A 63160-nucleotide genomic window follows, 5' to 3' on the forward strand; every position below is an offset into this window, starting at 1 on the left:
ATATCTTTTTTCTTAAATTATATTCTTTTACCTTTATGTTATTTTAGGCGAAACTTTTCGAACTGGAGAAGTTTTATTTATGGTTCCACTAAATCCTTCAACAGTAGGAATAATTTCTAAATGAATAAAATAGTCTGATGGTAAAAGGATAGAGTTGTGTGCAGACGCCACATGAAGCACTTTGCCGCAGTAATCATCTCCTTAATTTTGGCCTTTGAAGATGTGGCGAATTATCTATTCACAATATACTGCAATGCAAGACCACAGCATCCTCCAGGTTACCACAGTTGCCTCTCTTTGGTATTACCATAGGCACTCATTTTACTTCACAGCTCACAAAATTTGGATGGATGCCATCGTTCAGTGACGCCAGCTGCCTGCACCGGGGATCAAACCCTGCATGGCACTATGAAAATGACAGCTTTTTTGCAAGCATTGCTTGTCACTCGGTTGCCGAAGTAGCAGTAAGTATAAGATTAAAAAGACTGTAATGAACTGATGAGGTTTAAACAAAGACGACGAAGTCCCAGATTCTGAACCTAGTCTGGGAAGCCAATATGGGAAGTAAGACTCGTATTCTACTGTAGATAGCATAGAAGTCTCCGCAGCACCTCTTCCTAAGCGATTTATTTTGCATACGATACGTGAATCTTCTTTTCTATATTATTCATTTCGCTTTGCTACAGACACAGCTGGCTCCAGTAACATGCAAGAGGATATTGAGATATAATGCGAAGAAAAAATCGCCACTGAGGAGATGCCGCGAAATCTCCAGAGCCAATTAGATTAAGAACTTTAAGCGGCTATGCTATCGCTGCTGCATGCGCTCTGTAATGTGGCATGCAGGCTAACCATATCTAATGTTCACAGCTATTCTATAAATGACCGCCAAAAAATTAACTAAACCTTAGCTGTTGTTGTTGTTGTTGTTGTTGTTGTTGTTGTTGTTGGTGGTGGTGGTGGTGGTGGTGGTGGTGTTGTTGTTGTTGGTGGTGGTGGTAATGGTAATGTTTGTGTTTTTGTGGTGGCCCCAAGCTCATTTGGACGTGAACCAAGTCATCTGCAGGCTGAAGTTTCCCTTTCGCAGGCTTCTTTCGAAAAACGGGGGAAGCTGGGAACCAAGGGATGTTTGTATGCGCAGCCCAGTTATATTGGTGTCACCAAGTGAAGGCGGCTTTCTCCAGCACCCACTCATTAGCTGTCTATATTTTTACCTTTCACCAAGTGTCTTCGTTTGCTGGCACCAACTTAACCATGTCGCTCATCTGATCGGTTATGCAAACGTCCCTGAACTACTTCCTAACCCCCGAAATGAGAGCAGATGATCAATTTAAGCCCGCAGTCCACCGGTTTCATGTTTCAGATGAACCCGGAGCTACAACAACAACAACAGCAACAACAACAACAACATCTACCGCCACTACTACTACTACTATAACTATCTTTCACCATGTTGACGTATTTTATCATTTTTCTTGCAACCCTAATATACTGTCACTCACTTAAGGAGACTCTGCTCGACCTGCTGATGTTGAATATAGCTTTCTTTTACATCTTCAGTAAATGAGGTCTCCCGTAAGGTATATAAAATAGTCTGGAGAAAACAAGAATATAATGAAAATTACGTCACCAAACTGAAGGGGTAAAAAATAAAGCCATCATCATCATCATCATCATCATCATCATCATCATCATCCTGACCTTGATGTAGTTCTGTCATGTTTAGGTACAGGAGGTATTCATCCTTTTGCGATTTCTTTCCCGTAGCTTGATGGCAGAATAACACAATACTACGGCACTACACTCTTTCCATAGCACTTCTTTGTGATTAACAATATAATTACAATGTCAATCTTTCGTTACAACTCGGCATGTAAGGTGGACTTAATGTCAAGCTAAAGAGAACATAATGGGTGTGATGGTAGAGCTGCCGGCAAACGAGCCTCACACTCCTTTTCATTGTGGTCTTTCTTGTTGATGGCCAAGACGGTGAAGTTTGGTGTCCGATGGCAAACGTACACTAACAGGAGTCACTGGACAAAAAAGTTTATTTGTCCAGTTTCTGACACCTTTCACTCCTTCTTAGCGTGACCATTCCTGCTGGTGGCAAAGACGGTGAAGTCTGGTGGTCGGTTGAAAATGGTGTGCTCCAACCACTTCACGGGGTCGTCGGATAGGCGCCATGAGAACCGATGGATCAGCGTGGTGAGGAAGAGGAACAGTTCAAGCTTGGCCAGGGACTCTCCTAGACACACACGTTTGCCTGTAGAGGAACAAGAAAAAAAAACAGTTAGCTCTTTTTCGTTAGGGAGGCAAAATAAGTCGCTAAGGAAGAGGCGCTAGAAAACTATTAAATCACAAGAAGTGGTGAAACAGTGTGGTGAGGAAGAGGAACAGTTCACGCTTGGCCAGGGACTGTCCTAAACATATACGCTTCCCTGTAGAACCAAGAGAAGTTAGCTTGGGGTGAAGGAATTAAGATGTGTTATTAAGTTTTTCGGAGGAGGAGCTTAAACATTTCCCAAATCACGGGACACGGTGAATCAGCGTGGTTAGGAAGGAGTTTGGCTTGAATTTGGACTTTGCCGTTGCCTATGAGAAAGCGTCAAGGTTAAGGTAGGCTAAATTTGGTTAAGTGATGTTGGACGTGCTTGAGCTGTGTGTGGGGGTGTGTGTGGGTGTGTGTGTGTGTGTGTGTGTGTGTGTGTGTGTGTGTGTGTGTGTGTGTGTGTGTGTGTGTGTGTGTGTGTGTAGGGGTGTTTTTTAGATTCGGTTGTAATGTGTGAACGTATCTCACCAAGAACGAAGGGCATGAAGTGGTCTGGCTTGAGGAATGCCTTCGTCAGTGAAGTTAGTTTAGCTTAGGTTAGGTTAGATTGGGCCAGGTTAGGTGAGTTTAGGTTAGTTTAGGTTAATTTAAGTTAAATTAGGTTTAGTTAGGTTACATTAGGATTAGGTTAGCTTACGTTAGGTTAGTAGTAAGGTTATACATGGTTTGAGAATAATCTCACCGAAACCGAATGGCATGAAGTGGTCAGGCTTGAATACTTTGCCGTCATCAGTGAGGAAGTGCTGAGGCCTGAACTTGTCCGGCGCCTCCCAGTACTTAGGATCCTTCAAGCCGTGAGACAGGTTGAACATCACCGCCGTCCCTGCAGCCATCATTATCATCATCATCAACATCGTCATCATCACCATCATCAACATAGTCATCATCATCACCATCATCCAGACATCGTTTTGTATCTTCTGTTCAAATACGTATTTTTATTCTTAATTTTCTTGCTGTCCTAGAACCCTCGTCTTCAGCCGTTGAGAGACTTCGAACTGAAGGAATTAGATACAGCCTTTGATATCGTAACCCTCATTAACTCTTCATTACGAAAGGTCTGTCCCAGGTTGAATAAAATTAGGTGCAGAGAACAGGAGTACAGAATAAATTAAGTCATCAAACTGAAGGGGATAAACTGAATCAGAGTTTTGTCCATTTAAGTTTACCTTTCTTGTTAGCAGACTATTTTATTCAGCATAGGAAACGCCTCTCGTATTGAGATTTATAAAGGCTATATCTAACTCCTCCTATTCGAAAAATCTGTCCTAAGTCGAGTAATATCGTCAGAATATGGAAAGAGTAAAAACAAAAAATCCCCGGGAACGGAATTGACACATTTGTTTATGTTTCTCTTTCTCAGTTTTATTTTTCTATAAATATCATGTAAGAGGATAAAAACTAATCAATATCGTAATTTTTTAACCTGCAAAAGGACGAAGAACTTTGCAAGGGTAATATAAAAGCACAGGATGATCCATGTATTACTTAACTACACTAATTTCATGTATTACAAGGACGATTCATTAGCGTTACCATTGTCCATCTAGCATCAGAGTCTACTTTCCATAACCCTTTTCACTCTGTATAGTGTCTGCTTTTATACGTACAGTAATTGCATGGTTGATTAGTAATGATATAAGACAGCCAGCCAAAGTGTCTCCGGCCTTCACAAAAGTAGAATGAGCCGTCCTCGCAACACACAATATAAGTACAGTACAATATACGGACCACCCATCATTCTCTCTCTCTCTCTCTCTCTCTCTCTCTCTCTCTCTCTCTCTCTCTCTCTCAACGCAACACATTCTATTACAAGAGAAAATATACTGAGAGCAGATGAACGTTCCCACTTTCATCCTCTCTCCCTGCCTCTCTCTTTCTGTCTCTCGATCCATGCACTAACCTTTCGGGATCCTGTAGCCCCCAATCTCAGCGTCGTCTATGGTCTCGTGCGGCACAGCGAAGGGGATGAGGTCTGCCATTCGCTGTACCTCGTAGATGGTGGCGGTGCAGTACGGCAGGCTGACCCCACACGGTTTTATGTCAGAACGAGAAGGAGCATTCATACAGCACAACACCCACGCCCTACAGTCGGCTTGATGCCCTTCCTTGACCCCCTGCCCTGTGATTGAGTGCTCTAAAAAATTAATTACTTCCTTCTTGCCTGACCCTCAACCAGTTTACCGAGTTTGGTTCAGAGTGGATAAAATTATTTAAGTAGAGATTACCCTGTGACCTTGAGCTTTGATTTATTGTTCTGAATATACACTCGGTTCATTCTTCACTAACCTTAAACCCATCTGCCAAATTTCATCCAAATAAAATAAAAACGTTAAATTGAAGGGCTAAACTTTTGACCTTGTCCTGTGACCTTAACCTTCGACCGATTACTCTCAAAACTGAATAACTTCATCCTTTCTTGCCTTTTATCCCTTCCACCAAGTTTCGTCAAAATCCTATGACCATTCGTAACCTAAAGCTAATCAGTTGTTCTTCTGCTGGTCTTTAGTTATTATGTCAGATCTGGTCCAGTACTGTCTTGGTAGTAGACAGAATGACAGACAGACGGACAAACATACAAATACATATTGAAACACCGTGCTTTCCTGACTGATAACAGCTAATCCCATATTAACAAGCAGTCAGGTTCTCTAATATCTGTCTGTCTGTCCGTCTGTCCGTCTGTCTGTCTGTCTCACCCACCTGTCCATCTGAGCGAGAGTGGGCAGGTGATCTAGCCCCACCACCCTGTCCAGCTCCTCCTGCATGGCCACCTGGACCTCGGGATTGCTGGCCAGTAGGTAGATGGCCCACCAAAGAGTGTTGGAAGTCGTCTCACTCCCGGCAAGAAACAGCTCCAGAATGTTGGCTTTGAGATGAGCCACTGGGGAGGAAAAAGTTGCCCATTAACACCTGCAGCTCAAGGAATTTATTTGTTTATTTATTACCACCCGCGTTGCGAAGCGAGCGGTGTGGTAATGTTTTCAGTTGTGAGGTATGTGGGTAAACAAGATATCTCATGAACGGCTCGAGCTATCAACATGAAACTTTCAGGGTATCAAGATATGGCCAAAATGTTGGACGAGGTCGAAAACGGGCAGTCGGGGTCAAGGTCATGGTCACCAAAGGTCAATTAGTTGACCTTTGGCAGCCATTTTGGTGACCTTAACCTTGACCCCGAGTGCCCATTTTCGAACTCGTCCAAGATTTTGGCCATATCTTGATACCCTGAAAGTTTCATGTTGATAGCTCAAGCCGTTCATGAGATATGTTGTTTACCCACACACAAACAAAGCCAGCCAGCCAACCTCACAACTGCAGACAGTACTACTCCGCTCTCTTCTCAGTGCTGATGGTAATAACGCATCACTTCTGAGCGATACTTTTCAGATGCAGAGAAGTAACTCAGTCTGATACTATGCCACTAAATAATTATGTCGCTATATATAAGACACTAAGAAACAAAGTTGTTGGGTGCTAGTTGTCCAATATATTCTTCATTTGATTTCATACAAACTTAGTGACTGGGTTGAAGATCAGCCTTTTTTTTTTTTTTTTTTTTCTTTGAGCAAGTCAAATATCAAGGACACATGGCACGGTTAACTTGAACAGATCTGATCCAACTTAGACCAGTTTTTGTGGAAGGGTTGAAGGTAGGGCAAGTACGAAGGGTGTCGATTTCGAAAGCACTTAGTCATCCTCAGGTCACAGAGAAAGGTAAAAGAAAAAAAATATCGACTCCTGTGTGTCTATGTGTGAATGAAGTAATGAAAACTGTCTTGATCTTGAACCAAACTAAGTGAATAGGTTGGGGGTCAGACAAGGTGGTGATCTACTCCTTCTTGAGAATACCCGACTAAAGGCAAGGTCACATGGTAAGATCAGCTAATTCAGTATTTAACTGATTTAAGCCAAACTTGGTTGGAACGCTTTACGGTAAACTATGAATAAAGAGGATTTGATTTTGAGAACATCCAATAAAATGTCAAAACCACATTGTATGATGAAAGTTCGATGTGTGTGTTCCAGTGTACTTTATTAACTTGATCTGATCTGGTGTACTATGGGCAAGAAAAGTCCTGTCGCGTCTGTCTCTCCATGGACTTTTTATATCGGTATTGTGAATCTGACGCTAACGACACTGATGACTGTGTTGTGTGTCCAGACAAACTTAACAATGTCGGTAGATGCAGAATCAAGAGGATGGCTGTTAAAATACATGGAAAGAGAAGCAGGAGAAAAGACACGATATTTGTTGCTGTGTGTGTGTGTGTGTGTGTGTGTGTGACCTACTGGACAGTGGCGTGTCCCTGCCCTCCCTCGTTGCCTCCTCCATGCCTTGTTGATACTGGCCGATGTAGCTGCCCCAGTCCGCCATGCCGCCCGTCTGTTCGGTGTACTTGGCCATCTCGCCCTGGACGGGAAAAAAATGGAAAAGAATGAGGAAAATCTTAAAACCCTCATGAAAAAATATATGATATAAAAAAATCATTTGTCGTAAATACCACCGAGGAAAAAAGTTCGCCTAAATTTTTCCTCTTTTCTATATCTTGCTTTCCACTGACCAATATTCTCAAACTAAGAGAGAGAGAGAGAGGGGGGGGGGAGTTGGTATGTTTCTCCATCCAAATACTGTATAATTCTCTGATAATATGATGCGTAAGGGAGAAAACTGACTTTCATATCCAAAGTGTGAATTAGATGCAGTGGAACTGTAGGCAAACACTTGTTCCCGAGTGTACATAAGGAGGAGGAAGGGGGTAGTGTTATTTTAGCAACTATGTATCTATCTGTCTAGATATGTCTGTCTGTGTATGTATGTATGTATGCATGCATATCTATCAGTCTATCAATTCATCTATTTATCTATCTGGTGATCTACGAGTATCTTTATCTATCGACCTGTTTAGCTATCTGTCTATGTCTACCTGTCTGTCGCCAGACGCCTTAATCCCGTAAAGGAGTGGCCACAAACAAAGTGCCTCCAGGTCACCCTGTCTTTCACCAGGCTGCCCTGCCTCCAACTGACAACATATTCATATACCTCTCCACCCGATCCCTCCACTTCATCTTCAGTTTCCCCATTCCTCGTCTTCCCCTCTAGGTAGGTTTGGCAACGTTACCTCAATGAATTCTAGTAGATCTTTCATGTATCCTTCTGTTTTCTGGATGAGGTCCAAGTTTGGGAAGATTTTCTTGATCCACCGAAATCTGGAATAAGAAGAAGGTTTAGATCAATGTCTGTCGACTGCACGACGGACATTCGCCTATAATACGACTCCACGGCACTGACAAGGAACCTACACGTGGTGGCGGTATGCACCCTGGGCAGAGCAGCTGTGGCGTCCACCCGGGAACCAGACCTCCTATTTCCCCGCAACTCGCCGTGCAAAAGGATCCTGCTCCAACCCTGGTGACGCGCTGTCCACCACAAAGGGGGCGCCGGATCCCGACACGGTGTATACACTATATATACTTTACCTGGAGGACGGCCCCACAGAGGGAGTTAATTGCCTATGGTCGACAGGTCTTCTCGGCCAGACAGACCGGGGTTAAAGTACAACAATGGCTACAATGACTTCTATATTTTAGTGTAAATACTGCTACATGTCTTTGCCTCAGCTGGCATTTGCAGTAAAACCCGTAGGTATGGCTATGTGTCGTTTTCTCCTTGTCATAAAAGGCTTGTATCATCATTATCTTAGTGACTTATTATATTTCACTCTCATTTTGCCTGTTGTTTTGTTTATGTATATTGAATATCGATATACTGTAGTCTGCAGCAGTATCGTTCAAAAGGATGAAAAGCTGTTATGTGTAAAGTAAATCTCTGGGGAGTCTATGCCCCGTAAAATACAGCCCTATCACATGCATTTCATTTGCATAGTTTCGTGTCTTGAAACTCAATGGGAACAGATTTTTGTTACATCCTGAAAAAATGAACTAGCCTCTCAAAGTGCATGGCCAAGCGTATAAACATTTACCGCAGAGCAAGGTAGAGTGGGTTGAAGGTCTGTAACATCTTTTTAACCTCAGATTTTCATGTCATTGATGTTCCTACCAAGCAATTTTATTATACTGAAGACATCACCTCATTAGCGAAGATGGTTAATGAAGGCTATACCTAACCCCTGGTTAGAGATCTCTCTACTGAGCTTAATAAAATGGCCTGCATAGAATAAAATTATTAAATAATAAAGGGTTTACTATGGCTAATCGTCGTCTCATCATTTACCTTTGAGCAGGGTGGAATGGATTAAACGTCTGTAACATCTTGTTCACCTTGTCCACCAGTTCCTCAAGCTTGGCATCGGTGTGGCTGAACCTACTGCCAATTGCGATGGCCCAGATCACGTTGACGATACTTCGGTTGAATGTGAGCTGTGGGAATAAGGTAGATATTTTCGTTAACGATACTTCTGTTGAATGTGACCTGCGGGAAGATAGATATTTACGTTAACGATATGTTACGAAGCTGGATTGCTAGCTAGGTAGTGCTGGAGAATTCTCGACGATTCTCACATTTTTCCGTTACGAGGCAGAGTTGTCAGATAGCCTACTGCTGTGAGTGGAAGTACTCTGTAGAATTATGCATTCATTCTTATTCTTTTTATTTTCTCTGTAACATTTTATTTTGGTGATTGTTAAAATGCGTAATTTAAGTTCATTTTGTATGCTAAAGAATTTAAAATGCTACGTAATGTAAGGGAACTCTGGAATATTTTGGATTTGGTAACTGTTGTTGCTAAAGTATAGTAGAACATTCGAGTGTCGAGCAAAACTGGGGAAGAGAATAGAGGAGTTTCAGTTTAGTTTGACTTGTGGCCTTGTAAAGTTAGTGTAGCTCTGGAATTGTGATGCAGACAGTGTACAGTAATTACTAGGTAAAATAAAGACTACGTGAGAAGCCCGTGTTATTACGCCTGAGCTGATCTTGTGTACTGTACACTGAAAGGCAGACCATACGAAGAACGATTCACTGGGTGAAGTCCTTCCCATACTAAACTACTGCTGTTGGAGCCTGTGGCAGTGTGAGACTTGGACGTAACAGATAATTCTGTTAAACATCAACTGTGGGAAGAGGAAAGATATTTATTTATGGAATCTCGTTTTTAAATCTTCAACATAGTCTTTTTTTTTTTTGTCCAGTTATCCCGAGATTATTATTATTTTTTTCTAATGCAGTTTTATGCAGCTTAGGGGACACTTTCCAAAAACGTCTGGCGGTAACAATAAAATACTAATGACTCTCTCTGGCTGAGAGAGTCACATCATTTTGTGAAGCTAGTTACAGGCCAACTACATCATCCAAAATCGATCTTTTTACCCTCCACTTGACAGTGTCACAGGAGGGTACTGTTGTCTCTGGTGTCTGTCTTAGAGCTGGGTGGTTGGGCATAGATATTTTCGTTTGCGGAGCAATTTTCAGAAAGTATTAAGTATAGAGTCATGAAATTTCACATAGTTATATGTCTTATAGTGAGCTGGTGCCTTTTTGATAGTTAGAACGTTGTGTCTTTAGTAGTTGCTTTGAAAATTAATTAGAAAAAAAATATCAGATTTCATTGCAACCGGAGCAAGTAATCTCAAGCCACAAATCAAAACGTATTCACTGTAGAGTCATGGAATTTCACATAGTTCTTTGTCTTACAGTGAACTGGTGCCTTTTCTTAGGTAAAATGTTGTGTCTCAAGTAATTTTTAAAAAAAATAATGAAAAAGTAAAAAAAAAAAAAAAAAACTATTCTCTCAGAGATTTCAATGCGACCTGCTGTCTCTATTATACAGAAGGAGGAAATGAGGGCTGAGGGCCGTTATTCGCTTGGTTATGTGTGCAGGGAGGAGAGGGTTATGTACCTAGTCAGCTGGAGGGTTGCAACAGCGTAGCGTTGCCTATTTTTCTGACATGCGATTAAAGTAAAATAACATGGAAAAACAAATCTAACTAACTCACTCCCATATGTAAAAGAAGGGGGGGAGGAGGGAGGGGGGGGACGACAGGGACTGATATTGTGAATTTTGGCTCATTTCATCTCAATATGTTTTCTTCTCCTGATACCTGCTGGAATATTCGAACCCGGAACAATAAATCCCGTTACGAGAGGAAATGCGTTACAAATCTTCCTGTCAATATCAAGTTCGTACTCTAAGTGCCATTGGAGATTTAGCAACACCTCTTCCTTCGCGATTTATTCTGCTTATTACAATTTAACATCCTCTTGTGTGTTATTGCTGTAAACCACGTTGATATTAAAACAAAATAAATAAAACAACTTTAAATTTAAAAAGCAAAATAAAGCGCTAACGGAGGGGTAATACAAAGCCTCCTATGCCATCTAGAAAACGATCAGAAGTTCTATAGGTCGCCTCAGTCCAAGCCAACAAACTTACCCCAATATTGAGCTTCTTCTCCTGATTACGTTTGAAATACTCCAGCAGCTCCTCCAGTTCGCTCTGCATGATGGGCTCCAGCGTCTGTCTTCCTAATCCCAGATCCTTTAAGGTCCTAAGGGTAAAACGACGCTGGTTCTTCCACACCTCACCACTCGTGCCCAAGATACCTGTAGGAGGAGAGAATGGTTAAGGTCTTTATCACGAACCTACGGAATACTTATCGCTACTTTAGTCGGTTTGTTTCCACCTAAGGGGGCCACTGCCACAGCTTTAGTACTAAGTCGTGCTTGTTTGAAACTCGATAACATGAACCATAGATGTGAGTCGAGAATGAGTCTTCTTGATTTCTATACTAATTTTTACTCTTAACTTAGTCTAAAACTGCCATCTCTCCACCTTGAATGTTACACTGACACTAGAATATGATACTAGTCACGAAAGAGTGCTGCGGGAAGGATGTGGAGTTGTAGTACTGCCTTTTTCTCCCACTGAAGTATGTGATATAAGCTGAAAAGGACGAAAATCTGGGCCAAGTTAGGATAAAAAGAATACTGCCAAATCGACCCCCCAATCTGACTACGCTTGGCCATCAGATGAACCGAAAGAGGCTCGGGATCTTCGTCAGGGCAAAACAAACGCTCTATAGTATCAGTAGTCACTCAAGAATAATTTAGAACCTATTATCAGTGACACATGAGGCTTCGTAGCACCTTTTCTCAGCGATTTATTTTGCATTTTACACAACATCATCCTTTTGTGTGCTAATTATGACGTTTAACTATCGGCATAATTTTCAGCGCTGACATACAAGAAAATACCGAGAAGTAATATGCTGAGTAAATCGCTAAGGATGAGGTACTACGAAGGCTACTGTGTCACAAGTCGTAATCTGAGTGACATTACTGTATAAGTTTCGTAGTCCCTTTTTCTTAGCGATTTACTATGCTTTTTGCACCTTGATATCCTCTTTTGTACCATTTTACACATTTTTAGTACCGGGATATTTTACATCAACAAAGCAGGAGAGGATAATGATGTGCAAAACGCGGAATAAATCGCAGAGGAAAAGGTGTTACGTAATCCTGTCGACTTACCAAGCTTTGAGGACGTGTTTCCCGTGATGATCTTGTCTCTTTTGCTGAATAATAGAAGGTCAATACGTCCTGAGAATGCTGGGTCGGCTTGGGCTGTCTTCATGAGGCCCGGGTCGCTGATAAGCACGCCCCTGGAAAGAATATTGAAGATGGGTTCTGCGTGGCCCGAAACTTTAGAGAGAGAAAAAAGAAAAAAATAAATAAATAAATAAAGCAAGCTCTATCCTGCGTCTTTCTCCCTCCCAACATTTCTAAGTGTCATATTGAACCATCTACATATTGAAAAGAAAGAGAATTATACTTCAATATGGACGTGTTTTAATTAAGATATTGATAAGTGGAAGAATTACATCACATATTAAAAGTGGAATAGTGGTAGGTGGGGGGCACTCACCATCCACTCACTGGATATAGTGCTGCTCTCGGATGATTGTCCATTCCTCTCTTCCTTCCTTCTTTCCTCCCTTCCTCTTTTGTCTTTCTTTCTTTCATTCTTTCCTCTTCCTTCTGTCTACAGGTGATTCTACACTGCGTGACAAGCCGAATGGTTTCCTGTACACCACGAAACCATTTCCTACGCTGGGTTGTAACCATTTAACCAGATTATGGCGCCTGGCAGTTTATGGGGAAATCAAGTTGCTCCAGTCGTACTGAGACTGTGTAGGTTTGTATCCAAGGGATGATTGGGGTTTATTGCTCACGTAATGCCACTCAGGGATGAGTAAGGCTGGCCACTCTCATCTTAAATGTCAGGACCAACTTGCCTAGCCCCGGGCTCCTACGCTCCTCATGGGGCAACACTGGGTTTGATGATGATGATGATGATGATCATTATGATTAAAGGTGGACGAATTACTCCCTCATTATTACCCTAAATACTACAGAGCTGTGAATAATTAGTGAAAGTAATATTTAGCCCCTCCCTGTAAAACAAATAACTCAAAGTCAATAGCCACCCCTTACGGGATTATGGCGACTGGCAACAGATAGATAGATAGAATATTTAGCCCATTAAGCTCGTAAATAATATTCTAAGTTGGCTGAAATAGTTTGAAAGGAGCGCAAATACGTTAATATATGACTTCCTCGGTCTGTTGGGGTATATCCTCTCAGAAAACATAAAACCTTGCCATATTCTCCCTCCCCCCCCTCTCTCTCTCTAATCATACGTCTATCAATCTATCTATTTGTCTACTGTAACTCTCTGCTTACCTGCCTACCTACTCATCCACCCACCTACTTACCTACCTACCGATCAGTCAGTCCATCAGTCATTCAATCATCTACATCTCTTTACTTATCTACCAGCCTATCTACCTACCTACCTACCTACCTACCTATCTCCACAATCCTCCTCCAAAAACATAACTCCCTCACCATTTATTGAAGACTTTGTAGCTGAAGACCCCGCCATAAGTCTTTCTGTAGTCATTGAGAGCCACCTTGGGAGTCTTATACAGAAGATAGATGATGTTGCCTAAGAAGGGAAGCGTGATGGGGCCTGAAAAAGGAGATGGAGATCGAGTTAGATTTCTTCCGGATTTTACATGGCATATTAAGCTTCGTGGACCCCCCTTTCTAGCGATATATTTATTTAGGAAGCTTCGTAGCCCCTTCTCTCTAACAATTTATTTATTTCGAGATGCTACAAATGAGGTTGCCTAAGGAGGGACGCAAACTGGGGCTTAGAAAGAGAAGGTGGAGGTAAAATTAGAGATGGCTTTGTATTCTAAGTCCCGAATTCTCTTCGGGCAAGGAGGTCCCTGTCACCTCTTCCTTAGCGATTTATTTTTAGATACTGGTGGTTAATATCCGTCTGTACACTATTTATGCAGAGTTTGGTGATATTGAATGGGTTTATATCACACAGAAGAGGGCAGTAAGGTGCAAAAAAAAAAAAAAAAAAAAAAAAAAAAAAATCGCTTAGGAAGGTGTTAGGAAGATTCCTTAATCAACGAGAATACTGGTATAGGTGACATAGGTTTAGTAGCACCCTATGCAAGAAATGTGTTTTAAGCTAGTAATGAAGTAAGAAAAATATGCATAGATTTTAAAAGCACATTCGTCACTTTTTACCATATAGTTTTATCAGATTACAGGTTCATAATTATCACTCAGCGATGGTTGAAGCGAATTTTTGTTGTCGAGTGTACATATATCTCAAAAAGGGAACCCCTGAGCTATAGAATTGCAAGAGAGGTAAAGTAACTCACCTGGAGGGAAGTTTGGTGGTTTGTCATTGGCCCAGAGCATCAGGGCAGCCACCACCACCACCACCAGAATGATTGTCAGCCACATCCTCACAGAACCACGAAATGAACGTCACCTATGTGGTCTCCTAAGCTGGAAACAAAAAGGGAGAACAGGATGTGAAGAGGAAACAGTGATGGCTAAGAGAAATGTTAAGACTCTGAAAAGGAGCGTTAGAACTGATGCAAAATATATGAAGAGGAGGGAGGAGGATGAAAGAGAGGAAGGCGTGTAAAAGTAATCTAACTTTAGCTGAAAAAATAACAAAAAAAGTCTTAGGGTTGAAGACGTCAAGCCATTACAGCTACCTCCACTATAACAATCGTCGTTTAATTTTCAGGAAATAAAAGAAGGTCTCCAAGGTAGCCTCCTATACTAAAAAAGAAAAAAACAAGTCTGACAGCAGTTGAAGAGAAATAGCAAATGAGGTCCTCAGGTTGAAAATGTCAACTAAAACAAATAATAAAGATCTTAAACCACCACCATCAAAAACAGTCACAGAACAATACAAAGAAAGTCATTGTGGCGATCTCCTAAGGTGGATAAGGTAATCTGACGCCAACTGGAAAAAATGAAAAAGGAAATTAAGCTATTGTCCCCACCAGAGCTGAAAATTTAAAAAGTTGACCCACTAGCACCACCAGAGCTGAAAAAAATGAACTTTAATCCATCACCACCATCAAAGCTGAAAATGAGAAACGTTAACCCACCATCACCAACATCACCACCACCATCCACATCTCAGAAGAAAGAAAGAAAGAAAGAAGGACGGAAAGAAAGCTGCTGATGCAAGTAACAGAGTGACAGTCAAAGATAATTATTTGAGTGGGAGGAGCAGGAAGGGGGAGGGATGAAGTGCAGAAACGGGGAGAGAGTGAGGGATGGGGAGAGAGGAATTGAGAGGAGGAGAGAGAGGGTAAAGGAGGAATTGAGAGGAGAGTGAACTACGTCAGTCGCACAAGCTGTAAAAAGTAGCCTAACCAAATGTCAACTGGAATACAATGCAAACGAGATTAGTCACCCAAAACATCAGGCAAACAGTCTGACGTAGGCTGGAAAAAATACTGATGACGTTATGCCGCCTTCACTGCTGCCACCACCACTACCACCACTACCACCACCACCACCGTTGCCAACATCCTTATAGAACCACCTCAGGGACATCACTGCCTTATCCAAGGGCGCGTCACACTAAAAAACTAGATAGCATTGAGAAAGCACATACCTCCTCCATCGCAAATACGAGTAAAATGTACGATTTATTACTGTAATTCCTCTCTTCTACCAGTCAGGTACTGGAGAGGGACACCCTCATGCGGTGGCACCGGATATAACCAGATGCCTCAACTGTCTGGTTATACAAACGTCCTTCACCTACTTCCCTGTCAACTAGAAAGAGGATGGTGGACTGTATTAGAAGAGATACTCTGGTTCCAGTTCAGTGGGTTCACATTTCAGATGAACCTGGGGATACTACTACTATTACCTCTACAACTACTGTTACTAATACTACCGCCTACCATTAGAATACTTTTACAGTCCCACATAGTCGTTGATTCTACGATCTTTATTTACTCTGTTACACAATCTCAGACAGCAGATAACTCCGCCAACGCCAATCAAATTTATTATTTCGTGCATCCGGATCCGGATCCATTTCAAAATCTAATAAACTCCTCCTTGACCCATTGCCCACCTGTCCACCATAAATCACTTAAATCCGATAACTGTTTTGAATATCGTGTACACAAACAGACAAACAAACACGGATGAATACATAACCTCCGTCCAACCTCACGGCAGCGGTAATTAATTGAACATACCCTGACGCAGACTGTCCCATCGTGTAGGTTGGGATGAAAACATGAACTCGCACGCACACGCACATGCACTTCATGAGTTCACATTCCAGGGCAACAGCTTCCGTCACATGAAGCAGGTATTCGCTCACTAGACCTCGGCACTGAGAACGTAACATTGTGTAACCGGATGCTTTGGCTTGCACATGTCTCCACCTCCTCAGTAGGACAATTTACGCCGTAACATGTTTGACTCTAGTTTCTGTTTGAGCTAGATACAGTAGTCTGAGGTTTGCTGAAACAAATTATAGATGTTAACTCCTCGAGCCAGATGAATCTCTCTCTCTCTCTCTCTCTCTCTCTCTCTCTCTCAAAGGTGGTAATGTGGGCCTGGCTGTTAGTGTTACGGTATTAATCGGTGAAATACCACTGATGACCAACGCATTTCACATTATAAAGTTGAAATTTGTACTCTCCTCGGTTAAAGTAGGGTTACTAAAAAGAATAAACAAAATAAATAGCTAAATAAATAGTACCTTTCCTTTATCAGTTTACTTTTGTATACTGTGCGTTAATGCAGTATTGTATGTTATTAATGCAGTCGATGTCAAGATGTAAAAGATTATAGCCGACATAGAGAGAGAATAAAATGACATAATATGCAAAATAAATCGCTAAAGAAGAAGTGGTAGGAAGATATAAGAGAAAATAGAAAGGTATCATGTGCAAAATAAATCGTTAAGTAAGAGGCGCTAGGAAGTGTAACCAACAAAAGAGAATACTATGGTACAATATTAAAAAAAAAAAAATCAAAGAAAGAGGTACAAGAAAGCCTCCCATGATCAGCTGAATACACCGTTTATTCCAAAAATTCTCACATATTATATTTCAAAGTAAACCCGCGACCCGCCTGACCCTCTCAGTTACTCGTTGTTTTACTCAGTTAGGTGACGCATTTCTGTAGTCTATTTGTGCTATTACCAGACTAATTTATTCCTCTTGATTGCGGCCTTCTGTGCTATTTTTGGCGCCCAGCTCATCAGAATGCTAACCCATTAAACTGCAGAGTGCATATCATGTCCTTCTGCCGCCGCCCACCACCCTGATTTTTTGTGGCTAAGGAGGAAGTTGAAGGACGTTTTTATATTGTACCTGAACAGAGGAGCAGCCCAGATGTATTGCTGCCATCACGTGAGGGCGTCTCTTTTCACCACCACCTAGTGTAGTGAAGGTGTTTAATGAAGGCTAAATCTAACCCTACGGTTCAGTAAGTCCATCCGATGGTAAATAAAATTGCCTGAAGATAGCAAGAATAAAACAAAATGATTAAAATGCATAATCGGAATGAAGAGTTGTGAACCAATGCTCTAAGCTTATTTGACCATATCTCTAACCTGAGGACGTCGTTTTCATATTATTCTTGCTACCTCTCGCTTTAGGAGAGGTATCGCATAATCAACAGGTTAAAGAAGCCTGTATCTAATCCTTTCAGCTCGAAAAATCTCTCCTACTTACCTGGAGTTAACAGTAAAACAGAAAACTGTCACTGAATTGAAGCTGTTAATATCAAATGGAAAACTTTTCACCAAAAGCAAAATGTCATGCCGTATTCGAGGTGGCATATGTAGGTGGCATCGTAACATCTTCCTTCGTGTTATATTTTGTCTGCACCTGAAAATTCTATTCTGTGTTACTTTTATCGTTCCAATATCTACACAGTCTGTGTCAGTATTAAAAGGGTAGCGAGGTTTGGGCCTAAAGTGCTCAAGAAATCGATTTGAAGAAGGTATAACGAAATATCCGCTTAGAATACAATAACAGTTTGCATCAGTAAGAGGATATTGAGGTGTAGTCCTAATGTGCACGATAAATAGTTCTGTGGGAGGTGTAACGAAATCTCCAAAACCACTTAGAATACAGTCACCTTACCGTGCAGCTGAGATCGGTTAGAAGTTAGATGTTTAAGTTTAATTAGATTCTGGCCCACGTCCGTCAAAGGGAGCAGTTGTCAATGAGTATCTGTCCTCCACCACGCCCCCCACAACAACACACTCAGGATATGGTCTCTCACTTCTAGCAGACCGAGGGGCCCGAGTTGCCACATCCAACTGTTCCGGTTGTTTGTCGGGCTCTTATACTTCGTAATTTATTCTCATGGCACTAGTTAAAGATATATTTCAGAACATACTTGGAATATAATGTAAAGTTCATGATTGTGCAACACACGACTTACAAGATGCACACGATACAAAGTACAAAATACCAACTATGAGTGAACTTTCACAGATGGTGCTTAGAATGTTTTTTTTTTTAATAGATGCTTAGTAATTCTACATTACTCCCAAGCCACAAGTTATGAAGGATTCGGACTCGGCATATATATGAGTTCATGGTTGTTTCATATAAAATATACAATGTACACGCGATACAAACTACAGTAGCCTACCAGGCATAAGTGGTAGCTGGCACCTTGGCCTCCCCAGAAAAATAATTGCGTCCTTGATCTTACTGGGCGTCAGATAAGCAGTCGTGGGGGAGGAGAGGGATGTCTTTTACTCTACTCGTGCAATCTTGCACTATTTTATTTAGCTTGGGATAGGGTTTTAGAAATATGGGACTTGGATACAGCCTTCATTTATCCTTGTATGCGTGATGCATTTCGTAAGTTATATATATATATATATATATATATATATATATATATATATATATATATATATATATATATATATATATATATATATATATATATATCATCATCAGCCGTTTGAGTATCCACTGCAGGACCGGCCTATCCCGACCGAAGCAGGGACGATACAACCTATGTACGGTATCTCTACCAAGTGGCTTAGGCTGTCTGGCAGAGACTGTATGTAGGGTGAGAAGTGATATATATATATATATATATATATATATATATATATATATATATATATATATATATATATATATATATATATATATCCCATTGGATCTCAGGGGTGCTGGGCGAGGCATGGCACTGGGTGGGTGCTAAGCGTACCGCCCTCCGCCTATCGGCTCATAGTCGCGAAGCTCATAGGTCCCTACCAGGGGGTTCCCTACTTCATAAAGACTTGAAAAATCCCAGTTCTGTCCAATATTCCGGACACCGGGCTCCAATGGGATATATATATATATATATATATATATATATATATATATATATATATATATATATATATATATATATATATATATATATATATATATGTGTGTGTGTGTGTGTGTGTGTGTGTGTGTGTGTGTGTTTATGTAAGAGTATATATGTATGCATACACTCGTATTCACCACGATAACGTCTCTTGTACTATTTTTGCTTTCCCTCATCTATTTTACTATCATCTCCGGAGGCTTTGTTATTGTGATATATTTGTTTTGTTATATCCTATACAGTTTTTCGCATAATTTATAAATGCGTTTATGTATGTATCTGTTTACAGAATATCTCATCAGTGCTTAATACGATTGGAAAAATACCGGCACACACAATGTGTCGGTTTATGATGAAGTGATCCGAGTTGGTGTAGCACAAGCAAAGGTCGATGTTCATGGTCAAAGTCAAGGTTCAGGGTGAGGCGTTATGTTAAGAACGTCTGACCCGATCTGGATAAAAATTCGCACATACCTTGTGTGGAGGGGATGGCAAGAAGTTACGAAGTTTTAGTGCAGATCAGTCAAATGTCCAGATCACAAGGCAATATCAAAGTTTGGCCACGGCGTCCCTTTGTTGTCTAAACACTCCCCTCTGGTTCTGATAGAGCTTTAGAACTACTGCTACCACTAGTAATAGTAGTAGTAGTAGTAGTAGTAGTAGTAGTAGTAATGGTCGTAGTAGTAGTAGTAGTAGTAATGGTAGTAGCAGTAATAGTAGTAGTAGCAGTAGTTGCTGTTGTTGTTGTTGTAGCTCCAGGTTCATCTGAATGTAAAGTCAGTGGACTCCTGAAGCCCACCATCCTTCTTTTAAGGGATAAGGAGGGAGTTGAGGGACGTTTGAATAACCTTGCAGCTCCACCGACCTGTTATATCAATGGCACTACGTGAAGGCGTCCCTTCCCAGCACCACGAGCTGAACAAGAACGTCTGGTAACAGCAAGATTAAAGTGGAGGTTATCTTGTTGAATGAAATTAGAACTCTCTCTCTCTCTCTCTCTCTCTCTCTCTTGCCTTGGCCCACAATAACATCTCTCCTTCTTGAATGCCGAGTTGTAACGACAAATTAACACCAGAATACGATGCTAGTCATGAGGAAGTGCTGTGGAACGGTTACTGGGCTACGTGAAATAAGCTGCAAAAAAGGACGAGAGTCTAGGCCAATTAAAAAAAAAAAAAGAAGTCTGTAGAGGTTTGTCCTAATTTGATTATGACTGTCAAGTGGCGGCAGCAAGAACAGAATAATAAAAATAAGTAATCGAACTCTAGGGGATAATGATGACAGAATTGGCGAGAAACAAAGTCGATAGAAATCTAAGGGTTTTGTCTGCCAAATTTCGTACTCTCAGCAAATTAAGATAATCTATCGTTAATCGAATTGAAATACCCGAATAGTCCCTACCATGAGAGAATTAATGGTACTGTTATTAACACTAGCAGGCTCAAGTAGCTTGCTCTAAGCTGAGTAAAACTATCTGGCAGTATCTGATTAATTGGGAGCAGGACAAGGGGTGGGGCCTGACACCTTTTTAACAGAGTAAGCTGAGGGGAAAGGTAGTCGTTTTGTCGTTTATTTGTATTTTTATTTATTCGTTCACCTATTCATGATTGCTTCCTGGGTTGCTTCCTTTGTATTTTTTTTTTTTTTTATGTGAGGAAGAAGGAACCAAAGGCAACGAGCCCGCAAAACTGTTCCTTCCAAGCGAAAAACAAAATACAAGAGAGAGCCAAATTCAAGATCCATTCATTTCGAGATGCCTGGACACACTGCGTTTGAAAGACTGGAGATCATAGGAAGCAGGAAATACAGACAGAGGGAGACAGTTCCAGAGTTGACCTGTTGCATAAATGAAGGACTGGGAGTAACGGTTAACTCTTGCATTAGAGAGTTGGACAGAAAAGGGGTGAGAGTTTGCTACTAGACGGGTGCTACGGGCCCGTCGTAGAGGTGGAGGAATGCATGCAGACAGTTCAGAGGAACAGTGACCATTGAAGCAGCGATAGAAAAGAGATAAAGATGCAACAGTGCGGCGAAGAGACAGAGGTTGAAGGGGGTCAGTAAGAGGGGGAGAATTAATGAGACGAAATACCTTTGACTCCACTCTATTGAGATGAGCTGTATATGGGGAGCCTCCCCACAAATGAGAGATGTATTCCACGCAGGGGCGGATAAAACCCCTGTATAGAGTCAACAATTGTGCAAGGGTAAAGAAGGAATGGAGTCGGCTTAGCACACCCAATCTCTTGGAAGCAGATTTTACAAGAGATGTAATATGATCTTTCCAAGATAAGCCCCGACTTTGTTATTATTATTATTATTATTAATCTACATACTGTTATAATTCTTTCCTAACAACAGTGTCTCAAAATTAATGACAACCAAAATCCAACCACCATAAAATCCTGGCTGCGTCCCTCTCTCAATAGTCTTAGAATTGTCCAATCTTATAGTTGTCCCGACCATAAAAAGGATATTGATGAAACACGGCATTTGGGAATTATATATATATATATATATATATATATATATATATATATATATATATATATATATATATATATATATATATATATATATAATGCATCCCCGAGTGTGCCACGGGAAATGATATATATATATATATATATATATATATATATATATATATATATATATATATATATATAAATCTGCGGAGTTCACCTGCCAAATATCGTGACACGTATTAACATCCCCCATTAACATCCCCTCCCTCCATGCATGGTTCTAGGAATGAAAAATAAACAGTTAAATAAAAAAATATTCAAGGTATCCTCGGACAGAATTCCCTATCATTGCTGTGATTTTATTTTCGCAGGAAGGACATAGACAGTGCAAATTCATCCCGCTGTACAAGCACACAGCAAATGAAAATAATACCGGAGAGTTCCCCAAAAGAAGGACGATGCAAATTATTCCCAATGTAGAGACACGCAACGAAGATCTAGATAGCGAATACAGGAAAAGGACAGAATAAGGAGAAAGTCGATTAAAGTTCCCGCACTTCTCGTGATTTTGACGTCATTTACGTCACAGGCCAGTGTTTACTAAAACTATAAGTTACACAAACTCTTATCATGGAAGTACTCGAATGCTTTTGAGGGTTGCCAGTTTCACGTGACTAATAACATTAATCTCTATACTAAAGAACAAACTAAAATAAAGTATTCTTTATATAAAATAAATGAGAACGTATAATCTGCTACGTTTTGATACGAAACCTTGTTACGTAATAAGAGAAATCAATGCTAATGCTCTTTTGTTCAATTTTGTAGGGTACAGGCGTCCGTCTCAAGAGTTTGTAGCATCTATTGTCTTCACCAAGTGATTCAGGTTCACAAGTAAAGAGACATTTAACTATGGCCCAAACTTCAGCCTTACAGGTATGGGTTCATTGTCCAAAGTAACAGTGCAGTAAAACAAACCTAGTTCTCAGTAAGGCGTTAGCATAGCATTGTTTTAGGGTGTTGAAATATGTTCGCCGCACATCTTTTACACCACCAAATTTTCTCGGAATACCACAGGATTTATTTACAAACCGTAAAAAAAAAAAAAAAGTTGTGAATGACCTGGTTTTCTGTACTGTTGGTTGAATGGCGTTTTTTATTTATCGGTTTTGGTAGTTTTCACCAGATAATCATTTGGTGCCAATCCTTCAACACCCACATGATTGCTCGGTAAAGGTTAAGAAAATGACATCATATTGGGATGTGATTGTGTAACTTTCAGGCAGATTTCAAGTTAAATTGCACACCCATATTTATGGATAGCACACACTCAAATCTAACATAACCTATTAAGACTGAGAAAGCCAGAGAATGTGCCGTTGTCCTAATCTTAGAAAAAATTATATGTATGGCTTTCATGAGTAGTTACTGGAGATTACCCTGTTTCACTTTGCAGGTATTTGTGTTTTTAGAATATTCAAATCAACAGAAATTTGTGTAATTTTATGGATAAATCTAGTCTATCCAAGACAACTGCCATGATTTTAGGTAAAAGAAGCAGGATGATGAATTTTTAGGTTGATGTTTAGCAGAAACCACAGCATGAGTCCAGCAATGAAGTTATGTTTATCTAATACCTTTTTATCTCAGTTATTTGATTTTGAAAGTCATTCCTTTTGGAAATAATCCATAGATCAGTCGTGATACCCCCTGTCTCGGGGTGATGGCGGTGATGGGAAAATACCGGAAAGTTATTTGTGATATGAATTTAGTCAAGATGAAAATAGAACAAATAACATAACCACCAATAGAAAAGCCCATTTTCATTATTGAAATATTAAGGTTTTGGAATTTATGACAGGATGTTGTAGGCATTAACCTACCCAGATCCCATGTCTCCATAGTTGTTCAATCTAAATGGATGGATGGGGTTATAAGAGAGATACAAGGCAGGGCAGTGGATGTTGGAGTAGCTTCAATGAGAGAGGGCAATGTTTGGAAACTCCCTGTAGCTACTGGTGTTTGCAGATGATACTGTATTGTTAGGTGAAGATGAAGGGGAACTGCAAGGCTTCGTGAATGAGTTTGAGAGAGTGTGTAAGAAATGGAAATGGTGAATGTAGGGAAGAGTAAAGTTATGGTCTTCGAGAGAAATGAAGTCACTGGATATACAGTGATGTTGGATGATGAGGAATTGGAAAACGTAAGTGCATTTAAGTACTTGGGTAGTGTGATGAGTAAGGATGGAAGAGTGGAGGGTTAAGTACTTGAAAGGGTACAACAAGGAAGAAAGGTTGCTGGTTCTTTGAATGCAGTGATAGGAAACTGAGAAGTGTTCATGGAAATAAAAAAATTGCTGCATAACAGTACAGTATTGTGATACCGGCTCTAACATATGGAAGTGAAGCTTGAACCTTGTTGGAAGGACACAAGTCGAGAGTGAAAGCAGTGGAAATGAGGTATTTGAGAAGTGAATGTGGTGTTACATGTAGAGACAGACTGACAAATGAGGAAGTGAAGGAGCGTTGTGGTGTGGATATGGATGTAATAGAAAGCATTAGAAGAAATACATTGAGGTGGTTTGGTCATGTTGAGGGGATGGAGAGCAAGAGACTAAGGAGGAGAGTGAATGTGAGTGAGGTAGAGGGGGGGAGAGGGAGGGGGAGGCCAAGGATATGATGAAGGGATGGAGTGGAGAGGCATGGTATATGAGAGAGAGGGGTGTGAGCTGGGAACAGGGCAGTGAAATTGCGGGGAACCGGGCGACATGGAGGCAATTTGTTTGTGGCCACACCTTATGAGATTAATGTGTCTGGCAATAGATTTTGACCTTAATTGTGGAATTCTTTGGCCTTAACCTTGGCACTTTTGTGGCCTTAACCTTGACATTCTTTGGTTCAAAGCTTGGCATTAGTGAAAGGTATTTTGATCATTGTCTTGGAATAGAAATTCTGTCTATCTGTCTATCTATTGCCAGATGCCATAATCCCGTACGGGGTTAATTTTGCCTATATTTTGTAGGGATGTTTCCCAAGGAAAGTATGAGCAAAAAATATACTTGTACAGTATGTACAGTACCGTGAACCGGGGTGAATTCAGACACGGGGTGGCTTCAGACGAAATTTGCATAAAAAGATTAAATGCTACGCGGCTGCTAAATGAAGAAAGATATCGTATATCTTTAAACGGGATAATGTTGCATAGGTTTTGTAAAATGTTATGTATAATTATCTTTTTAAAATATTATGTTCCACTGGTGAATATATTGTAATAAAGACAATGCTATTTTTTGGTGAAAAAATGAATACGGGAAAACTTGGTCTGGTGTGAACGAATCATAACAAACCGCACGCTTATACACATTTAGAGGTTTACTTTAATGTCTAACTTGAAGATTGGAACAGAGAAAGGGTTAAAATCTGCATTTTAAATGTATGTAAACATGACATGAGTGAATGTGTACGCATTTTTGGGATTTAAAGGGGTGACTTCGGACAATGGATATTTAAAGGGTTGAGGTCAGACAGCATATCTAATTTGCTTTTTTTATATGTAATAAAACATATTTTGTACAATGTACATAGTCTGCATGCTTATCTTTGTTTTTGCATTTATATAACAGATGAAGTGTGAGATGAACTAAGCCACAATGCCTCGAAATTACAAGAGAGTGAGTGTATCTACCAGTGATGGTAGAAGACACTATACAGTGGAACGCCGTGGCAGCCTTTTAGAGTGTGCTAGTGCAGATGTATGTGATGGAAAGTTAAGTGTCAGACAGGCTGCTAAGAAATATGATGTTTCTAAAAGTACTTTACATGACTATATAACAAAGAAACATGTAAAAAAACCAGGTGGACAAACTGTCTTTACTCCAGAAGAAGAACTACATATTGTGAACCGAGTCATTACGCTGGGAGAATGGGGTCTGCCTATTGACACTATTGAACTGCGAATGTTAATAAAGTGCTACTTAGACGAACGTGGGGTTACTGTGAAACGCTTCAAGAACAATCTTCCTGGAACTGATTGGAGTTCGTGTTTTCTGTTGCGCCACAAAAACAAACTGGCTCAGAGGGTATCTCAAAATATGAAAGTTGCACGTGCTAAAGTCGGTCCAATTGAAATCAATCAATATTTTGATAATCTTGAAAAAACACTGAAAGATGTGCCTCCTAGTAACATCATTAACTATGATGAAACCAATCTCTCTGATGACCCAGGAAACAAGAAAATCTTAGTTCGCCGAGGTACCAGATATCCAGAGAGGGTAATGAACCACACAAAATCCAACATCTCCATCATGTTCTCTTGTTCCGGATCTGGAAAGATGCTTCCACCATATGTGGTGTACAAGGGAGTAAACTTGTACGACACTTGGACAGAAGGTGGCCCTTCAAATGTGCGATACAACAGGACAGAGAGCGGGTGGTTCGACAGTAATACGTTTGAGGACTGGTTCTTTAAAGTTGGATTACCTCATGCAAAAAGTCAGGACGGCAAAGTAGTGTTCATAGGGGATAATTTAGCTAGCCACCTTTCTCTGTCTGTTGTGGAAGCTTGTGAGGAGCACAACATTGATTTTGTTTTATTGCCCCCCAATTCTACACATCTCACCCAACCCTTAGATGTTGCTGTCTTCCGTGCAGTGAAAACTCATTGGCGTAAAATTCTAAGTGAATTCAAAACATCAAGTATTGGAAGAAGAAGTGTGTCCCTTCCAAAATCAGAGTTCCCAAAGCTTCTAGGACAACTGCTCAATAGAATAAGTGATAATATTATGAAGAATATCATGAATGGCTTTCGCAAGTGTGGGATAACGCCACTTAACCGACAGGAGGTACTAGCTCGTCTACCACAACACACTGATTCCGGTACTGATACCGGTACCACTGTTACTTCAGAGATTAACACTGATACCGGTACCAGTACCAATGCCTCATCTCAAGCATCTACCTCGGGTTATGCAACAACCCCACATGTACCTGCAAGAAATTCAAGTGCCAGTAGTACCGGTAGTGATTTTGCATCACATTTTGATGAGTCATTGGTCAGTGTTCTATCGGAAATGCGATATGGAAAGAAGCAATCATGCCAGAGGAAGAGGAAACTAAAAGTGCCTGCAGGCAAGAGTGTAACAGCTAAGCAACTAAGGAAAATGAGAGAAGAGGGAACTGTAAGCACAGATTCTGAGTCATCCAATACTGGTACCGGTACTGCTGCAATACTTAGTGAAGTAGAGCTCCCTATCATAGATATGGATGGTGAGGACCTGCAAATACAGCCAGTGAATCAAGCAGAAGAAGATTCTCCTGAAGCAGCAGGGGCAAGTAATGATGGGACACTTGAGACACAAGAATTAGAGGCAAGTACCAGCACTGATGGGACAGCTATGACGCAGGCAACAGTAACAAGTACTGGTACCGGTACTGGTACCAGAACTACAACTGAGACAGCAGAGACAGATGTAGGCCCAACACGTAATCCTAAGCTACATGACTGGGTGATTGTACAACTTTCAGATGAGACAGGAAAGAGGAGGAAGTATTTTGTTGCTATTGTCATTGATGTACAAACATTGAAAGTTAGGTTCTTAAAACATGTAAGAGGTACAAAGAATGTGTTTGTAACTTCTAATGTTCCAGGTGATGAAATGTGTGCCATAGACGAGTCAGACATAGTAATGTACGTACAGGAGCCAATCCTGGACAAACGAGAACGTATGATTTTTGATCTAGATGTTACCTCATGGCCACAGTAAGTCATTGTGTGATCTCTTAGAATTCCAGTTGTTCACTTTGTTGTAATATTTCTAGTTATTGTGCCTTATTCTTGTCATATTTCTAGTCTGTTCTTGTAAAAGGAGAAGATATGATTTTCAATCTTTATGTTAATTCATGGCCACAGTAAGTCACTGTGATCTCATAGAATGGCATTCGTTCTGTACCGGGTATTTATGTCACATTTCTAGTCTGAGAAGGGATATTATTTAGTTTAATTGGTTTTGTGCAATGTGAGAACACATGGAGGAGAGTGGAATCTGAAGCAGCTGCTGTTTGCAGATGATACTGCACTGGTGACTGATTCAGAGGAGAGATTGAGACAGTTGGTAGAGGGGTTTGGAAGGGTGTGTGAAAGGAGGAAATTGAAAGTAAATGAGAATAAGAGTAAAGTGTACGAGGTTGATAGATGGTAGGGGGATGAATGTAGTTTTGAATGGTGAGTTGCTTGAGGAGGTAGATTGTTTTAAATATCTAGGGTCACATGTTGCTGTGGATGGAAGAATAGATGCAGAAGTGAAGTTTAGAATAAATGAAGTAGGAAAGGTGCTGGGAGGAATGAAAAAAGTGTTTAGATGTCGTTCGCTTAGAATGGATGTAAAGAGAAGGCTGTATGAGGGTGTTGTGGTACCGACTGCATTATATGGGGCTGAAACATGGAATATGGGTGTAGCAGAGAGGAAAAGTTTGAATGTAATGGAGATGAGATGTCTGAGGAGTATGTGTGGAGTGACGCGTATGGATCGAGTGCGAAATGATGAAGTGCGAAGGAGAACTGGAGTTGTTCGGGAGATGGCTGGTAGAGTTGAGCAGAGGGTGTTGCAATGGTTTGGGCATATGGAGAGAATGGATAATGAGCGATTGGTGAAAAAGATAACTAGATCTGATGTGAGAGGTGTAAGGCTGAGAGGAAGACCACGAATAGGATGGATGGACAGTGTGAAGAGAGCGCTGGATGCGAGAGGGATGTCTGTTGAGCAAGGAAGAGTGGCTGTGCGTGACAGAAATAAATGGAGAGAAATTGTGAATGAATAAGTGATGACGCAGCCCTGAGGGGATATTCTCCCGCATTTGGTCTGATCAGCTAGTCAGGTCAGGTGCGGGTAAGGGGATGGGTATATTATGATGTGGCAGGGGTAAACCAGTTCTGCTGTCGGGCCCTGCTGCGGATGTCACTGATTGCATTGCGCAGTTGACCCTTGTGCGGTGTGGTGCTGTGAGGATCTGTCCATTCTCCCCTTTGGGGCTAAGATGCGAATGAATGTGTTTGAATGGATGAGTAAATGGAGAGTGAGTCGTCCTGTCTCGGCTACCTCCCTTTCCTTGGGGGAAGCAGCCTAGGTATATAGATAGATAGATAGATAGAGAACACATATTATTTAAGTTACCATATGGTACCAGTATGATATCCTTATAGTTTGTCTCCACTCCCTCCTCTTGTTCCTCATCTACTCCCCCCTTCCATTCCTAACTCCTCCTGTTTCTCCTTCCCAAGCTCCTTCTCTCATTCCTTTCCAAGCTCCTTCACTCTTTAGCTCTTTCCTTCCCTATCTTCTGTGCCTCCATTCCAAGTTCCCTTTAATTAGCCGGCACGCTTTAAACCGTCCTGTCAGTCACAATCGTTCCTTTAAACCTGCGCATAGTGTGGGAATGTACTCCCTATAATGTATATGTATAATCAACTAAACTGGGGTTGTAAGTCAATGAAAAATTTATTTTTTCATCTATTTTTGCTATATATCACTGTACTATTGTAATTTTTCTGTATTTTTTTGTATTTTTTTCAGCAATTTTTTTAAAAGTCGCGCAGTGTCCAAAGACCCCCCAGAGCTGTCCAAACATTCAGCTGAGCTACTAGGGGCCCATTTCAGTGCATTTCTAATGAGTGTCCGAGTGTCCGAGGTCACCGCAAGGCTGTCCGAAGTCTCCCCAGTCCGGGGTGACCTCGGACACCTATAAAATATTTTACTACGTCTATATGGAGATACTGAGATTATCTAGCTGTTAGATACTGAAAGGTTATTGGCTCACCTACGTATGTAATACTTAACATCAGTATTTTGGCCAAAATAAATTGTGTCAGGATGAAAAAACCTTCAAAATCGTCCGAAGTCACCCCGGTTCACGGTATTTCTGATTTCAGTCATAGTTCTGTTCAGCACACAAGAGACAGTGAAAGAAAGCTGTTTGCATCCTTTGTGTGGATACCGTACTGTAAGCTCTACTTGAAGTTTAAGAGGGGAAATGGAAAGTACCTGCTTATTTGCATCTTTTGTGTAGATTGTCTGATCTTTGCAGGAAGTGTAAAAGGGAAATTTGAGAGTAGCATCCTGTTGTGACAAAGCTCACTTAGCCCTATCATTACAGAGATGTCCTTTTTGTAGCTCTATCATCTCGTGATTTTATTCAACTTTGGAAAGCCCCTGGAAGTGAAGGGGCTAATGAAGGGTTTATCTTATCCCTACAGTAAAAAAAAAAAATGTCCAGAACAGAATAAATTATCTGGAAATAGCAAGGATAAGGTAAAAATGACATCCTTGAGGTGAAAGAGTTACATGTTATCATTACCACGTCATACAAATCAATGTAAATCTGTACTAGAAATTAGAGTAAGGTGGCGGTTTGAAGTATTTTAAATTAGGTTACGGCAATAGCTCAGTCTCTGAGTTCAGCACAGTTGAGTAGTTCATGGTACAGAGACTTTGCACTTACAGTACATAGAGAAACCTGAAGTAACTTTATAATCTAATTGCATTAAAGAGGTAGTTCATGACATTCAGGTACTTGTACTGTGTTGGTAGAGAGAGACTTGATGTGGTATGGACGAAGAGAGTAGAGCAGTTTACTGTACTGGTGAGAATGAGAGAAGAGGAAGAGGAATGTTTGAGAGAGTGTAAGAGATATGTGAGAATAAAGTAGTCTGGAAGTGGTTCTGCCTTGCACATCCTATCAAGGGGTTCCCAGGAGACATCAGAAATGATGATGATGATGACAGAAAACTTCTAATGATGATGCCTTGCAGGAACTTACCTGTAAGTATACGGTATGCTACACAACATTCCACCTGTTGTATGAACTTGTGAATTTGGCTGTAGGTACATGATGCATGCTGAGGTTATCATTCTAATAGCTGTTAAACTCTTCCAGAAAGCAATAGACTTAGTGACAAAGGCAACAGAGGAAGACAAAAACAAAAACTATGCTGAAGCACTCCGATTGTACGAATCAGCTGTTGAGTATTTCCTACATGCAATGAAATGTAAGTATGGGCCTGTATATAGTACTCATATTTTGTAGCTACTGATTCAGAGTATTCATTTGTGTTCCATGTCTGTTCTTTATGTGACATACATACATAGTACCATTCCCTCCTCTTGGGGTTGGTATTATCATGGGAAGAATTTTTTAAAACTGATATACAGTGGGGTCTCCCAATATGCTGGATCTCAATATGCAAGACACCTAGTATGCGAACTTGACTCGGGAAAAAAATAAATGTTTCAATATGTGAAATGTGATTTTAAAATGCAAATTTGTTGTCTGAAAGCAAGGGAAAAATGGTGTTCATGCTCAGAATGGTAGTATCTGAAGCCACCACCAGATGGCTGATCGGTTTCCCACCCTTTTCCTTCCTCATGGCATCTATCAAGCCAAGTCTCAAGACTCTCAATCTGTGTCTGCCCATGCCACACTCGCATGTGGTTGTGTTTTTAGTACAAGACCTGCTCTTGCTCACTAGTTACATTGTTGTCCCATTGCTTCATTCTAAGAATAAGAGGATCTCTTTGGAGTTGAAAATGAAGGTTATAGAGTTGAATGAGCAGGGTACCTGTAAAAGAAATTCATACATTGGATGTGAACTCGGCTTAGGTGAATGAACAATGAGGAACATTCTCAAGAACAAGGAGCAGAGTTTATGAACCATCAAGACTTAAGAAGGCCAGCAAGTGGATGAGTGCAGTAAGGTTGCTAATCCCTCAGTTGTACAGCTGGAGTGCAACTGATCACACTGCATTCACAGTTCAATTATCATTGCATAAAAGTCTTTCTTAAAATGATAGTCAGTAATGGGGAAATGCTGTAAATGACAAAGGTAGAGTGAGGTGTTGACCATATACATTTATTTCCATTGATTCAATAGCTTCTGATATGCAAAGTTTCCAGTATGCGATGCATTTTGTCGACCATATTCTCACATACTGGAGACCCCACTGTGCAAACACTGGGAAAGAAAGATGGATAGCCATTATTCACTGAGTGGCAAAAATAAAACAAGGCCATCTGTGTGAAGGATTGTTCTCAAAGAGAACTGTGGTACTGTATCCAAGGACTGGCTTTTTACGTGTCAAGAATGCCTGCTAATGTATAAAGGAGTGGGGCATGAAACCCCACTTTGTATTGGGATGAAAGTATGGCTGTTCAGCACTTAAGAAAGGCAACTGCCTCCTATCTCACATGGTTCAGGAAGGGAAGAGTTCATACATTTGTAGACAACAGCATTGTTTCACATTACCTGTATAGTCACACAGTTACAAAACTAACATGATAGGTTATTCTGAAAAGTTTTGGGGCTCCAAGGACTGCAACACTGGGTTTCAAAAGTCGTTACCCACTTCCAGTATATGTTATTTATTTCTGTGAAATGAATCAGTATTTATGTCAGCAACTGTACCCAAAATTTCCTTTCTCCTCTGATTTGTGATTCCACAGAGATGAAGAAGTCATCATCTAGATCTCAGCAGTGTGTGTGAATATGGGAAATGGGATGGGATGATGATAAACATGGTAGTACATTCCATTGTTATTGTATACCAGTATTATTTTTGAAAAACCTGGAATAGGTGACAGGATAGTTTGAATAATGGGTTGCAGGATATCTGAAACATTGCAGGTTTGATGCACAGTATAGTACAGTTTCATCTGTGGTACAGTATATCTTTTATAATCTTACAGTCATTTGGTTTGGTAGCTGTTACATTATTTTCACTTGGATTGCTGTGTTCTTATCTTAGTATGATTGAGTTTGTACAGTTTTATGCATGTCTTTATCTTTGGATCCATATAATCTGCTGTATGGCTTTGGCCAAGAACATTAATATAGCATTAAATGAAGAATGACTAAATTAATTCAGTAAAATATGTTAACCACTTAACTTTGATGTAGTATTTTTATTTTCTGCTGTTTTCACCACTAGGCAGTTTCATTTAGCTTTGGAGGGACTTTTCAAACTGAAAGAATGTAATATAGTTGCTCATTAATCCCTTCACTCTAGATGTCGAATTAAATGTCAAGTGATAGCAAAAATTAAATTTAAAAATATGTCATCAGATTGAAGTGCTTAATCTCTTGAATCTGGGTGACATCCTTTTCAATTCATTCATAATGCTGTCAGATGTTTTTATCCAACTTATGATTGGTTGTTAATAATGAAGGGGTTAATTAAGGCTTTATTTATCCCTTCAGTTAAAAAAGTGCATCCTAGGTTGAATGAAATTGTTTAGTCATAGTAAGAAAAGATAAAATATAAAGATGGATCATAGGACTGAAGTGCCTAAACATTATACCATTGGTGACAGATGAGGTTCCTAATGAACGAGCAAAGGAAAGCATCCGAGGCAAGTGCAAGCAATACCTTGATCGGGCAGAGAAACTTAAGGAATACATTGATAAAAGCAAGAACAAGAAGAAGCCAGTCAAAGCAGGGGAGGGCAATTCAGGGTAAGTTGTTATTGGATGAGGAGGGGATTACTTTGTCAACTATTCATAAATACTGTATGGTAAGGCTTTGTTATATTTCCCCTTTTTTTTGGCAGACATTTTATTTGCTAACCTTCAGTACTGAGTTATCTTTTTCAGATTATTTTTGCCATCTCCTAATTTCACAATGATTCCATTCTAATATGCAGTACTGAAAGCTCAATGCCATAGGCTAAACTGTATGCCATAGGTTAATCTCATTTGCCATTCTTGATTATAGATGGATGAGAAGGTTGGGAACCTGTTTGATGTGTATGTGGATATGGAGGTTGTTAGTGAGCTGGGTGCAGTATTACAGGACCAGGAAGCCTGTAATGAGTTGTTGGCAATCTTTATGGATTTGGAAGCCATTAGTGAGCTCTGTGCTGTATTCTTGGACCAGGAAGCCAGTTGAGTGCCTTAAACAGTCTTTATGGATCTGGATCCGGACACTGATAATAAGCTGTATGCATTATTTAAGAACCAGGAAGCCAGTACTTAGCTGTGTGCAGTATTTATGGATCAGGACATCGGCAGTGAGCTCAATGCAGTATATAAGGACCAGGAAGCCAGTAGTGAGTCATATTCCGTATTTATGGATATGGAGACCTCTAGTGAGCTGTTTGCAGTACTTAAGGATCAGGAATTCACTAAGGAGCAGTGTGAAGTATTTTTGGAACTGGAGACCAATAGTGAGCTGTATGCTGTATTTATGGCCTGTGGAAAAGTTTTGGAGAAAGCTTATAATGGGGATACTGAGGACACACAGACCCTGTGGCAGGTATTGGGTAGGCATGAACAAACATCAACAGTAGTCATTTACCTTAACTTTACCCAGATTTTTGTCCATGTACGGTTTGTATTTCAAATAGTTCATTTTCAGGAAAAGACAGTGCTGCAGTTTTGCATCCTTTCTGTAGCTTTTGTGTGTGTGTATGCTTGTGTATGCATGCTTATGTGGGTGTTTGCATGTATGTGTATTTTATTGTTGACCTGTTGTTACAGATCAGCAGTCAAGGTGGAAAAGTGACTAATTTAGGCCAGGTTAGAGTAAAATGAGTTTAGGAAAGGCTGTTTGAGAGGTAATAGATGTATTCTGTATTTAAGTTGATAAGCAACTGAAGCAAACAGTGATTAAGTGTTTGTGAATGATTAGGCTTCTGAGAGATTTGAATGTTATGTGTAATTGGTAAAGATGTAATTTGTTAGAGAAAAGACTCATCAAATATATGAAGAAAAAAATGTCAGTTTCTGAGTATGATCAGTAAAAGAGATGCTGTGGTATCATATCTGCAGGGGATTAGACCAGAGGGAGTAAGAGTGAATGTGGAAAGAGAGATCAGTAGAGCAGTAGGGTGAAAAAATTGGAGACAGGTAGGGCTTCAGTAGTGGATGGTGTTACCAGAGAAATGCATCGGGAGGCAGGTTAGTTATAGACTCTAGCAATAAACTGTAGATTAGCCAATAGAAGGAAGAATGTCTGAGGAATGGAAAGGAGGTACTATTGCACCCTTGTGCAAGAAGTAGAGTAAGAAGATAGTTGTAGCCTTTATAAATCCATTGGCATATGAGAAACTGTTCTTAAGTCTAATAAACTATTGAGGTAGCACCAAGAATAAACTCAAAAGAACACCTTGCAATTGGAACTATATTCATAAACTTGTGTATTCATTTACTTGTGTATACGACTTCTTGTTTCTACCTTTATCATCATCCATACAACCAGGAAACATTTCACAACCAAATTAGTGTGAAGAGTATGACAAAGATTCTTCATGAGAACCTATGTTAATTGCCTGTTAAAATTCCATTGCTAAATGTGAAAATATTTTACCAGTTTCATCCATTGTACAATAACATTTGTATGTAAAAAGTTGTAATATTTAACCTCCTAAATTCAGGCGATATGTTTGGCTGGTTGATGCTTGCTAACATCAGATGATTTTGCTAAACAAGGAGAATCCCTTGGTAGTGAAGGAACTGGTGTTAGTTTGTACCTGACCCCACAAACTCCAAAAATTACCCCTGAACTGAATGAATTTGTCTAGAGATTGCAAAAATAAAATGAAAAATATGTTACTGGATTGAAGGGTTAGAACTCGCCCCATGTTTATAATAATACTGCTTGAATTCATCTGCAAACAACAAATTATAAAGCATGCATTTCTTTATTCTATCACACCACTGTACAGGAAGAAGGGTAGTAAAGACTCGGACTCGGATGATGACTCTGACCCAGCCAAGAAGAAAATGGAGGCAAAAATGGAGGGTGCCATTGTAGCTGAGAAACCCAACGTCAGTTGGGATGATGTAGCTGGACTGGAGGGGGCCAAGGCAGCTCTGAAGGAGGCTGTCATCTTGCCTATTAAGTTCCCACACATGTTTACCGGCAAGAGGCAGGCATGGAGAGGCATCTTATTGTTTGGGGTGAGATTTGTCGGTGAAGCAGTTAGCCCCGTCAGCTTGAGGATATAATATTTTTTCCATTTAAGTTATCAACTGATATTTTTGTTCAGCTGTGGAGGTTGGTCCAGATTGGAGGGGTTAGATATAACTTTGATAAACCCCATTACCACGTGGGGGGTCTTTGAAGCTGAATAAAATGCTCGTAGTCCGATATTAGTGAGTAGAAATAAGGCGGAAAGGGTCAGCATATGAAATTCAGTACCATCATAATATATTGTTAAAAATGAATTGATTTCAGTAGTGTTGTATATTTGTTAAAAACTTTTTTCAATGATTATATAGGTAATGTCTGGATTTCACTGTGCTGTGAATTGTCCAAATGAAAGAACTATACCCACATACCTGAAGATGGTTGAAGTTAGATAAAAATTGTTATATTTTCTGAATATACTTTTCCATACGGGATTATACAGTAATTCTTGCTGTAGAAGTAAGCATAATTTTCTGTTGTCCTTATTTTTGCAGCCACCAGGAACAGGTAAGACCTACTTAGCAAAGGCAGTTGCAACAGAAGCCAACAATTCCACATTCTTCAGTGTCTCCTCAGCTGACCTGGTTTCCAAGTGGCTAGGAGAGTCTGAGCAACATGTCAAGACCTTGTTCGAAATGGCCCGGGAACAGAAGCCCTCCATTATATTCATTGATGAGGTGGATTCTCTGTGTGCATCCAGGTCGGAGCAGGAGAGTGAATCTGCAAGGAGGATTAAGACAGAGTTCCTGGTTCAGATGCAAGGTGAGGTTCCTTTCAGGCATTCTCATGACTGTTATCCTCTCTCTGCCTTGAAGAGAAGGCTGAGCTCACTGCCAACAAGTGTGGTTGGTGTTAGCAAGGACATTCAGCTATAGAAACATTGCTTCAGTCCATACCAAACCGTGTTTAGTCAGGGTTGTCCTCACAACAAGCATACCGGTATAATTAATCAGACATGCATGTTGCAAGATTTGGATGAATATCTAATGAATCATTTTTTTTTTTTTTTTCAAGGTGTGGGTAACCAGAATGATGGAGTCCTTGTGTTGGGGGCTACAAATATCCCTTGGGTATTGGACTCTGCCATCAGGAGAAGATTTGAGAAACGGATCTATATCCCCCTGCCAGATGATCATGCTCGCACCTTCATGTTCAAACTCAACCTTGGTGATACCCCTCACAGCCTTACAGAAGAAGATTTTAGATACTTAGGTTCAAAAACGGAGGGGTGAGTACCTTCATGTGCATATTTCCATAAAAAATGGAGGGATGAGTACCTTCATTTTCATATTACAGTACAAAATGGATGGATGAGTACCTTCATGTTCATATTTCCATAAAAATGGAGGGGTTAGTACCTTCATGTTCATATTTCCATAAAAAACAGGGGTGTGAGTACCTTCATGTTCATATTTGTATAAAAAACGGAGGGGTGAGTACCTTCATGTTCATATTTCCATAAAAAAACAGAGGGGTGAGTACTTTTATGTTCATATTTCCATCTTGCTATTTAGTCGTATCATGTTCATCTTCCTAACCCTGTTTCTCATGTTTATGTAGTAGTAGTAGTTTTTCCAAGGCATTCTGGCTGAACAGCCCCAGCCAGACTGCTTAGGGAACTACTGCTACTACATAAACATGAGAAACAGGGTTAGGAAGATGAACATGATACAACAACTAAATAGCATGATGGTTGGGTGAGGTGCTGGAGAGGGATGCCATCACATGGTGACACATATATACCTGTAATTTAGTGTCTGCACTCTTCTTGTATGAAATTTCCCTCATCTCTCTCTCAGGCTCTTGGTAGGAAGATGGTGAGCTCCAGAACAGTAGTTCCTGCCTGCAGCCTGAAGGGTTTACATCCAGATAGGCCTGGGGCCACAACAGCGTGTTGGCTGGACTGAGCTAGGTTAAGCCTTCTCTGCTTTACCTTTATATCATTATAAACTGTCCTTCACCTTATTTACAGTTACTCAGGTGCAGACATCAGCATTGTGGTTCGTGATGCACTAATGCAGCCAGTGCGCAAAGTTCAGACTGCTACGCACTTCAAGTATGTGAGAGGTCCATCTCGTGATAACCCCAACGTTTTAGTGGATGACCTCCTGACACCATGTTCTCCTGGTGAGCCTGGGGCCATGGAGATGTCTTGGGAGCAGGTGCCAGGGGATAAGCTGTGTGAGCCTGTTGTATCAATGGTAAGTAGTCAGATCAGGTTAAGTTAAATTATGCCTTGCTTTTCCTTAAGGAATCCCCCTGTTGAGTTGGCCATGGTACAGCTGATATGTTCTGTGGACTGGAAACTGAACCAAGTGCCCAAACCAGCAACAGTAATCCTCCAGTTATCTGATGCCTTTTAACCCCTTAACCGCGGGGCGTCACTTTCGTGACGCTTGGGAGCAAGGGATCATACCGCGGGGCGTCGCTTTTGTGATTTTGCGTTATTTTGAATTCACCCGGGCTTCCAAGTGGGGGCTTGTATCATCTATCAGTACTGCCAATGTCCAACACCAGTCAGCACTCCTAATCTCATCTGTACTCCCATCCATTGTTGACAATTTAGCCATTTCTCCCCGTTCTTGACTCCCCTCCCTACCCCCCCTCCATTACCCTATCCTCTCGCCTGCCTGGCCGTGCTACGCTAAGTAAATCTTCCCTGGAATTTTTCACTGATTTCATCCATTGAAATAAGCCCTATGCCCTATTCTTATACCAAATAATATATACAAGAAAGAAATAAGGTAAGTGAGAGTGCCATACACCTGGAATTGGCTAATTATCACCTGACAACATTTCACTTGCACTCGTTCGCTAATTTTCGCTGTTTATTTCCCCTTGAAATATGCCGTATAATCTATTTTCGTAATAAATATACATATAAGGAGGGAAGGGAGAAGCCTAAGTGATATTTACATTCACCTGGAACTACCTAATTTATAATGTATTGTCTAGATTTCCTGCCAATCATTTCTTTGCTATAAATAGCTGTGTCAAGAGGCTGAACGTTGGCAGTACTGCTTTCCCTAGGTAGGCCTCCACCCCGGCCCACCCTTATCAGTTCACTCTCATCTTCCAGTGTGGGGGTACGTCTGTTCGCTCTTGCTAGCTTTAGGGCCTTTTCACCCCCATGCAAAGGGCCCTGTGACCTTTACCCCCTACTAAACCTCGTGTAGAAAGAGGTAAAGGGATGACAATTGATAAAAGAGTAACTACGATCTTTGTATTGAGTAAAACAGTGCAAGTGGAATTGTAAATAATGTGTAAGTAATGTGTAAACAGCAAGTGAAAGTAATGAATGTAAATATACATGAACAGTGGAAAATAGTTTTATAAGTTACTTCAAGTGACAGTGCATAACACAGTGTAAATAAAATAGAAATTTAAATAACGTAAATAAAATAGAGAACGTAAATAGAAATGTAAATGAGTAGTACAGTATTATAAGAATACGAGTATATACCCTAGGAGTAATGAAAGTGAAAGTTTCACTCTAGCATGTCTGAATACTGTGAGTTATGAGAGGGAAATTGAAAGTGACATTCACTCTCAATGCTAGTATACAGGACAAGAAAGTGAATGCTGCGTATTTTACTGAAAGAAATTGAATCCCTACAGTGACAATAAACTAATACTACTGAAGGAAACTTATGGATAAAGACTGTAGATATATGTAAGTGTTATATAGGAACAGAAATATAAAGTGTGAGGGGTTTTATGAATAATAAATGACAGAGTACCAAGAGCGAACTAGCGCAAGTGCGACGGTCAGACGCGCTCGTAATTTTCATTGTTTTCACAGTTTTTTTTTTTTGGAGTATGGATCCCAAACTACTTGAAAATCATAGAGTAGTGTTTATAGTGTTAATATCTGGCTGTGGTAATCATATTACGGGTTGTCGGGAAGTGTAAAGTGGAGACTTCGTTACCCAACTTCAGAGGTCTCCACAAGTCCTACGGTAACCGACGAAGGCTCAACAAACATTGCAGGAGAAAGCTGAAGGTCTGTGCCATAAGCATATGTAATTTTAATATTCTAAGACTAATAACTGATTTTTGGCAAATATTTTTTGAGAGTGTGTCGGAGCCCAAATAACCCCGCGGCACTCGCAAAACATTGGTAAACGTGCCCGCGGTGTAGGGGTTAAGCTGACAAATGTCATTATCTGAAAAGCAAAAATTTGGCTTAATTGAAACAACATCCATTTTTTTCAACAGTAACTGACAGTGCACGGGGAAACTGAATATTTCAAACCGCCTGCAGTTCCCTGCCATCCATGCATCACAAACGATGCCTGCCAGAGCATAGCCCAACCTGCCTGCTTCACTTAAGCTGTCAGGTGCAGGTGCATGCTGAATTTGTCATGGAATTCATGACTTTTGTTGCCACACCAGAGCATTTGCAGGGACCTACATCGCTTGCCTTTGTGCTGGCATGTGTGTGTGTGGCTCCCACTCCTATCAGGCGCTCAAGGAACATTTCATCCCTCAAGAAAGAGTGGGAGATAATCAAGTGATTAACCTGATGTCTTCTCCATGCCACTGACCACATAAGAATAATCAACAAAATCTTTGTAGTACTACAGTATGATGAGTACAGTATACAGTAGCTATATATTTTACTGTAAAATACTGTACTATACTGAATGTCTTTTAATTATTGCATTACTATATATCTGTTTTTTCAGCATGAATTACTGTCCGTACAGTATACAGTATGACTTGGCATGCACAAGAGACACCGTGTATACACTGGATGGTTGTACACAGCAACCACAGTTACCATATGAGCAAATTTTGCCTTCGTTATCATGAAACTGGGTATAACTTTTAGTTAATTATTTTTCAGTTTTTAGTGGGTAACTATGGCACTCCAGTCGGATTGAGCCAGTGAAGGTTTATATCCAAGGGGTGGTTGGGGTGTATTGCTCATATAATGCCACTCAGAGATGAGTGAGGCTGGTCACTCTCATCTTAAATGTCAGGACCAACTTGCCTAGCCCCAGGCTCCTACGCTCCTCATGGGGCAACGTAGGATTGGATGATGGATGGATGGATGTGAACAAATTTATAACGGGACGTGACTGTACTTTATTGTAGATTAATATGAGCCTGGCCATTGTTATCAGTCAACATGCTTGTGATTTTCATTTTGACAGGAATAGTTTGGAGATGAGCATTGTCTTAACACAGTATGGATAAAATGTACTGTACTGTATAGCATTCCAGGAACTAAATCCTAAGATACATTTAATCCTACCTTTATAGATGAAACCCTTGAATCAGGTGACATATAGTATTTCTAATTAAATTCTTACTATATGCAAGCAGTTTTATTCAGGTTTAGAGAGACTTGCAGAAATTGGGGGGTTATCTGACTCTCATAAACTCTGTCACTACCATGGGACTCTCTGAAATTGAGTAAGCTTGTCTTGTAAGAGCAAGAATACAATAAAATGAACGTTGCCCAGATTGAGAGGGTTAATATACGGAGCTCTCAGATATAGTAAGCATAGGTGGGGAGGGGGATCAGATTGGTTGGTTGTTTGGTAATATCCTTAGAACATACAGTACATCCTGGATGCAGTTTTGTTAAAGGTACATTATCAGTAACAATGAAGTAAATTGAGGTATAGCACTGGCTGGTTATTATATTTTTGTATAATTAGCCTGTGGAAGCATAGTACAATACTGTATTATACAGTATGTTGATGGAAATGAAGCTTTAGATTGTTGTTCTGGCCCCACACCTGTCAGAGTGTGATCCCAGTGGATGCAGGTTGAAGCTGCCTTCTTCCTGATGTCTGCCATCCTCCTTTCAGAAGGTAGGGGTGTTTGTACAAGTAGTTAGTGGAATAATTTACATCAGTGCGATTGTGTGAAGGCAGGTACTTTGAGCATTTACTCTAGGTTCCTTTCAAACCCTTCTTGAGGACCTTGTCTTTTTCAGCTCTTGGAAGAGCTGAAAAAGACAGTTGTCTCTCAAATATCTAGTGTCATTCAGCAAAGCCCCCCACTGGATATTGCATCAGTACCCCCAGTTGGCCATCTATTCGGTGTTGAGATGGATAATGTCACTACCCTAAGCGTTCTGTCTTTATAAAAACTTTCCTGCAATACTGTATTACCCATGAGTAAAGATTAAAATCAAGCATAAAGTGCACCACAGCATTGATACAGTGCATATAGTACAGTAATACAGTACATAATATAATTGTACTGTCATTCAGAACTAGGGTACAGTAGTCCGAGCAGTAGGGCATGGAGCACTGAGGGGCCACAAGGGAAGTCATAGCACTATAGCAATGAGCAAGGCAAGGGGGACCACAGGCTGATTCACGGCATTGGGGAGTAGCCACTACATGGGCTGCAAATGCACAAGGCACAGATAGATCTTCACTATATGACGTCCAGTGGAGAGAACGAGAGGGCACTGGTTGACTCGGTGCTTCAGGTGGGCCACTCCCACAGTGCATTGCGATTGGCTGGTGTGTGTCGCAGGGTCTGCCCGTGAGCTGATTGGGTGCTGTGTCTGAGCTGGATGGTATATGTTACCGCCGAAAAATACATAGTACCACTGATTGCTTCCTGTTTCTGAGCCGGATATTCTTTTAATAGAGCCAAGTCACACTGGATAATGGTATAGGACGGAAATTGTGATGATTTATAATAGAGAGTCTGCCGTACCTTCTATAAGCTATTGATGTTCCCATCAGATTTCTTGCCAAACACCACCATTTTCAAACCAGTTGATTATATAAAACTCTTAGTATTTCCACAGATCTTTTTCATATCTCATCCATTCCAGCTGAATGTCCTTTCTTTATTTTTGTTTCATATCACATCCTGTTTCTCTTGTTCATTAGGTCCTTGATATTTTAAAGATCAAGACAAATGAAGCTTATGTTAGTTCACACATTCAATCCTCTATCTCTTGTCTGTTCCGTATGGTGTCCTCTGTTTCCTCATCTTTATCATATTCAGAGTATATCTTTCATTTGATCCTTTATGCTTCTCATAGATCTAGCCAAGTGAAGTTTATGTTAGTTCCTAGTATCCCTTTGGCCCTCATCCATTTCTTTTGGAGGTCCTTTCCTTTATTTCCTCATCTTTATCAAATTCAAATTTCCTCTTTCATTTGGTCCATAATGTTACTCATAGATCAAGACTGTATTCACCTTGCTTTATTTGATGGAACCATGCCACTATCACAACTTGAATACTAGCCTGTGGTTGCATCAAATTCAGTGTGCTTAGTTTTGAAGCAAAAATAAATCTCCATAGTTACTAGTCAAATCAGCCCTCCAGTCTGCCTTAGTTTGGCTATCAGCTTAGCTGAAAGGCATAGGGATCTTTGTCTTGTTAAAACTAATGTGCTATAGTGAATTGTATCTTCCTTTCATCCCAAACAGCGTGACATGATGCGTTCACTGGCAGACTCGAAACCTTCAGTCAATGACGAGGACTTGGACAAACTACGCAAGTTCACCGAGGATTTTGGACAAGAAGGATAAGGAAAGTTGTTGTTCTTGTCCTGTGCTATTTAATCTTCTACTTCTCTACATACTGTACTATACTGTCCACTGTTATGTGAAGATGAAATGAGAGTAACAGTTCTCCTTTCATTTGTTTAGCAGACTTTTATATTTAGAATATAGGAACATACTGTCTTGAATACTGAGCTGATTTTTTGTGAAGTATAATTTGATTGAAGCATTTTCTTCTTTGTCTTTGCTTTATATATCTCATTTATTGTTCATATCATTTCATTTTCACTCATTTTATATAACTGCCAGTTTCATCATGAAATGACAATCTTTGCCACTGGTTGTTCAGGTGCAAGAAAAAAAGCAAAAGCATGCTTAACTTGTGATTTCTTTCGGCCTCTGTGGTCTCATATTAGTACTGTACAGTGAGACCTCACATTCATGGACCCATTTATACTGGATTTTTAATACAATGGGCCCCATGACCCTACTAGACAACTTTTGTTATACACCAAACCAAGTTCTGGTGTGGGGAGCACATCTGGCAACTTAATGGACAGATTTGTTAAATACCAAACCCAGATCCATTGTGTCCTCTTCTTTTTCATTATTATCTACTGAAACAAGGGTCAGCGTTAGTTGTGTGTTGTTCATTGATCTGTTATATATCAAGGAACACAGGCCAAACCAATACAGTACTGATTTATTGATGTCTTATAACGTATCCTATGTGGAGTACCTACTGGAACATTTTTCATATACACCGACCTAAGGTCCAGTTTAGTGGGTCCCTATTGGATGTCATATGTGACAAATTATAGTATGTACCATCTTCCTTTTCCGACAAATTAGCCTGTTATAACGAGGTTTCACTGTGCTTGTAAGCTGACCAAGCCTCATGACTTTCATTGCCCAGAAATGCCCAGAAGACATAGTACATTATGCAGGTTCCAGTCAACAACAACAACAGATTTGCAAGTTGAGGATTCCTCATAAACTGAAGATTCAGCAGTTTTTTTTTAGTACGTTGGTTCCTTTAACTTATCCCAAAAGGCTGTTGTAATAGAGTGAAACATTTTCATTATCTGCAGTAAATTTCATCTGAACCACTTGTTTCCTCATGTTTGTTAACTTGTAGGCATGAGCCCTTGCTTATAGGAGAATTCATTTTATATTTTTCAGGTCATATGTTGAACATGCTTTCTATGTAATTTGAGGCCCAGGTATCTTACTTAAAACCAGAACCTCTTTCTGCTCTGGTTGTGAGGTTGTGTGTATAGGCCAAAGCTTGTATTGTCATCAGTTAAGGAGGCTTCCTAGCACTGCTTCCTAACCATTTTATAATTGGATATGGCTGGTTAATATCCTTTTGTACATTAATTATGTATTTTGCAATTAGAGTGATTTCAGTAACACAGAGGAGGATAGTAAGGTGTAATTAGTAATGCATATAAGTTAGGATGGGATGTTAAGGAGACTCCTTAGTCAACAAAAATACGACTGTAAAACCATCTTGCCTTCATACCCTGTGACAAGGCAGTGCATCCTTAGTAGCCTTTGCTATTTGCCCTCTTCCGGTGAACTATTGATAGAGTTTAGCGCTTCAGTCTGATGTATTTATTACCCCTTCAGTCTGATGACAGCTTTTTACAGTTTGTTCTTGCTACCTCCAGGTGAATTTATTTGAAGGATTTACTGTTAGAGAAAGGGTTAATGAAGGCTGTATCTAACCCCTTTACTGTGAATAGTCTTTCCTGAGCTTAACAGAATTATCTGGAGGCAGAATGATTAAAAGAAGCTGCATAATCACACTGAAGTGATTAAGTTTCATTTGTGCCATCACTAGATGATTTAGTTCAGCTTCAGAAAGGTTTCTAATAATGAAGGGATTGATGAAGGCTGTTTCTATCCCCTTAAGTCTGAAAAATCTCCAATAAGTTGAATAAAATTGTCCATAAAAAGTGCATCACCAAACACAGTGGGTTAATAATATGTGCTTTGCCTTTGAACAAGTGGTAGGCTGTCAACTCCTTGAATCTGAATATTTCATTTGTGATCATCAAGTGATTTATTCAGATGAACAGAGATATCTCATTGGGAGATTGGTTTGTAAAAAGCTGTATCTTGCTGTTCAAAAACCTCTCTTAAGCTTAATCAGAGTGTTTGGAAATAAAAAGAACAATATAAAAGAAACAGTGTAGGGAAGAGATTCTAAGGGGATGGGTGCAGATGTAAAGTAGAAAAAACAGCATCATACTGTAGAAGCTGTGGGTAATTATCTCTTACTGTACCCTTTTAGCATGAGGGTCCTGTTAAACAGAATAAAATCTTTATGCTGCAAGAACTGTATGACATAGGACATCATCTTATTGAATGAGTTTTTGGGTAAGGTTCATCAAGATGGTAATTATTGCACTTGTTTTTGTCATTCAGGTATAAAATATACAGTAATTAAGATTATTTAATTTGTTTTTTTTATGTTACTTCTGTGTAAGTATAACTCTTCCATCATTTTTTTTTTTTCATCAGTGTTAAATAATTTCTAAGCCTTCAGCTTTTCAAGAATTTGCATCATCATCCAGACCTTTTATTTTTTGACCAGAAGGATGGGGGTGAGGTATTAATAGATTAAATTTTCTAAGGTGTTTAGAACTTTTCTGCAGATTGGGCTTGTTTATCATGTGGTCATGTATAAAGGTTTTTGTTCATGAATCATAAGTGCTTAATAATGAAGTGCTTAAAGTTTCATTGCCTTGGTTATTGATTTATAAAAACTAGTAACTTAGCAGAATTATGTCTTGTATCATTATCATGTATTTTCATTATCAGTAATAATACTGTATTTTTCATTTATCAAAAGTAGGTATGCTAACACTATACATGTACAGTAATTCAGTAAATCACCTGAGGTCATCTCATTGGCTAAAGAGGCTCCATATTACCTCTTTCTTAGCAATTTACTTTACGTATTACACTCCCCTCATCTCATGTTTGTCATTTATGCCTGTAATTTTAGCATACAAGTTGCATAAATAACATACAAGAGAATATGAACCTGCCATATGCAGAAATAAATTAATAAGGAAGAGGTGCTAGAAAGCCTCCTTGGTTGACGAGAGTACATGTTTGTGCTCTGATCTCTGGCTTGACTTTATTGCCTTAGTGGCTGTCAGATACATGTAATGCTGTATAAGAGAGGATTTTAAGAGATTTATAGATAATGTTTATTGTTTAGATATCAAAATAAACTCTGAACTCGGTAACCATTTTTCTTTCTTGATACTAAATTTCCTGTTAAAAAAATGCAGTAAACCTTATTGTACATGGTTACAGTTGTGAACTATATTTTCTGCTTACCATCTACTACTACCCCTAGCTGGAGGGAAGTATAGCCAGGACTTCATGATAAATGGAGACCTATATTTTGTTGTTAGCTCCTTGAATCTAGTGATGTAAATTTATTTTATTCTTAATATCGCCAAACAATTTTATTTTGCTGAGGAGAACCTTATTAATATAGGGGGCTTAATAAACCATATAGAGTAAGAGATTCCTTTCTTAAGTTTAAAGTCATCTGGCAGCAGCAGGGATAACCTAAAAAGTACATTAACTGAATGAACGGGTTAAGGTGGCTGTTTGAAGCTTTACATGACTGTGAGAGTGACAGTTTATGATGACACTTATAAAAATACTGTCTAGCAAAGCTTTGAACTATCACTTCAGTGGTGAATGGTGTAGGATCCTGACTTCGTCTTCCCTCCAGCCAGTGGAGGGACAGAGGGTGGGCAAGAATTACAGCTCATGAGTGTACAGACAATGATTTACAGAATATTTAGGGTGTTCTGAACCATATTTCCCCTAGGGTGAGAAAGGCATTGTTTGGTTGGTCTTGATTTCAAAGTGATGTCAGTTATTCAGGTGGAATTATACCCTTCCCTCTTGCTAACTTTTTAAAATGTTCAAACAAATTTGCAATGTTTATTCATACCTATAGAAGTTCAAGTTGGGTCAGAGCTTGTTTTTGTAATAAGCACAATCTCAGTATGAATGTATATTTTCTTCAAGGATGTTGCAGTAGGTTATTTGTTGTGTCTAAGTTAACTTAATTTTCATTTGAGGCACACACCCCTAATCCAATCCCTAATGGAGGGAAGTTGTAGCCAGGACTTCATATTTAATGGAGATACGTTATATAGTGTTAAGGTCATAGTTTAAAGCAATGTTAGACTACACGAGGAACAGTTTGTGATGACGCTGTTACTCATACAATCTGAAAAAGTTTGGTACTACCACTAAGTGCAGTCCTAGCTACAGCATCTTTTCAGTTACAGTTAGAGGTAGAGGGTGAGCATAAACTATAGCACTGAAGCATACTGGACATTGATTATGAGCTGACAAAGCACATACATAACACAGTGAACACCAGTACTGCAAATGCAATTGGGGAAAAAAAAGATATTCTTTGGTTTAGTTATTATATGAGATCATTGATCAGAGATTCGTGCTTTTTTTTTTTTTTTTAACTCGTGGCAACCATTTTTTTTTTTGCCTTAGCTAAGTCATGTAAAGGTTACCATGATCATGAAAAGGTAGTCTTTATGTAGGGTATTATGTAACATCAGTAACTCAGATGTGTATAATAAGTTGCATTCTTACAGCTATTTATACTGTTATATCTGTACTGTAATTATTTTTATAGGTGTTGTCTGTTGCACACTTGTCTGATTACTCAAGTTTATTAACATATCTTTGAATTAATGGCATACAGTACAATATTTTGTCAATCAGTTGAACTCACAATTCAGTATGAATTAAAGGCTCTTTTTGACATTTGTGACGTGTATAATTCTGAAGTTTGTTGCTCTCTGCTACCATCTACATATTGCCAGTTTTACTAGAATAGCATAATGAATTTATAAGTTCATATTTGTACTTTTTCTGAATTATTTTAAAATTTATTTCAGCTGGTAATGTGTTGCATGCCTAGATACTGAATTAATACGTTGCTGCTTAGGATAATAGTACAGTAGTAGATTATACTATAACTTCATAGCTTTAGCTGTTGGTGGAAATGTGTTCTGTAATCAGGAAAAATGCAATTAATGTTGTATGTAGCAGTTTAGAATGTTCACAGATTTATATTTGTTGACCACACATATTACACTTTTTCATCATGCAAAGTTTTCATTCTACAGAGAAGTAACAAAAATCTATATATTGATTGACTGCAGTACAGGGCAATAATGTACTAATGGAAAAGATTGTTTGGTGGAATTAGTGATCACGAAGTACAGATAATACAGATATTACATTTCTTACTAACTGTCTTGTAATTAATGCAAATCAGCGTGTAATTGTAAAGAGATTCATTTTCAGTTTACTGAAAGCCAAGAATCAGAACAGCTGAATGTGAGTATTGCACCAGATTTTATTGTATTGACTGTAGTAATTAGATGTGGTTACAACACATGGGCATAAAATCATGTTTATTTAACAGGAGGTGTCAAGTTATGATCAACCCCTACACACCGGGGAACAGATATAGCCGCCTCAAAAAGGGTGGACGGAGACTGTCGGGTGATGGGAGGAGCTTCAAATGCAATCCCACCACAGTTTGAACTGGCTACTGTTTGATCTCATCACCAAAGGATAGGGAGAGACTCCTGCCACCTGATGCAAGTGTACCTCAGTCTTCTGTGTGACTTAGCCAGGTGCTGAACGATGTTTTCTGAAAACTCTTCATTTGATTCCGTTCCTATCTCACCCATACCTCATCCACCCCTGCCAAGCCTCTGCCCAAGGATACTAGGAAAGGGCCCAGTGATAGTGCAAAAGGGCGTTCCTTGGACGCCACTGTGTCTATGTAGTGGTGGAGAAGTTATCACGTTAAGAGTGAAGCTAAAATCTGGGCCGTGCGCACACACATGAATACATCCTGCTTTGAGCGCCAAAAGTTACTCATCTTCTTCACATCCATACTCATCAATGTGACCACCTGCAGACCTGGGGATGCTTTTATTCGCAAGAAGAAGGATGCGTGAAAAATATGGTCTTTAATTTGTTTCTCTAACTGCTATACAGTACTTTCCTAGATATGAAGGTTTGAAAAAAGGCTATTTTGGGAAATATTGCTGTAGGGAGAGGGCGGCCCTGCCCAAAACTTTCCCGGCGTCTAGGGGTTAAAGGTCATATCTGTTGTTGACTGTAATATAGATTAATTTTCAAGATACTAATGGTATTAGCTGTAATGAGTCTTATTCTTATAATTTTGTTAGTGACAGATACATCTCTGCACAGTTATTCTGTAATATAAGTCAGGAATGTTTTCCAAAATAACTGTAACTGCTCGTCTGAATTGAGGGGAAGTGGCAAATTAACTTCATATGTAGCAATGGAACTTACAGACATTTATTTCTGTAACTTATTGTGAAGTAATGACAAAATGAAGCATAAAAATAGGCATCTTAGAATGAAACTTATTGTACAGAAACTCCTTGTATTTTTTTTTTTTTTTTTTTTACTAAGACTCTTGTCCACAGTTCCTTATAAAGCTGATTTACCAGTTTCCTTGAGTTTACAGAAAAATTGCCCAATAAAGTTCCATTGCTGCCTATAGAGCTGATTTGCCAGGTCCCCTGAATTTACAGAAAAATTGCCTTTTAAAGTTCCATTGCTACCCCTAAAGCTGATTTTCCAGTTTCCCTGAATTTACAGTGCCAGTTGTGTGGAAAAGCTTGTCATAATTTGCAACACATCACTAATATATAGAAAGAACTTTATTATAGTGCTGTATCGCAATAGCAGTACTGACTACCTCCCACTAGCTGTCGTGTACTGTACTGTAGCTAAGCTGAAACTTGTTGCGTATATCTGTTTTAGTATATACTGTATGTACATATTTTCGGTAGTATCATATAGTTATGTTTGTGAAAGGTAGTGACATAGACCACTGCTAATAAAATAACCATTTGGAGCTGTATCCATCATATATCATGAATCTCCAACAAAGTAGACAGAGAAGGATTATGGAAGGTTTCGTGCATGTACGGTGTAGATGGTAAGCTGCTTGATGCCGTCAAGAGTTTTTGTGATGGTAGTGAGGCACGTGTAAGGGTAAATGGGCATCTAAGTGATTGGTTCACGATCAGTGTGGGCATGTGACAAGCTTGTGTGATGTCCCCATGGCTGTTCAATATAGATATGGATAAGGTGATGAGAGAAGTAAAAGCACGAGTTAGGGAGAGAGGGATGGCATTGGTAATGAATGGTGATGGATGAAATATCTAATATTTGTCATGTGCTGATGCTGCAGCACTACTTGCAAATACCGAACAAGAGCTTGGTAGACTAGTGCAGAGTTTTATAGATGTCTGTGAGCGTTGTGCCTTGAGAGTAAATGTAGCTGAGTAAAGTGATGGTTATTGAGAGAAGGTGACTCCCAGTGTGATGTTGCAGTGAATGGAGAGAGACTGGAATTGGTGGGAGAGTTCAAATGCCTGAGTAAAGTGATAGAAAAGAGAGTAAAATGTGCAAAAGAAGTGGAAAGTAGAGTGACACAAGGAAGGAAAGTAGCTGGTGCTATGAAGGCCTTGATAAGAAACAGAGGCTTGAGTGTTGCAGCCATGTGAGACGTAGATGAAGGAGTGTTAATGCCAACATTAACCTACTGATATGAGACTATGGTGTGGCATGAAAATGAAGTCAAGAGTAAGAACAGTGGAGATGGGACTGCTGAGGAATGTATGTAGACCACAGAGAGTGGATAGGATATGGAATAATGTGATTCGTTAAAGATGTAGAGTGAGGAAGTCTTTGAACACCAGAATCGAAGAGAGTGTACTGATAAGGTCTGGTCATGTGGAGAGAATGGATAACAATAGAGTGATGAAAAAGGTATATCTGAGAAAATTTGAAGGAGGGAGGAGCTGAGTTAGGCCAAGAAGCAGACGGTGGGATATGGTGAATGAGTGTGTGAGGAAGAGTGGCTTGGAAGCTGATGAGGATAGGAGACTGACAAGAGATTGGATGAATATTACAAGAAGTGCATGATCAGGGATTTGGCACCCCTTTTTAACATGACAGCATTTGGATTGACTTTGTCAGATAGGTATCCATGAAGCTACAAAATGTGGTGAAATTTTTTTGGCCTATCAGTTGGAGCCAGGATTCTGTGGGCTTGAATGGTGAGTAAATGGACTTTGGCCCATTGAACGGGGCAAACTTAGGCTGTCTGGACATTGCTACTCTTCACCCTGCCCTGCAGTGAGAAAGGAGGTCCAGATAATGATGATTATGATGATGAGATAGAGGAGAAAGAATATTATCCATTTAAGGTCAACAGGATACTGTCTTTCTTTGTATTGGCATTGGGTTGTGGTAAGCCCAGTGCCTTTACACTCTGATGTAAGCAGCCTTGTACCTCATGTCTACCCAGGGGTGGATATTTAAGAGGATGTTGCAATACCATATGCTTTTTCATGTGTTCTCACATGTTTGCACCCTGTTGAGTTTCTTTGATAATAAATACAGACTCTCATTCACAAACACAGCCTTCCAACACAGTTTACACATGCATTGCTCATTGTGCATTCCAAAAGCCCTCCATACCTATATCCATTCGTGAAGCATAAGGTGGTGCAGGTCACTTCTCTGGTGACAGAAAGTGATGTTCCTTGGTTCTGAGGATCAGGTACTCTTCAGTTGCTGTAAAACATGGTTTAAACATGTATAGTACAGCTGTCCATCCATGTTAGGTTTGTGCAAACCAGTTGCTACAATACACAGACTTGTATACATGAATGGGAAACTGTACCTGGGACTTTCTCCTCTTTTTCACATCCCCAGAAAGATATTACAGCCATGCCCTGAATCTCACTCCATGTGAATGAGACATTAGGTTAGAAAAGCTTATTTTATGTCTGTGAGCCTGTTATGGGCGGTGAATAGTAGAGTGGGTGTGGGTAGATATGAAGTTTTTGATAAGTAAGCAGAAATATCAGCTTTACATTTTACCCTAGGTAAGAGTTTCTTGCTTGTCAGAAATATGCACTAAATCCTCATGCATTTTTTTTTTCTTTTTTTTTTTTTTTAAGTAGAAAAGTGAAACTGCCTGTGGAATTAACTACTGTATGTATTAAATTTATATTTTCTCTTTGCTCTCAAATCTGTCCTCATGCTTGGTAAAATAATTTAAATAAGTTTTTCTTTTTCCAACTACATTTGGGTATACCAGTTTGAAAAAATTATTGAAATAGGTAAATTTGAAGCATAACCATTTAAGACTTAAATTCAAAAAAGAACATTCGGATGCTTAAAAAGAATCTGGAATTATGTAATAATAGAACTCTGAATGATAAGAGATGACACTGTATATTTAAAACTGTAGAAGTTTATTGGTCCACAATGATGCTTTATTAGTACTTAATGCAATGTTTTGGACTGCAGTAGTTGAGTTCTAAGAATTTAAAAACCATTTTACTTAATATCAAAGGAGACTGTGTGCATGCAGTGCATCATTTTTGTAATGGGCATGTTGCTACCTCTAACTGGAAATACTGTAGGTCCATTTCCATTCCATTCAGTACTTAACACAGCCAGAGTGTCTGTGAAACTCATTTTGACACAGTTGCTTTATACAGTATCTAGTGTATGAAGTCATACTAATCCTTTTGCTCCCATGAAAACACTTGGGTATTTTATTGAGGCTACATCCAGACAAGTATATTCAGGTGTGGGTAAATCCAAGTATTCCAAGAGTTACCGGTGATGTTTTTTCAATCTTTTGTTGCCTACAAATTCCCTCTGCTGAACAAAATTGATCTACTGTCTCCATAGACAATGAAAAGATTTAAGAATTATGTGCACTTTATTCAGACACTGATAACATACCCGTGTCAGTTTAATCAACAGTGGTGAAAATTTGCCAGACAGTAGTTCAGTAGGAGTCATTATTGTGGCATGTGTGTGATACCTTTAACTTTAAAAAGCAATAAATTACCTTCCTTCCTTATCGTTTACTTGTCAAGAAACGATACTGTCCTTGTATAGAGAACAGAACCAGTGACGTAAGTTAAAGAGACTATATGTGAGAAGGAGATTAGAAGCTGTACTTTGAGTTTGGTACTTGGTCAACAAATGAGGATGTCTTTTGATCAGACTTCTGCTACACATTGTAATACTGGTACATGGTTGTTCAAAAGTCTGGAAGCAGGGGAAAGGGCATATTGTAGGATATCCTCAGTGTGTCCATCATTCTCTCTCTCTCTCTCTCTCTCTCTCTCTCTCTCTCATTTTTAACACCCTGTAGATATCCAGCAAGAAAAGTCACAGAATAACAAATATTACTCATGGTATTATAATGTTACAAGGCAGTGTTTGCCAAAACTAAGTTATTTGTGTGACCAGTGTGCTACGGAAGGTGTATGCTGATATGTTGTCGGTCAGTATCATAGCTCAGACTGTAATCTCAACTTGGTGTCAAGATTTTAGAACAAATTCACCACTTGTGTACAGCAGTGTAATGGACTTCATTTTCATTGCAGAGTGCTACCCTGTTATTTACTAAGGCATTCTCCTGGTTTCCACCACTGATTATGAGTTTTAAAACAAAAATGTTTCCTTGATTCATCCATTCACTGTTATGATTTATGATCCAGGTGTGTGTGTATATATATATATATATATATATATATCACTCAACAACACAGTATCATCTGCAAGGCTTGGTGGATGAGTTTGAGAGAGTGTGTATGAAACGGAATCTAAAGGTGAATGTAGGGAAGAGTAAAGTAATGGTCTTTGAGAGAGGTGAAGTCAGTGAATGTACAGCGAGGTTGGATGGTGAGGAATTGGAAAATGTGATTACGTTTAAGTACTTGGGTAGTGTGATGAGTAAGGATGGAGGTTTGGAGGGTGAAGTGCTTGAAAGGGTACAGCAGGGAAGAAGGGTTGCTGGTTCTTTGAAAGCAGTGATAAGAAACAGGGAAGTGAGCATGGAAGTGAAAAAGTTACTACATGACATTATTGTGATACCAACTCCAACGAACAGAAGTGAAGCTTGGACGTTGTTAGAAGGACACAAGTCAAGAGTGAGAGCAGTGGAAATGAGTTATTTAAGAGGAACCTGTGGAGTCACATGGAGAGACAGGCTGACGAATGAGGATATAAAGGAGCGTTGTGGTGTTGATGTGGATGTGATAGGAAGTGTTATGAGGAACACACTGAGGTGGTTTGGCCATGTGGAGAGGATGGAGGGTGAAAGACTGACGAAGAGAGTGTATGTGAGTGAGGTGGAGGGGGAAAGAGGGAGGGGGAGGCCGAGGATGAGATGGAGGGATGGGGTGGAGAGGTATATGAGAGAGGGGGTGTGAGTTGGGAGTGGGGGAGTGAAATGGTGGGGGACAGGGCGACTTGGAGGTGATTTGTTTGTGGCCACCCCAAACAGGATTGAGGCGTCTGGCAATAGATAGATAGATAGATAGATATATATATATATATATATATATATATATATATATATATATATATATATATATATATATATATATATATATACACACACACACACACACACACTGTGACAACAATCATACTGCATAATAAATTCCTCTTGTGCAAGATAATTTTATGTTTTATACACTCTTACTCGTTGGATTCATAGTGAATTTTATCTGATTTTGTGAATATTCCAAGTATTTTATTCTCACTTTTTGTGCATGCAAAGCTCATTAATTTGTATATTACAATTCTTCTTGCCCATAAATGCATGGTGGTAGAGCAGGATTTTGTTTGATTTTCATTCTTTTGTTCTCAGTGCAGTGAAGGCTTCATTTCCTACTTACTTTCCCATGGTGTAGGCTATTACAACTGAGGAGGAAATCCTTTTCCAATTTATTGCTGATGCTGAGTGATTGGGTAGTTGTTTGGAATGATATACAACTTAGTTTCTCTTATAGCATTTGTTAGTTTCAGCTTAACACATTTATATCACATACTGTAGTAGATATTATAACTGGATTTACGAATTTACTATTGTTTCTTAATATAGTTTAAAAGTTCAGGATACCGATGTAATTTTGTTTGCACAGTACAGCACGGTACGTGAAATTATGTCGCTAGGTCTTGACTCGGGGTAGGGAATAGGTTTGATTTCACTTCATTGTGCCCTTTGAAGTTGCAGGTCTCTACATATTCCCCACAATTATCAGATATGACAATTGCAAAGAGGTTTTGAGTTGTAAATTGTTACATTATATATAATTTTTTGTAACTGTGTAATATAATTAACATTATTATATGTAGATACTTCAGTGGTTGGGATATAGAAGTCTTGGGTTGGAGATGGCTGTGTACTGCAGCTTTAACTGAAGATGTGGCCAGGGGTTCTTCTATGTAGAAAATGCTGCCAAGGACACATAGTGATCTACAGCTTTAAGTGATGAATTAAACATAAACTAGTCTCTGACCCTCCTGGTCCTGAAAGAGGCCATACAGGATTGGGTTGTACTGTTTCATTATTGTATTGATATTTGAATGGTTCATTAGTCAGTTTTGATAAGCAGTGTCCTATGGTTTTGTTGGTCGGCATTGTTCAATAAAATTGCTACTTTCCAACCTGCAGCCTGAACCATCAACAAGTCACAGTTTGGCAACAGATTTAATGCTGCTTTCCTAGTAGCTACTGCCAGCCTGCAAGACAAAACGTCTGGGATGTGTAACATTTGGGACATGTAATATGACTTGTAGTATAGTGCAGGTAACTTTCTGGGTACTCGTAGCTGACTTCCCTGCCTGAAAATAATATCTATCTGTCCATCTATTGCCAGACGCCTCAATCCCGTAAGGCGTGGCCACAACCAAATCGCCTCCATGTCGCCCTGTCCCCTTCCGTTTCACTGCCCTGCTCCCACCTTACACCCCCCTCTCTCATATACCTCTCCACTCCATCCCTCAGTCTCATCCTTGGCCTCCCCCTCCCTCTCCTTCCCTCCACCTCACTCACATACTCTCCTCGTCAGTCTCTCGCTTTCCATCCTCTCCACATAATTGTGGCTAATTACCAATCATGCAGCCACTTGTGCATTCTTGTAAAGTACTGTATGTTGTTACATCACAGGTAGTCATCCACATTCTGCCTACCTATAAATGTGTGCAGTGCATAGATCTAATACCTGTATTGTAACTGATGAAAATTATTCACATGTAATGACTGATATGCAGCCATAAAATTATTTTTGTATGTGTACAGATAATGCAAAGATGGGAAACTGCATTGCTAGTAAATATAAACTGTATATACGATTCACACAGAATTTTAGAGTGAAATACAGTGTATTATAGAATTATTATTATTTTTACTATCACATTGTATTGTTAATAGTTGTGTGTACTTAGAAAATGATCAGGATTTCTATTGCATAATTGTGTGATTTTAACCTCCTCAGTATAGTCATGCCTTTCATTTTAATCAGACTTCCACTAGGTTTTATATAACTTAGGAAAGATCTTTAGTCATGAAGGGGTTAATTAATACTATATCTAACCCCTCCAGTTTGAAAAGTCTTTCCTTAGCCAAATAAAATCTGTGATGATAACAAGATTAAAATGAGAAACATGTCAATAAACTGAAGGAGTTAGAATCAGTAACATATGATACTGCCAGTAGTAATGCAAAAGTTGTTTCCTCAGCCCCTTCACTGCAGTGACATTTTTCATATTCTTGCTGCTTTCAGCTGGTTACATTCAGTTTAGGAGAAATGTTTCAAACTGGAAGTGTTAGAAATAGGTTTCAGTAACTCTTTCAGTTCAAGAAGCCCCCCATAGCTGAGTAAAATAATGTGAAAGTAGCAAGAATAAACTGGAAAAGGCCACTGGATCCAAGGTCCTTGGATGCACTTGGGTAATTTAGTCAGGTCAGTTCCATACTATTTTATTCAGCTGATGAAAATATGAAGTTTCCTGAGGTTAGTCAAAACAATTTTGAACCCCTCAACTGCTAGAATTTTTTCCCCTCAGCTTTGAATGCTCTAACTTCTAATATTTCACCGTGTTTTAAACTTACTGACTTCTAGAATATTCTTCAGGCAAGCAAAGCTGATACTGTCTTAGCCAGAGTATAATAACTTAATGTATCCATAGAAGGAGAGAGTTAAAGTGAATGAATAGTAAGAGAAAAACACACAATACTGCTGAACTGAGGTAACCATAGTCACTGATTTAAAAAAAAAAAAAAAAAAATTGTACATACAGTAAAAGCTCGATTAACTGGAATGCATGGGGATTATTCCATTCCGGATATGGAATTTTCTGGATAACCAAATGTTACTCTTAGAAATTTTCTGGGAGGTCAAACAAATGAAATAGGACCAAACTTGGGACTTTATTTCATAAAATACATTATTCAGTGTTAGATACAGTACAGGCACAGTACAATACACAAAAGACAGCAAGAGAAACTGTACAGGACTGAACACAAACCAGCAAACATTACCAAAAATTATTTAAAGAAAAATTTAGCATATGTTACAGGCCAAAATAATTTTGAAAACTCAGCTTTATACACTACTTTATCCTGTACTGTACTTAACTAATAAAAAATTATAGGGGGATCACCAGGATCATGAGACGAGGATTCGGACAGTGGAGAAGTGGAAGGAACAAGGTCAGGTGCTGAAGAAGTGAAAAGAAATGAAGAAGTGGAAGGAACTGGATCAGGAGCTGAGGAAGTGGAAGGAACTGGGTCAGGAGCTGAGGAAGTGGAAGGAACAGTGTCAGGAGATGAAGATGTGGAAGGAGCTGGGTCAGGAGCTGAAGAAGTGGAAGGAACTGGGTCAGGAGCTGAAGAAGTGGAAGGAACTGGGTCAGGAGCTGAAGAAATGGAAGGAATTGGGTCAGGAGCTGAAGAAGGAGCTGAAGAAGTAGAAGGAACAGGGTCAGGAGCTCACTGGTATCCGGAATATTTTCGATCCCATGCCGGATCTAATTTGCGTTCCAGTTATACGGATGTGCCGATGTATTAGATATTGGTTAATCGAGCTTTTACTGTACTAAAGCATTCATAAACTACAGTGTTCATTTCAGATAATCTTTTCAATTCTAAGATGTATTTTAGATTTTATTCTTTCTACTGCTAGACAGTTTTATTCAGCCATGAGAGAGAAATCAGATTTTGAAGGGATTAGTGGAGGTTGTTTCTATCCTTGTCACTATAATGGTGTTTCCAAAGGTAAGAAAATTGTTTAGAGGTAGTAAGAACTAAGGAAAAAATATATAATTGAACTGAAGGGGTTAATTTGACAGCCAGGATAGACTACATGTTCTCTCACACATATATTGTACATCATGTCATTATCACCACATAATTGTATATTAATGCTTAAGAATTGATAATTATATTATGTAATAAATAAGATATATATCAGTTGTGTCCATCATTTCATCTGCTGTACATGTTAACTAAGCACTTGGTGTTTTAGTGATTAGAGCATCTCAGTCAGAATGGTGACCTCCCATAGATTTGATCCAGTAGAGGTGACTGGAAATTTATCACGTAATGCCATTGAGGGATGTGTATTGGTCATCTACCTTTAAGTGTAATGGACTGCAGTAGCCTAGCCTTGGGCTCTGACACCTCAAATTGGTAAAAATGGGATTGCTTGTTACCCCGTTTTTTTAATATAAATTAGTTTTAACCTCTCGAGCCTAAGGATGCATTTTTCAGTTTATAATTGCTATTTCATTGGAGATTTATTCAGCTTAGGAAAAACCTTGTACTGAGGGGGTATTTGAAGGCTTTATTTATCTAAGTCTCTCATAAACTTGATGAAATTGTCTGAAGATAATAAGGACGAAATATCAAGTACATCAGATAGATGGGATGAACATATCTTTAACTTCTGTTATATTGGCCTTCAGTAAATTAATCCTCTGAGATTAAGAGATCTCTAAGCCAGGTCACTGTGATGGCTTATTTTATATATTTTTTCTTTTTACCTTTTATTGAAAGGGCTAATACAGCATAGTTATCCTCTCCAATTTGTAATGTCTCCTAAGCTGACTAAAACACCTGGTAGTGGTAAGAACAGTATACAGATGACATTGAAGGATTAAGGTGAGGAAAAGCTTGTTAGGAACCAGAGGATGTTGTCATTTGGCCTTGATTTTTCTTTTTTCTTTTTTTTATTTTACCCTGAGTGTAAGATGTCTCTTTAATTGAACAGTTACAGTATTTGACAGTAGCCACACCAAAGAACCCAAATGTCAGTTACCCCATGTCTTCAGTATAATGACATTTTAACTTCTTCATAGTACTGTTCATGCTACTGCTTCAGTATACTGACATTTTTTATAGTGCTGTTCATGCTACTACTTAATGAGTTTTTTCCAGGTCAGAAGCAACTCCCCCTTTTGAAGTGGTTAGGAACAGTTTGCAGTAATTTCTCTCTCTCTCTCTACTTTTTTTTGCATCTACAACACTTTTTAAATAATTAGAACCCCTCAGATGGTCATTGAAAATCTGTAATGTCAACACTGATTATGGTACATTTTAGGTACAAAGAGTACTCATACACCTATTGCAGTTTCATGCCGTACAATGGATAGATCTGATTGTTGGTTAAAGTGCTAAGTCTGGCACAGGAACACATAAGCCATTCTGTGAATTACTGTTTTATGGGTACAACACTAAATCTGAAACTGTAATTAAATTGTATAGATGTCGTGATTATATCCTCCATACTGTGTAATATGTCACACTCGACTCTGTCCCTGAAGAAAGTGCCACACATCCATCAGGCCATTTTGTCTTAGTATGCTGCAGTCTCTGGACATGGGCCTCCTTCACTGACCACATTTCAGTGTCATGTAGCATCGCTTTTCATACACTCATACACAAGAGCATACAGTTCCACCCTTTTTATGGACTAAGATTTCTTTAATTGTCAGAGTTAGTTAGTTTAGGGAACTGTTTTTTCATGCTATTCCTTGCATATGACCCTCATAACTGGTTACATCTTGCTGTTTTTGTTTCATACCAGTGATCATTGGAAGTGCCACAGTCCTCTTCAGCCAAGTCCCCAGGGCTGTGGATGATGCTTGAGTCCTGGTTCTGGAACACAGAAATACAGTCATGTTTTGTCTTTGGAGGACACTGTGAGTCTGAATTAGACACGGAAGGCTGTGAATGGGCATACAGCATGGAGGTCCTCAGTTGAGAGGCAACAGAATGACAATCATGTAACCTTTCCACATGTGTTCATTTTTATGTGTATTGTGGGGAAAACTGTTACTGGTAAGAAGGTGAGAGATACCAGTGGCAGTAGATAGATGTGAGTTAGTTGATGCCCACTCCTGTGGTGATTGTTGTTAGGAAGGGAGCCTATTGGATGATGCAGGCAACCTTGAAGTTGGTTCTTTGTGTAGAGCAGAGGCATCACTTGTTACATGGGCTACATCAGCAGTCTTTACATTGATGGGGTTAGGGTGTCTTGTTAGGAAAGTCCTCCTCATTATAGATTCAGGGTTCTGGAGTTCACTTAAAGGCTGAAGCCAAACTAAAATGGTCACTTAGCATGCCCTTGTGAAACATGATGGTTAATGTAAACCCTCACATGGAAGAGGTGTGCCATGAAGGCTACAACTGCTCCTTATAAGAGGTTTATAGGCCTTGAAGTATGGCCATTGTAATGCTAGGTGTTTTAGGGTTGGCTTCCCGTCCCTCTAACGCCTAGTGTGTAGCTGGGTTCTCTTTCTAGACCGGAGCTTAGACAAATAGGAGAGAGGCAGGACACAAAAACTCAAGGCAACAACCTTACATGTGTATTACTAAATTCTACAGTGGAACAGGTAGATGTCACAAATACAGAGATAACTGGGCAATTATATTTCTTAAGCCTAGATCACGCAGGATACTACTCAGGTCAAGGTCGGGTAAGGTGAATAGCACTTAGGGCAGAGGGGTTATGCACTATTATTGCAGGAAGTCCAAGTTTTATATATTGGTGGAATTGATGGTACTATTTCACTGTGGGTAATTACTACTTTAACACTAGGGCCTGCGTATGATCTTAGTGTGGTGCTGTGTTATTATCTGGTAGCGTGTTCACTGTGATAGACCCATATTTCACTGCCTGGCTGTGTTCACTGTTTGACTGTCACCTTACTTACTCCACCACTCTTCTATATTGTCACTAATGCTATTCTCATCAACTTCCTTTATACTGTTAATACACTGTTCTGCTTTTACTTCACTACGTCACAGACACTATACTTTCACTGTCACTCCTTTTGGGTCAGGGCGTTGTGGCGGTCAGGTACATGGGCGGCGGAAGTGACTTAGCCTCACTATTGGTGGGGCTGGGTTCCGCCGGGGCCTCTGAGTTCAGGGGCTACGGGATCACATGTAGGGGCATCCTCTCTCGTCCGGGGCTGCTGGTGGTGAAGGGTCCCACGCTTTCGGGGCTTGGGGCGGGAGTCTGGCCCTCAGGGCTGGGGCTGAATAGCTGCCTGAACTTCTCGTTCAGGCACCTGATGGAGGACGAAGATCTCCGGTGTCAGGGTGTAGGGAGTTCCCGCCCGGGGGTCCTGGGGGCGGTCTGGAGGTCCCAAGGGCTGCGGTCTCCGATGTTTGGAGACGCCGTCAGAAGGGGGGCTGCGTTCTCCGGTGTTTGGAGATGCCGTCAGGAGGGGGGCTGCGGCATTGGCTCACATCGGGGTCTATCAGGCGAGTCCTCTCAGGATCCGGCTGCAGGGAGAAGAGCCTGGTTGTAGTCACGGGGTCTCTCCAGTACTCCTCCAGGCTGGGGGCTCCCTCTGGGTCATAGGTCAGTGAACAGGAGTCAGCACCTGACGGAGGAGTGGCTACCGGCTGTCTCCTGCCGTAGGGCCCGGCTACCGGCCATGGCCTTCTGGGGGTGTGGCTGCAGGCTGTCGCTAAGGCCTGGCTACTGGCCGTGGCCTGGGGGAGGAAGTGGGTACAGGCCGACTCAGGGGCACCTTCAGAGCAGCTACAGGCCGTCTCCTGACAAAGGCGGGAGCGGCTACCGGCCGTCTCCTGGTTCCCTCTGGAGCAGCTACATGCCGTCTCCTGTAGGAGGGTCTAATGGCTACAGGCCGTCTCTCGAGGGGCACCTTCAGAGCGGCTACAGGCCATCTCTCGAGGGGCACCTTCAGAGCAGCTACAGGCTGTCTCCTGTTTGCCTCTGGAGTGGCTGCAGGCTGCTTCCCGTAGGAGGGTTGAGGAGCTACAGGCCATCTCGTTAGGGGCACCTTCAGAGCAGCTACCGGCCTTCTCCTGACAAAGGCGGGAGCAGCTACAGGCTGACACCTGTTTGCCTCCGGAGCAGCTGCAGGCCATCTCCTGTAGGAGGGTTGGGCGGCTACCAGCCGTCTCAGGGGTGCTGACTGGAGCTGGAGTTACAGCTCTGCCCTGTGGTTGTTGGTCATCAGCTCGCCTGGAAGGTAGTCTTGTATTCCTGCTGTGGTGGTGGTTGGCGAGCTCCTGGTCATAGGGGTGAGCAGCCCGGGCGGACTTATGTCCTTGTTGCCCGGAGTCCAGGCGCGCTGGATATGCTCCTCTGTGGGCTCCTTCTGGGGGTGTTAGGTCGCCCTCCATGGCATTATACTGCATTTTAGCCATACCATTTGTTACTGACTCAATATCAGAGACCAGAGACCCACCATGATTGAGGCTACTTTGTTCTCAGACTTGAGGTGGCCTTTGAGGGTCCACTTCACAAATTACAGGTAAGTAGATCAAAGGACTGTATGAAATGAAGGTTCTGTACCAGCACTGACTCAGGAGACTAATGCACCACGGACAGGTGCATGCAGCAGTCCTGTCAGAAGGACGTTACTTAGGTAGGAATGCAGTCTGTTGGCAGCCACTTGGGAGGAGAATGTGACTGACAGTGATAGATGTATCTGCATCTGCTCCAGTTAGTCAGAATGATATCCCCATCATGAGTCTTGAATAGGTAAAGGAGTAACTGAATAAGTGGGATCTTGTGGTTTACAGGGGAAGAAAAGAGATTCACTTCAGACAATCTGTTTATCTAATGGCAGGCTATTTCAGTGCTCATTCAGTGTTGATCTTCCTATGGAAGGAGAGGGTATTCACCCATTCTCTGCTCCTGCTGGAATGTTTGGAAGGCCTCTGCAACCTACCAGTGAAAGTGGACCATCAGTGTTAAAAAAAAAAAAAAAAAAAAAAAAAATGAGTCA

General features: G+C 40.1%; 2 protein-coding genes across 2 annotated transcripts; one reads left to right on the forward strand and one right to left on the reverse strand.

Moving 5' to 3' along the window:
- Positions 1–1680: 1680 nt before the first annotated feature.
- Positions 1681–14152, reverse strand: LOC145390936 (cytochrome P450 2J6-like). The gene is made up of 11 exons (XM_080265671.1): positions 14030–14152; positions 13194–13317; positions 11817–11947; positions 10720–10889; positions 8565–8710; positions 7453–7540; positions 6623–6743; positions 5033–5213; positions 4233–4351; positions 3012–3152; positions 1681–2263 (listed from the first exon to the last, which is right to left on the reverse strand). The coding sequence occupies exons 1-11, from the start codon at positions 14112–14114 to the stop codon at positions 2073–2075; spliced, it is 1497 nt and encodes a 498-aa protein (XP_080121797.1). The 5' UTR covers positions 14115–14152; the 3' UTR covers positions 1681–2072.
- Positions 14153–22376: 8224 nt separating this feature from the next.
- Positions 22377–46206, forward strand: Vps4 (vacuolar protein sorting 4). The gene is made up of 8 exons (XM_080265797.1): positions 22377–22438; positions 30430–30541; positions 32860–33001; positions 35212–35446; positions 35951–36218; positions 36471–36684; positions 37429–37657; positions 42869–46206. Exons 1-8 carry the CDS (start codon positions 22415–22417, stop codon positions 42968–42970), a joined length of 1326 nt encoding a protein of 441 aa, XP_080121923.1. The 5' UTR covers positions 22377–22414; the 3' UTR covers positions 42971–46206.
- The last annotated feature ends 16954 nt before the right edge of the window (positions 46207–63160 follow it).

Source organism: Coenobita brevimanus, chromosome 16 (assembly GCF_032717465.1).
Source record: "Coenobita brevimanus isolate Jiangsu-jjx chromosome 16, ASM3271746v2, whole genome shotgun sequence".
In the NCBI taxonomy this organism is placed as follows: Eukaryota; Metazoa; Arthropoda; class Malacostraca; order Decapoda; family Coenobitidae; genus Coenobita; species Coenobita brevimanus.

What these genes read in the sequence shown, in the direction of transcription:
- LOC145390936 (XM_080265671.1), bottom strand. Translation starts at nt 14,114, where the DNA reads ATGTGGCTGACAATCATTCTGGTGGTGGTGGTGGTGGCTGCCCTGATG. An exon ending in ACTCTCGCTCAGATGGACAG is followed by an intron (nt 4,352 to 5,032) that starts GTGGGTGAGACA and finishes GTGTGGGGTCAG; the next exon opens with CCTGCCGTACTGCACCGCCA. An exon ending in GGGCTACAGGATCCCGAAAG is followed by an intron (nt 3,153 to 4,232) that starts GTTAGTGCATGG and finishes TGATGGCTGCAG; the next exon opens with GGACGGCGGTGATGTTCAAC.
- Vps4 (XM_080265797.1), top strand. Translation starts at nt 22,415, where the DNA reads ATGGCCCAAACTTCAGCCTTACAG. An exon ending in GTTCCTGGTTCAGATGCAAG is followed by an intron (nt 36,219 to 36,470) that starts GTGAGGTTCCTT and finishes TTTTTTTTCAAG; the next exon opens with GTGTGGGTAACCAGAATGAT. An exon ending in TTAGGTTCAAAAACGGAGGG is followed by an intron (nt 36,685 to 37,428) that starts GTGAGTACCTTC and finishes CCTTATTTACAG; the next exon opens with TTACTCAGGTGCAGACATCA.